At 42.8% G+C, this 67,579-nt stretch overlaps 1 protein-coding gene across 1 annotated transcript; it reads left to right on the top strand.

Moving 5' to 3' along the window:
- Window positions 1–29,043: 29,043 nt before the first annotated feature.
- On the top strand, window positions 29,044–52,629 carry LOC124117298. Its single transcript, XM_046479110.2, has 9 exons — window positions 29,044–29,351; window positions 42,603–42,716; window positions 43,404–43,640; window positions 44,968–45,145; window positions 45,750–45,868; window positions 47,285–47,447; window positions 51,116–51,223; window positions 51,587–51,612; window positions 52,535–52,629. Exons 1-8 carry the CDS (start codon window positions 29,141–29,143, stop codon window positions 51,594–51,596), a joined length of 1,140 nt encoding a protein of 379 aa, XP_046335066.2. The 5' UTR covers window positions 29,044–29,140; the 3' UTR covers window positions 51,597–51,612; window positions 52,535–52,629.
- Window positions 52,630–67,579: the final 14,950 nt, after the last annotated feature.

The following is a 67,579-nucleotide window of genomic DNA, read 5'->3' as shown; positions in this document are numbered from 1 at the left end:
ACTGATTCAGTGAATGAAGGTTAAGTGCGTTACTCAGTCATAGTGTATGTATCTTAGTGGACAGGGAGGGACCAGGGTTGAACATCCCTGAGTCAGTGAATGAAGGTTAAGTGCGTTACTCAGTCATAGTATATGTATCTTAGTAGGCAGGGAGAGGCCAGGGTTTAACATCACTGATTCAGTGAATGAAGGTTAAGTGCGTTACTCAGTCATAGTGTATGTATCTTAGTGGGCAGGGAGAGACCAGGGTTTAACATCCCTGATTCAGTGAATGAAGGTTAAGTGCGTTACTCAGTCATAGTGTATGTATCTTAGTGGGCAGGGAGAGACCAGGGTTTAACATCCCTGATTCAGTGAATGAAGGTTAAGTGCGTTACTCAGTCATAGTGTATGTATCTTAGTGGGCAGGGAGAGACCAGGGTTTAACATCCCTGATTCAGTGAATGAAGGTTAAGTGCGTTACTCAGTCATAGTGTATGTATCTTAGTGGGCAGGGAGAGGCCAGGGTTTAACATCCCTGATTCAGTGAATGAAACTTAAGTGCGTTACTCAGTCATAGTGTATGTATCTTAGTGGGCAGGGAGAGACCAGGGTTGAACATCACTGATTCAGTGAATGAAGGTTAAGTGCGTTACTCAGTCATAGTGTATGTATCTTAGTGGACAGGGAGAGACCAGGGTTGAACATCACTGATTCAGTGAATGAAGGTTAAGTGCGTTACTCAGTCATAGTGTATGTATCTTAGTGGGCAGGGAGAGGCCAGGGTTGAACATCACTGATTCAGTGAATGAAGGTTAAGTGCGTCACTCAGTCACAGTGTATGTATCTTAGAAGGCAGGTACAGACCAGGGTTGAACATCACTGATTCAGTGAATGAAGGTTAAGAACATCACTGATTCAGTGAATGAAGGTTAAGTGCGTTACTCAGTCATAGTGTATGTATCTTAGTGGACAGGGAGAGACCAGGGTTGAACATCACTGATTCAGTGAATGAAGGTTAAGTGCGTTACTCAGTCATAGTGTATGCATCTCAGAGGGCAGGGAGATGCCAGGGTTTAACATCCCTGATTCAGTGAATGAAGGTTAAGTGCGTTACTCAGTCATAGTGTTTGTATCTTAGTAGGCAGGGAGAGGCCAGGGTTTAACGTCACTGATTCAGTGAATGAAGGTTAAGTGCGTTACTCAGCCATAGTGCATGTATCTTAGTGGACAGGGAGAGACCAGGGTTTAACATCACTGATTCAGTGAATGAAGTTTAAGTGCGTTACTCAGTCATAGTGTATGTATCTTAGTGGGCAGGGAGAGGCCAGGGTTGAACATAATTGATTTAGTATGTTCGACTCACGTAGAGTTAATTAACTAAACATTTTTTTCAGGACACGCCCTTGTGGATTGCAGCATCACAGACTATGTCAACGACTGGGAGGGAACGTTTACTTACAATGTACCAGAAGGAAGGTTCCTGGTGGGCGTGCAGAGCATCCAGAACGACACTTTCCAGTAATGTTTGTTTCTTGGTATTGCAGTATTCTATTGTATCTTCTTCTACTAGATATATAGGCGTTTGATTATGCCTATTTATCAAACAGTGGTATGCGGGTTATATAAGTATTTACTTTTACGTATATGCTTTTTTTAAAGGAAATCCTATATTTTCCCTTCCAAACTGACGGCCAAAAGAGGTATGAGGTATTAGGTGTGAATTACACCACGGAAACAAAATAGGCGTTGAAAACACATCGGGACTTACATTGTTATACAATATGGCTGAGCACATGTAAAATGTATCTTTGGCATATTTTTAAATGCAAGACATGTGTAAAATCAAATTTTATTCCGGAGGGATTCTTTGACCGAAGTCATTCGCGAATACTAATTGGTTTGTTGTTTGTATTTTTGCACATAACATTCATTGATGGGGGAAGAGTCTTCTTGCAGGTTACGGAAAGGGGCGAGTGGTGACGAATGGGTTTACATGTCTGCTTCCGTAAGTCTTAACATTTTTTTATTTATATTTTATTTAAGTTATTATCAATCACAACAATTTCATCTTTATAATCGTTAATAAACCCCTTCAAAACCCTGGTTTGAAAGAAAACCGCTTCAAACCTCGGTTTAGAAGAAAACCGCTTCAAAACCCTGGTTTGAAAGAAAACTGCTTCAAAACCCCAGTTTGAAAGAAAACCGCTTGAAACCACCAGTTTGAAACTCACCAACTGTGGTCCTGATTGAATATTGGTAAAAGCGATGTGTTTCTACAGTCACTCGCAGCTATAAGCAACATTACAGCACAGGACACGATGAGTCGTTACATAATTGCGTGTAAGTATGTGAGACAAGCAGGATTAATGCCATGTGGATTTTAAATATCTGATCTGTTCTGAGGTTGTCATAGGGATTTGGAGTGAGTGAGTGAGTGAGTTTGATTTTACGCCGCTTTTAGCAATATTCCAGCAATATCATGGCGGGGGACACCAGCTTCACACATTGTACCCATGTCGGGAATCAAACCCGGGTTATCGGCGTGACGAGCGAATGCTTTAACCAATAGGCTACCCTCAATGAGGAGCAATAGGTCAATAGTAGCAATATCAGTTTATCACCTCCCTGACCCGTGTTCGATTCCCAAAATGGTTAATGGTTCCGATTGTTCTCCTAAGTGACATTGATGCAATATTTACAAAAACACGTGTTTAACACTGAATGCTGGTTACCTATATGTACTTAACATAGGTTATGAAATTTAATGCATAGCTTTGATGAAATTGATCAGAAATTTCGGAGGTATAATTTTGAGATGTCAATTCAATTATTACACAGTTGAAAACATAGCTGACTACATTATGAGTCCTCCGTAGTGGAGCCCCGTGAAAATTCGGGTTATTCTTCTCTGAGTCTATGATACATCCTTATACTGCAACGCCCGACAACAAAATATGTTCCTGACACTCAAGACATCTAATAAAAGGGATCAGCATTTGACTTACATGGACGTCCAAGTAATGTTTCTTGACGTCAGTTGTCAGTTGTGATAAATACGTATAAATGACTATATAATCTCGTAAAACTTTTTCCATAAATGACATTCACTCTACGAGCTATTGCTGCACGTAAAATGGTTCACTTTCAATTACCAGGACCTAAAGGGGACAAACACGTTCTAAGAGTGGCGGTCATGGGAGGCGCAGCATGCGGGAAGACGTCAATTCTCAACCAGTACCTTCCACAGATCTTTCTGGACAGATATTTTGTAACCGTGGGAGAGATCCACAACACAGCTTTGGAAGTTGAAGGGAAACCAGTTGATCGAGACATCTGGGACACTCAAGGTGGATACTGATTTGATGCAACAAAAGGGAAAGCTCTTCAGAATGCTGATGCATTTCTATTGGTGTAGCCATGAATTGTGCCCTTTGAGAAAGCCATTGCACTGTATGAAGACATCATTGCAATGAGAGGACCAGTTACCATTGTGTTTGCTGGAACAAAGGCTGATCTCAAGTCCAGCATAGGTTTGGAACAGCAACACCTGCGTGAAGGGATTGGCTGTACTCATCATGAAGTCTCGGCAAAGACTAGAAGTGGTATCTCTGAAGATATTGTTAAACAATGGAGGAAAGGACAAAGGAAACCAAAGGTGGTATAATTGCTGAAGGCAAATGTGCTCTGACAGAACATTCAAGATACATTATTTCATCATAATAATATATTATTTTATATTATTATATTCGTGTTTGTATTTCTTTTTTTAAATGTTTTGATTGTTTGGTGTCAGACTGATAGATGTATATTTCTCCTTCAAGGAAACTTTATCTGGAAAGCTAACCTTACCGAGTTGAATGAGGATGAGTCTCTTTACAATAATGCAAAAGAAGGGTCGTAACTTCTTCTGTTTCATATTATAATTGGAGTCTTTATCAATATATACATAGTTCTTGAATGGTCATATTAATTATATCCTAGGTTATTTTAAAAAGCACGACCTGTGATACTGGAAGGGTAGTACTGGCCCTTAATCATTTGACTTTTTGATTATTACTATGCTACCCATCCTCGTTAGATACGTATTTAAACACACTTGTAATAAAACAGGGAATTTTTTAGTAATCTATATGTCTGTTTGTTGCTTTCAGACAAAACTCTAAGTCAGAATTACTATTGGTTTTTTTGGAACTTGTTTAATGTTTATATTTTCCCGTTTTTAGATCTTTACATTCATCACCCGACCAAAACTTCTGTTTCATTACAGGTGAACCTTTCCCCCATTTCTTGACTCATTAACCATAAGAATGTTGGAATATCAACAGCCTGGTCAATATCTGTGTGTAAAAAAAAAGTGTCAGTTAGTTTATCTGCGTTTATACATTCCATGGATGAAGCTATGTGTTACGACCGCCTCCGTGGTCCAGTGCTCGATTCCCGGCCGCGTCATACCCAAAGACCTTAATTAAGAATTGAACTTCACTTGTGTGAGTTCATTGGAGTATGAACCTTCATAGAGTGAGGGCCAAACTGTATGAACGTCGGAGCTTGCGACCCTCACTGAAAAAAGTGAAGGTCAATTCTTATAATTTTTTTATCACAATTTCTTACCCCAAAGGATGTAGGCCAAGATCTAAACACAATTTTATTTAGTACGTGTGACTTCATGTTTACACTGACAGCCATACAACAACCAGCTACATCGCGGAGTAAAATAGTTCCTCAAAAAGAGAGGTGACATGGGCGTATGGATGCACAACATGCTCTTCAGAAACATCTTACGCAGCACATGTATTCAAATCATATCCTCATTAGATGAGAAGTGTCTGTAAAGAACTACCTCAGTAAGTCAGTCACAATGACAGCGCACCGTAATACATTTACCTCAAGTACAAGACGTAAAAATGGCCGACACAATAAACGTGACGGGAGAGATTTCCGAAGTTGTTAATGAACCTGTGGCGGTTACATGTGTTAGTCATCATTGATCAACTGGCCGATCATTGAAAGGTGAATAAAGATGCGTCAAACAGACACGAAGGTAAATTCATAGATTGCTGGAGACGGTCAATGTCATCCTAGAAACGGATGGAGTCGATACTACGAAAGTTTAGATGTGCATTTATCGTTTGTTCATTAGGATAGGCCGCAGCGATGATATTCGTGAACAATCATGCAGTCACGCTCTCTGACATTTCTCAACGTATACTGAAACGCTGAGACCAAGAATAATTGGAAAGAACGCTTATGTATGTTTTCGTGGTAGGTTATTCCCAGGGGTTTCCCAGGGGTTTCCCCTGGAATGTGGAAGTAGTCCGTCGGTGTTTACGTCATTTCAAGAACACGGTCTCGTGAAAAACGTATCAACGTCAAATTGTGTCGTTCATACACTTATGAACGTCAGTTTCGCGGTCATGTGACCGACCTCTCGTCCAATGGAAAAGCCGTATATCGTGTAAACTTCAAATTAAAAAATTATATGATGGTATCTGTCGTTACCCTGTCTGGCGCTCAGCATCAAGGGGCTAAAACAAGGACTGGTCGGCTCGGAGTCAGTATACTGTGTCTGAGTTAGGTATTCTTATTAAACTGCGACATGGTATCTCAGTGGACTAGCACTATTAATCGACACACATGTACACACACGTGCATGCACGTCGCTATATAAGTGCAATAATTTTGGTCGCGACGTTAATCTGTTAATCTACTGTAATCTGTTCCATTTGAGAGGAGGCACGTGTGGCCCTGTCTCCTAAAGCGCCACAGCGTTAAACCCAACTCACTTCCTCACTCCACGTGAGATGTTTGTCATGATATTTAGCATTTTCACAATGGTTGTCTGAAACTGTAAGAAATGATAAATATCAGATGATGCTAGGACATAGTCAATTGTTTATGAAGCTGATTTACAGAAAATATTCAAATCAAAGATATGGAAAGATAGCTATAATCGTTAATATTAAGTTGGTATAGTGTATATTTATGTTCATGATCAAACCCTAAACATTGAATGGCCAAGCCCGAAGTGATCGACAGGGTACGTTCGCATCATATCTGTGCCGCGATTTCTTGTTTACCGGTTGTCCTACATACTCGCCCGTTCAGACAAATAATTGCTACTTTTTTCATATGAAATGACCTAGAGTCATGTGTGATTGCTCAAACTACCTGACCGTGTGAGTGACTTGCCCTAACTGTTTCACATTTTGTCGCAAATGGAGATTTCAAAAGTGTGGCCACGGCATCTAACGACATTTGCCTCGATGTTATATGAATGTGTAGTCAACTTCTGAATCAAACTTACATCTTCCATTTACAAATTCTACATTAGGCGTTCTACCAAGGTATTAACCAGACTGTGTTGGGGGCATCTTGGTAGTTAGGGTTAGGGTTAGGGTCAGGGTTAGTAAAGCTATTATCATGATATTCATCACCACAAGGGAGATAAGTGGCATCTTTATGTCCATTTGTCACCACTCGCCCCTTTCTGTAACCTGCAAGAAGACTCGTCCCCCTATCGATGAATGTTATGTGCGAAAATACGACGAACCAATCAGAATGCGCGTATGATTTCAAGTACTTCGTCAAAGAATCCCTCAGAAATAATTTTTGATTTTACATATGTCTTGCATCTAAAAATATACCCGAGACACAGTTAAATGTGTTCAATCATACTGTATAATTCCGCACGTCCCGATGTGCTTTAAATTGCATCTGAAATGTATATAATATATGGGGAAATAAATGTGAACCATTACGCAATGAATTGACAATTCGGTATGCCCGTTTGCGCTAAGACGGAACCCGGTCGCAAAAATGGCCACGAGAGGGGCACGAGTCGCTATTCGGCTTGTCCCGGAATAACACGAGTTGGTCACGAATGCTTTATGTCCACTCCATGCATTCAGATATCCCGGTAACGACACCTCAAGCAGATCATGATAAGTGGAGTATTACCAAGGTTGAAAAAAAGATTTGAAGGACATGACATTTTTGGAACGGCGTTTAGGGGGATTAACTCTTGGTATTTATTTTGGAAGCAGATCAACAATGTATGCTTCGTGTGTAATTGTGATTGTTGTTGTCTTCAAGGTATTCTGTGCTACCCTGGTGACAGGAGATATGGATTTACTACATCATTTCCCAAACTAAAATATATTAACGAATGGGACCAAGGTGTGACACTGTCTTTCCTTATCGTTGCAGACATGGGTTTACATCATTTGTGGAACATGCGTTTAAAATAGGTGTGAATGTTAATATGCATTATTATATAATTATAACATATTACGAACATGCTTTATTTCTTGCCATAGTACATGGTCACTTAGAAGTGGTGAAACTGCTGGTGAAAAGATATTTGTTTTTTTGTTTGTTGTTTAACACCGAAGTCAGCAATATTCCAGCTATATGACGGCGGTCTGTAAATAATCGAGTCTGGACCAGACATTCTAGTGATTGATATCATGAGCATCGATCCACGGAGTTGAGATATGATGACATGGACTTACCCCGTCACCGGTAGTCGCCTCTTATGACAAACATACTCCAGGATCCAGGATTTTGTATGGAGATTGCATATTTTTTTAAGGTGCAGCTTGCAAAACGAGATTTTTGCTTAATGGAAAAAATGAGTCTAACTCTTTGTCAGTAAAACACACATCTTGCATCTTGTTCGAGGCAATTGTCTTTTAACTGTTTGAAGCATAATTAGTTTGTATCTAACATTTTCTGTGACAATTTATTTGTTTCGATACAATGCCTCCATAATATCAAATGATTGGTTGTGGTATGTCTAGAACACTGAATAACGACATCAATGAGAAAGGCAAGTACTATATTTTGCCTTAATTCTTCAGCCTGTATCACCAGATTAGAGTTTATCCCAAGGGCCATCTCGATAGGAACGACCTCTAACCATAGCGTCACGTGCTTCGGCTCATCAATCCTGCGACTCCATCTTGACAGAAACCCCATCATGTTTATTCAAAGGTTGACGTCATCGGGTCTGGTTACCATATCAACGCTTGATGGAAATTATCGAAATGTCGAAGGCATCGAGGTTGTCGGCTTCTTCCCATCTAAGTTTGAGGTCATAATACAAAATCCCGGATGTTCTGACGTCACAAACTACTTTTGCCGCGTGAATGTCACGAATTCTCGTTGTATGGCAAGTAGGAGAAGGGTGGGTTTTGTGAGTCAAAATGGTGAGATGACGCTTCTTGTTTAACGCTGCACGTAACAGGATTATAGCTGAATCTCATTTAAATCAAATCGCACTTCTCGCCACCCTAAAAAAAGTTCTGAGGCCATCTCATTACGGATCACGTCAGAACGACCTTTCATCCGGACAATCAGAACGTCGCTTACCAGATCAGAAAATGGCAGTCAGAATATGTTTTCTATTCCTGCAATCTCGAAAAGGGTAAAAACGGGGTATTCCAAAAGAAAGTTCTCTCACTTCAATCGGATAAACATTTAAACGGATGGGACACTTTGCATAGCCAGTGGGATTCTTTTCCTGGAACTGGGACCATCCACTGGGAAAAGATTTCCGTCGGAACGTGAAAAGTGGGCGAATGGTGGATGCATTCCGCACGTGCAACAGAACAAGCTTTTTGTCCATGACCTTGAAAGCTGAAGATAACGGGACCGAGGTCAGCTGTATGTCCAGCCCCAATCGGGAGTTCAAAGCTAGCATTGTGATGAATGTTGATGGTGAGTTATGTACGATATAACAACGATCTACGATTTTCTTAACATAAACACTACACCCTACGGGGATACAGGATTAGGGATGAGACACAGTAAGCTGTTTGACCAACAAGGCGACAGAATTGATTTGTGGTCACTTGGCCGGTGACTTAGGATTTTCTGCTCCAGACTCGAATATTTGTAGGCCTCCGTCATACAGCTTGAAAACAAACGCCTCATTCACGTGTATAACTTTTGGCTGAATCTTTGACCTGGTCCGTATGGAATCAAATCCTCTGGAATCCGAAAGTCAAAAGGGGGATGCAATGACTTTAGGGGGTTTTGTTCAAAATTTAGTATAAATGCAGCATGACAAGTTCAAGATGGACCTTTGCATATTCACACATAAAGTATACAGCCTGCATCTAATTAAAATCAAATCTTCTACTCAGACACTATACCTGTCTGTGTGAGGACACCACACCTCTCTGTATGAAGGGGGCGGTCCAGTAGCCTAGTGGTTAAAGCGTTTCACTCCTCACATCAAAGACCCAGGTTTGATTCAATGTGTGAAGCCCATTTCTGGTGTCCCCCACCGTGATATTGATGGAATATTGCTAAAAGCGGCGTAAAATCATACTCACTCTGTGTGCAGACACTATGCTTCTCTGCATGAAGATCTGACAACACAACCACAGGAGGACCTCCTAATCTAAAATCCAATCAGATGTCAGCTTTCTCAAACGATTCGTTTTAATTTCGCTACCAACTACATTTGCACCAAATAAAACCAACACAGAACACAAATTTTCCTTCGGTAGTCCCCACTCATGTATTAAATATCCATGCATGACAACATTATGACTCGGCCTTAAACTTACGTTCGAAACTTCTCATTTTAGTTCGTTTTCGAGATAAATGGTTTGTTTATTCACACTGAGAATTTACAAACCTCTGGAAATGTCCGCAGGTTTTCAAACAGAGAGCTGTCACAGTAAAATATCGGATATTTATTTGATTTATATATATCTTCACATGCTGCTTAAAGTTGTCTTATGACTTGTAATAGTTTATGAGTGAAGACAACATCATTTCTGTGCTTCTAGCAAGACAGGGCCCCACATATTCAGTCACACCTACAACAGGAGAAATACCGATCAGTCAGTAACTATTCTGAAAAACTTCGCATATGCAACATTGTCTGCCTTGAAGATGTGAGGGAATACTTCTTCAGTTTGAAAAATATGTTTAATTTGGAGAACGAGCTCACAAATTGGAACCATTACATCTCTCACCACAAAGTTGGAGGAGGTATAGTGGAGTGGCTGCTGTCCGTCCCTCACGTTTTCGCTCGCAGAATAACTCAAAGATATTTCATGATTTCTTGATCAATCTTTGGTCATGTATCAGCCTAGCCATGAACTGGTGTCTTTTACTCCTTAGGAAATAATTTTCTTCTCTGTTTACATGATTATAAATTACTGGTTCAAATGAGGGTACGGCATGTTTTCGGAGCAAATCCCAAATGACCATTCAGTATAACAGTATAACAGTATCGTGGTTATCTTTTAATATAATAAACAGTCTTATCATAACCTGGGGTCGTTTACCGTTAGGAATTTATAAAAACAAGTTTATTTTTTCCTGTCTCTATGATTCGCAGGTCCTTGAGTCATCTGTATCCTGTCATGCTCGTGGTCAACTAGCAGTATATTAATTTTAAATTCTTCAGTGCAGTGTCATTGTCTCTCTAGAAGTCCCTGGTGGAATTTGTGGTCAAGGGGGTTTAGTGTTGTTCTTAATGGATGCATCGTTGGAGGGGAGATACGTTTGTGTTGCATACAAGAAAAAAGTTTGCCGTAACGATTACTCAGTGAGACACAAAACCACATTTGAGTTCTTCTACCAGTGTCTCTTCGTGGCCTTCGTATTGTACGTACGTTGCGCCTTAAGACACTTAGAAGCAATGTCAATGACAATGGCATCGTCGATACCATGTCTACGCAGAGTTCCGATATATATATGGGCCCCAAAGACATGATCTGCTCCCTTCTGAGAATACCTCATCAAGCATGTTCTGTCACACGTATGGCGTTGAACAACAAAGAGAAAAATAAAACTCTGGATCTCAGTTCCAGATGCCTGTGTGAGCTGCATTCCTGGCTATATTCTGGTGCTGGTATCTGTATCCAACCTCATCCTGACCCCGATCCTCTAGTCCTGCTCAGGATGGGAGGTGAGCGCTGCTACTGTCAAAGGAATTATTTGATACCGTCCATATTTCATAGATGCTTGACTTTGTACGAGCGCTCCTTTCCCTTGTTACCACTAAAACTGCCTGTAAACGGGCATCAGCTCATCCTCATCTTACGTGTTGCATCCAATACTCTCTTAAGATAGCTTCTCGACCCATTACATCATAGATGCTTCACACGTTTTGTGTACTCAAAGTGTTTATGTTTATATGTGATGTGTGTGTCAGAATCTGTTTATAACTCTCGAGAGTAAATCTAAGCTCAACTTCGTGCACGACATAGGTTCGAACTCTGTCATTGCCTGAAATCATAGTACTTTGAACATTTCATTGTTGCCGTTTGTGTCTTTGGCTAAAGACAGTGTTGGAGGCTGTGGCAGACAGTCAGTGTGTTGAGATAGGTATCCTGTCCTTCCTTGACAAGAAATTAAGGCGCTAGTCAGTTCGTAAACGGCATCGATTGGCCCTCGTCTCGCTATTATATAGGAACCGCCAGCTTCCAGAAAATGTCACCTCTCGAAACTTCTCGGATGATGTAGTCCGCCCTAGTGTTGCAAACAACGAGAACTGAGAACCAAAGGGGCGTGACTCTAATCGTATTATCTGCTGTAGGGCTGACACTAAAATGATGCAGAAACATCACCCCGTTATTGTGGTAAAGTTTCCAACTAAGGTCATGCAATTCAGGGTCAGGTAATGTTATTTTACAAATACCGGTAAGGCCCACTGACTAACCAGAACACCATCACAAATAGACCGTGGAAAGACTCTTGGCATTTTACGAGCGCTCCTTTCGCTTGTTACCACGAAAACTGCTCACTGCCTGTAAACTAACATCATCTTAACTCATCTTAGGTATTGCCTCCAATACTCTCGCCCAAATTGTGCGTGTGTGTAAAAAATTCCGAGTTTTGTTGCATAAACATCGATTTTCATGGACTCGTAATTCTATTTGTCTTAGCATATCGCCATAGTATATATAGAGAATACTACACTCATTCTCGTTAGATACCATTTTTACGAAACGAGTGTACTTTCTATGGTATCTGACCGAGCGAAAGCGAGGTCAGATACCATAGAAAGTTCACGAGTTACGTAAAAATGGTATCTAACGAGGATGAGTGTGGTATTTTATTTATTACCCACGTTAAATATGTATGTAAGTGTAAATACATAACAACTTTTGTTCGTTGACAGACCAAACTGAAACCGGTTGCAAAATCTGGTTGCGCATGAATATTGATATATGCCCAAATATGGGCACTGTTTACATTCCTATGCATACGCTTTGACAACATGTGCCTGCGGTTGTATTCGAAAATATAACCGCACCGACGCTCAAGATCTTTTTGGAAGAATTTCTTCAACTTATGAGAATTCAAGCGCCATGTTGTAAGTACGCAGGACACCTATAAGAAAATTTGAAAAGTCACATCAGCGCCACGCTTTGAATATCGGACCAATAGTCGGTCACTCGCACTGCCGGGGTCCCGTCTGTGCATTCAAAATGGTTCGGTTTCCTTGATCTATCAGCTGAAATGATATAATGTCCGTACCATTTTGGAAGAGGGAAAGCAGAGTGTTCGCCAAAGACATTCATGTTTACAGCACCACCCTTTACTGAAGACGTGAAAATCAACACGCTCAAGTCTACTAGCATGTCAGTGACAGCTTCGAACGAAGGGCAAGGTCACCACTGGAATAAGAAAAGACAACCGCGATCCACTCACAGCGTTTTACGCTAGAGATAGGGAATGTTACTGTTCACATTTGGGATGTTTTGGGCCACAAAATCAGAAGTCAAGCACACTTCCACGGAGTTTTCGACTGATTTGTATCGGAACTGTGAACTTTAAGTGGTCTGGTCGTGCTGTCGTGTTCGTTCATTCATGAACAACACCTCCCGAAACAGCGCCATAAAATACGCTTCAAAGGGGACACCGATGGCACAACCGGATCATCCCAAGTAAGTCTAGATATCTGTCCAGATAGTTTAAACAGACTTCATTTCACCACGCTTATCCTTTTACGTTAAATCAAATTGAAAGTTGCGAAAAAGGTAGGGTGCGTCGCGCTCAAGGGACGCGCTCGATCGGCAGTCGTACATTGTAAATCGATTTATAGATCTAGCTCGATTATATGTCTGTAGGAGCCCTATGCATAACTTATATAGAATGCAAACCGAATTTGATGCGTGTGACCATCTTGTTTGGTTTAATAAAGTGTTTGTAAATGTCTCTCGTTCTCATGAATTTCTTCAGTTCTGCCTTGTAATCGCAAAATGAACGACGTCTCGCGATTTTTTATGAATGAAAAAAGTAGTCCCGGTGTGACAGAGGTCACGGTTATCCAATCAAAACGAATAAAACAAGGTCAACCTTGTACGACACACGTGTGACGTACGGATTTAGTATCTTACCACCTGTATCTTCACCACGTGGGTAATAAAAGCATGTATGATCTACATTATGTTAACATGTATTATGGGCTCTAGGCCTGAATAAATCTGTCTGTCTGTATTGCATCCAACACTCTCTAAGGATATCTTCCCGACCTATTTCTTTAAAGGAATGTTCTAAATGTGGCAGACATGTACTTCTACACTGTGAATATTTTATAAATGATCGAAATGAAATCTGCTCCACCCTCATTGACACATTTGATGTTGAGAGTTATGTTAAAATTGAACTTGAATGCTAGCGCTGTTTTACGGCTCAGTAAAATACAATCTTGTATTACTTCATAGATTCTTCACAATCTTGTATTACTTCACAGATGCTTCACAATCTTGTATTACTTCATAGATGCTTCACACGTTTTGTGTACTCAACGTGTCTATGATTATATGTGGCAGACAGTCAGTGTGTGGAGATAGGTATTCCGTCCTTACTGGGCAAGTGAATAAGACGTTAGTCAGATCGTAAAAGGCATCGAATGGCCCTCGCCTCGCTCTTAGACAGGAAACGCCAGCCCTTTCGAAACTTCTTGAATGATGCAGTCCACTCCAATACTACGTTAAGATAGCTTCCCGACCACATACATCAAGGGAATGTTCTACATGTGTTAGACATGCTTTTGATTATGTAGTTTTACACTGGGAATATTTTATAAATAATCTTGTTTTTTTAACCAGAGTACGTGGGAAAGCATACAATACATACATACATACATACACACACACACACACACACACACACACACACACACACACACACACACACACACACACACACACACACACACACACAGACACACACACACACACACACAGACACACACACACACACACACACATACATTACAATATATACAATATATACAATTGGCAATACACTAACAGTTAATTGCGAGGTCGGTGTATTCCTTTTAAAACACACAGTTCAGGTCTCAGTATTCAACCGTCGTTAACCCAGAAATAAAATTCCTTCATTCAAAGGAAACATACGACATTTCTTAAGCTTTAAAAGTCAAGGTTCCATTAAAAAAATTTGTTCTTGTCAAAAAAAGGTCATCTGTCATCTCACACTAGGACATCTGTTTGACATCCCAGGTAGAGGTGAGTCATCTCAGACCAGGACATCTGTTTGACATCCCAGGTAGAGGTGAGTCATCACACACAAGGACACATGTTTGAGAGCCCAGGTAGAGGTAAGTCATCTCACACTAGGATATCTCTATGACATCCCAGAGAGAGGTGAGTCATCTTTCACAAGGACACGTGTATGAGATCCCAGATAGAGGTGAGTCATCTCACACTAGGACATCTCTATGACATCCCAGAGAGAGCTGAGTCATCTCACACCAGGACACGTGTATGAGATCCCAGATAGAGGTGAGTCATCTCACACTAGGATATCTCTATGACATCCCAGATAGAGGTGAGTCATCTTACACAAGGACACGTGTATGAGATCCCAGATAGAGGTGAGTCATCTCACACTAGGACATCTCTATGACACCCCAGAGAGAGGTGAGTCATCTCACACCAGGACACGTGTATGAGATCCCAGATAGAGGTGAGTCATCTCACACTAGGACATCTCTATGACATCCCAGAGAGAGGTGAGTCATCTCACACCAGGATACGTGTATGAGGTCCCAGATAGAGGTGAGTCATCTCACACTAGGACATCTCTATAACATCCCAGAGAGAGCTGAGTCATCTCACAAAAGGACACGTGTATGAGATCCCAGATAGAGGTGAGTCATCTCACACTACGATATCTCTATGACATCCCAGATAGAGGTGAGTCATCTTACACAAGGACACGTGTATGAGATCCCAGATAGAGGTGAGTCATCTCACACTAGGACATCTCTATGACATCCCAGGGAGAGGTGAGTCATCTCAGACCAGGACATCTGTTTGACATCCCAGGTAGAGGTGAGTCATCACACACAAGGACACATGTTTGAGAGCCCAGGTAGAGGTAAGTCATCTCACACTAGGATATCTCTATGCCATCCCACATAGAGGTGAGTCATCTTTCACAAGGACACGTGTATGAGATCCCAGATAGAGGTGAGTCATCTCACACTAGGACATCTCTATGACATCCCAGAGAGAGGTGAGTCATCTCACACAAGGATACGTGTATGAGATCCCAGATAGAGGTGAGTCATCTCACACTAGGACATCTCTATGACACCCCAGAGAGAGCTGAGTCATCTCACACCAGGACACGTGTATGAGATCCCAGATAGAGGTGAGTCATCTCACACTAGGATATCTCTATGACATCCCAGATAGAGGTGAGTCATCTTACACAAGGACACGTGTATGAGATCCCAGATAGAGGTGAGTCATCTCACACTAGGACATCTCTATGACACCCCAGAGAGAGGTGAGTCATCTCACACCAGGACACGTGTATGAGATCCCAGATAGAGGTGAGTCATCTCACACTAGGACATCTCTATGACATCCCAGAGAGAGGTGAGTCATCTCACACCAGGATACGTGTATGAGGTCCCAGATAGAGGTGAGTCATCTCACACTAGGACATCTCTATAACATCCCAGAGAGAGCTGAGTCATCTCACAAAAGGACACGTGTATGAGATCCCAGATAGAGGTGAGTCATCTCACACTAGGATATCTCTATGACATCCCAGATAGAGGTGAGTCATCTTACACAAGGACACGTGTATGAGATCCCAGATAGAGGTGAGTCATCTCACACTAGGACATCTCTATGACATCCCAGGGAGAGGTGAGTCATCTCACACCAGGTCATCTGTTTGACATCCCAGGTAGAGGTGAGGCATCTCACACCAGGACACATGTATGAGGTCCTAGATAGAGGTGAGTCATCTCGTACCAGGACATCTGTATGACATCCCAAACAGAGGTGATTCATCACACAAGAGGACATCTGTATAATAATGTATGACATCCCAGAGAGAGCTGAGTCATCTCATTCCAGGACACATGTATGAGATCCCAGATAGAGGTGAGTCATCTCGTACCAGGACATCTGTTTGACATCCCAGGTAGAGGTGAGGCATCTCACACCAGGACACATGTATGAGGTCCTAGATAGAGGTGAGTCCTCTCGTACCAGGACATCTGTTTGACATCCCAGATAGAGGTGAGTTATCTCCTACGAGGACATCTGTATGAGATCCTAGATAGAGGTGAGTCATCTCACATCAGGACATCTGTATGACATCCAAGATAGAGGTGAGTCATCTCACACTAGGACATCTCTATTACATCCCAGAGAGAGGTGAGTCATCTCACACCAGGATACGTGTATGAGGTCCCAGATAGAGGTGAGTCATCTCACACTAGGACATCTCTATGACATCCCAGAGAGAGCTGAGTCATCTCACACCAGGACACGTGTACGAGATCCCAGATAGAGGTGAGTCATCTCACACTAGGATATCTCTATGACATCCCAGATAGAGGTGAGTCATCTTACACAAGGACACGTGTATGAGATCCCAGATAGAGGTGAGTCATCTCACACTAGGACATCTCTATGACATCCCAGATAGAGGTGAGTCATCTCACACCAGGACACGTGTATGAGATCCCAGATAGAGGTGAGTCATCTCACACTAGGACATCTCTATGACATCCCAGATAGAGGTGAGTCATCTCGTACCAGAACATCTGCATGCCATCCAAGAGAGAGCTGAGTCATCTCACACCAGGACACATGTATGAGATCCCAGATAGAGGTGAGTCATCTCGTACCAGGACATCTGTTTGACATCCCAGGTAAAGGTGAGGCATCTCACACCAGGACACATGTATGAGGTCCTAGATAGAGGTGAGTCATCTCACACCAGGACATCTGTTTGACATCCCAGGTAGAGCTGATTCATCTCACACCAGGACACATGTATGAGACCCCAGATAGAGGTGAGTCATCTCCAACCAGGACATCTGTTTGACATCCCAGATAGAGGTGAGTTATCTCCCACGAGGACATCCGTATGAGATCCTAGATAGAGGTGAGTCATCTCACACGAGGATACTTGTATGAGATCCCAGATAGAGGCGAATCATCTCACACTAGGACATCTCTATGACATCCCAGAGAGAGGTGAGTCATCTCACACAAGGATACGTGTATGAGGTCCCTGATAGAGGTGAGTCATCTAACACTAGGACATCTCTATGACATCCAAGAGAGAGCTGAGTCATCTCACACCAGGACACGTGTATGAGATCCCAGATAGAGGTGAGTCATCTCACACTAGGACATCTCTATGACATCCCAGATAGAGGTGAGTCATCTCGTACCAGGACATCTGTATGACATCCCAGAGAGAGCTGAGTCATCTCAAACCAGGACACATGTAGGCGATCCCAGATAGAGGTGAGTCATCTCGTACCAGAACATCTGCATGCCATCCCAGAGAGAGCTGAGTCATCTCACACCAGGACACATGTATCAGATCCCAGATAGGGGTGAGTCATCTCGTACCAGGACATCTGTTTGACATCCCAGGTAGAGGTGAGGCATCTCACACCAGGACACATGTATGAGGTCCTAGATAGAGGTGAGTCATCTCACACCAGGACATCTGTTTGACATCCCAGGTAGAGCTGATTCATCTCACACCAGGACACATGTATGAGACCCCAGACAGAGGTGAGTCATTTCACACCAGAACATCTGTTTGACATCCCAGATAGAGGTGAGTTATCTTCCACGAGGACATCCGTATGAGATCCTAGATAGAGGTGAGTCATCTCACACCAGGACACTTGTATGAGATCCCAGATAGAGGTGAATCATCTCATACACGTGTTCTGGTGTGAGATGACTCACCTCTATCTGGGATGTCATAGAGATGTCCTAGTGTGAGATGACTCACCTCTATCTGGGATCTCATACACGTGTTCTGGTGTGAGATGACTCACCTCTATCTGGGATGTCAGAGAGATATCCTAGTGTGAGATGACTCACCTCTATCTGGGATCTCATACACGTGTCCTGGTGTGAGATGACTCACCTCTCTCTGGGATGTCATAGAGATGTCCTAGTGTGAGATGACTCACCTCTATCTGGGATCTCATACACGTGTCCTTATGTAAGATGACTCACCTCTATCTGGGATGTCATAGAGATATCCTAGTGTGAGATGACTCACCTCTATCTGGGATCTCATACACGTGTCCTGGTGTGAGATGACTCAGCTCTCTCTGGGATGTCATAGAGATGTCCTAGTGTGAGATGACTCACCTCTATCTGGGACCTCATACACGTATCCTGGTGTGAGATGACTCACCTCTATCTGGGATGTCATAGAGATGTCCTAGTGTGAAATGACTCACCTCTATCTGGGATCTCATACACGTGTCCTGGTGTGAGATGACTCACCTCTCTCCGGGATGTCATAGAGATGTCCTAGTGTGAGATGACTCACCTCTATCTGGGATCTCATACACGTGTCCTTGTGTAAGATGACTCACCTCTATCTGGGATGTCATAGAGATATCCTAGTGTGAGATGACTCACCTCTATCTGGGATCTCATACACGTGTCCTGGTGTGAGATGACTCAGCTCTCTCTGGGATGTCATAGAGATGTCCTAGTGTGAGATGACTCACCTCTATCTGGGACCTCATACACACTAGGACATCTCTATGACATCCCAGATAGAGGTGAGTCATCTCACACCAGAACACGTGTATGAGATCCCAGAAAGAGGTGAGTCATCTCACACTATGACATCTCTATGAAATCCCAGAGAGAGGTGAGTCATCTCGTACCAGAACATCTGCATGCCATCCCAGAGAGAGCTGAGTCATCTCACACCAGGACACATGTATGAGACCCCAGATAGAGTTGAGTCATCTCACACCAGGACATCTGTTTGACATCCCAGATAGAGGTGAGTTATCTCCCACGAGGACATCCGTATGAGATCCTAGATAGAGGTGAGTCATCTGACACCAGGACACTTGTATGAGATCCCAGATAGAGGTGAATCATCTCACACTAGGACATCTCTATGACATCCCAGGTAGAGGTGAGTCATCTCACACAAGGATACGTGTATGAGGTCCCTGATAGAGGTGAGTCATCTCACACTAGGACATCTCTATGACACCCCAGAAAGAGCTGAGTCATCTCACACCAGGACACGTGTATGAGATCCCAGATAGAGGTGAGTCATCTCACACTAGGATATCTCTATGACATCCCAGATAGAGGTGAGTCATCTTACACAAGGACACGTGTATGAGATCCCAGATAGAGGTGAGTCATCTCACACTAGGACATCTGTATGACATCCCAGAGAGAGGTGAGTCATCTCACACAAGGATACGTGTATGAGGTCCCTGATAGAGGTGAGTCATCTCACACTAGGACATCTCTATGACATCCCAGAGAGAGCTGAGTCATCTCACACCAGGACACTTGTATGAGATCCCAGATAGAGGTGATTCATCTCACACTAGGACATATCTATGACATCCCAGAGAGAGGTGAGTCATCTCACACCAGGACACGTGTATGAGATCCCAGATAGAGGTGAGTCATCTCACACTAGGACATCTCTATGACATCCCAGATAGAGGTGAGTCATCTCACAAGAGGACATCTGTATGGCATCCGAGATAGAGCTGAGTCATCTCACACTAGGACACATGTAGGCGATCCCAGATAGAGGTGAGTCATTTCGTACCAGGACATCTGTATGAGATCCCAAACAGAGGTGATTCATCACACACGAGGACATCTGTATCATAATGTATAACATCCCAGAGAGAGCTGAGTCATCTCATTCCAGGACACATGTATGAGATCCCAGATAGAGGTGAGTCATCTCGTACCAGGACATCTGTTTGACATCCCAGGTAGAGGTGAGGCATCTCACATCAGGACACATGTATGAGGTCCTAGATAGAGGTGAGTCATCTCACACTAGGACATCTGTTTGACATCCCAGGTAGAGCTGATTCATCTCACACCAGGACACATGTATGAGACCCCAGACAGAGGTGAGTCATCTCATACCAGGACACTTGTATGAGATCCCAGATAGAGATGAGTCATCTCACACTAGGACATCTCTATGACATCCCAGAGAGAGGTGAGTCATCTCACACCAGGACACGTGTATGAGATCCCAGATAGAGCTGAGTCATCTCACACCAGGACACATGTATGAGATCCCAGATAGAGGTGAGTCATCTCGTACCAGGACATCTGTATGAGATCCAAAACAGAGCTGAGTCATCACACACGAGGACATCTGTATCATAATGTAGAGGGAAAATGGCTTCACTTTGAGCACCATGTTGTCTTTAAATACCGACACTATAAAGTGGTATACATTTGTTAATACATATGTGAGGTTTAAATTAATTTTAAACTGACCGAGTCGGATCAAACTCCTGTGACAGATTTTCCTCAGAAAAGACAGCAAAAGGGTTTTAAATGCGTGCTTAAGTGCGTTTGGTTTAACGCCGCTTTTAAGAGTATTCCAGTTATATCATGGCGCATCAGCCTCATGTGGGAGGAAAGCCCGAAGTGATACAGTTCTCAGACGTTTACCATTTTGGTGAAACCCACGAGCACGGGTATGGTGCTGACAAACCTAGAAACATAATCGGGGAGAACCGGGATTCGAACCCACAATCATTGGCTTTTGGCGTGCCCAAGGACGCAACTCTGCACAGCGAATAGCGGCGCCTTAGACGACTCGGCGATCCGTGACCCCTTTCTTTATGTGCAATGTGCTGTGACATTATAGGTAGATATGATACAAATCTATATATGTAAACACATTTGATGATACATCTGTGATTTTCAAGTTGATTTTGACAGTCCGGGCCCATTCGGCCCCAACACAAGCCAAACAATTCTGATAGTGACTATGTTGGGAATGTAGAGGGAAAAGGGCTTCACTTTGAGGACCGTGTTGTGACACAACTAAGAAACAAGTCCAAGTCGGACGGAACACTTGTGAGACTGTTGAGAGTTTGTGGAAAACACTTCACTTTAACCAACATGTCTGCTTTAATAATGACATTTTAAAGTGGCATTTACTTAGATATACTATTATCCTACTGCTGTAAACGCTATGCCGACAGATGGAAATTTGTATCACGACAGCTGGATGTAGTTGAGACATTTCAAATCCTATTTCGTTTAACGATTGCTCTTTTACATGTAACTTATCTTAGCCACGCTCACACACGGCTCAACTTTCTGATTTTCAAGCGATTTACTCGCAATCACTTAATTATCCTACACTTTTTCGGTTTGTGATTGTTCATTAATGTCATGTGTTTGTGTTGCATCCTTGATATGTAGGTATGGTTGTCGATAATGGAGTAACTAGTCAATAATAACTTTGGCCAGTCTTTGCCCGGCCCGGTCCGACTTTAAGGCAATCCCGCCTGACCCCGCCAGTTGAATGTGTGTCGTCTGCTAGCCGAGTTATCGCCATCTTGTAACTATTGATAGCTAGCTGTCAATCACCCACTGACTTAACCCCACCAGTTGAATGTGTGTCGTGTTCTTGCCTAGCTAGAGCCATCTGGTAACAATGAGTCCTGCTGGGATCTGAAAAGCCTGCTCCTGTGCGTTTTAACTTCTTGGCAGCAACCCTGTCGGCATTGAAAAAAGTCGGGCCGGGACAAGACGGGCCAAAGTGTTATTGGCTAATTACTTCATTGTCGGCGACAATACCTACATATTATTGATGTAACAGAGACACATGACATTCCTGAACAATCACCAACCAAGAACGTGCACCATAATTTAGTGATTCGGAGTAAATCACTTAAACAACAGAAAGTGGAGCTGTGTGTAAGCGTCGCTGATCGAGGTAACATGTAAAAGAGCAATCGTAAAACGAAATAAGATTTGAAACGTATTAAATACTGCTAACTATCGTGATACAAATTTCAATCTGTCGGCATAGCGTTTATATTTATAGGATAGTACTATATCTAAGTATATACCACCTTATAATGTCACTGTCCATCGTATTTAAAGGAGACACGTTGGTTATAGTAGACCTCTTCTCCCCATACTCTCAACAGTCTCACAAGTGTTCGGTCCGACTTGGCCCGGGGTGTCAAAATCAACTTAAACCTCACAGATGTACCATCAAATGGATTCACATCTTTAGATTAGTATTATATCCACCTAAATACCACTTTATAGTGTCTCAGATCGCGGTATGTAACGAAAACAAGGTGCTCAAACTGAAGCCCTTTTCCCTCTACATTCTCAACATAGTCTCTATCAGAAGTGTTTGGCTTGTGTTGGGTCCGACTTGGCCCGGGCTGTCGAAATCAACTTTAAAACCACAGATGTATATTCAAATGTGTTTACATCTATCGATTACTATTGTATCTACCTATTTTTGGGTTCTCAGGAAGGAACGACACACGCGGGAGTAGGGAGACGAGCCTGCCACTTGACCGGCCGTTTATTCAAGACTGTCGCATGTTACATAACAGCACGTGATTGCGCAAACCAGAAACTAATCACATTACAAGAGCTGACATCTGTTGGCCTATTATAATATTATACACCAGCTAGTTTAAAACTACTGGGTTTCAATTACAGATATTACATCCGCCCCTCCTAAATTTAAGTTACTTTGAAACAAAATAATAACCTTTGATAAACAACATAGTCCACGGGACTTCATAAAGTATAAATAACTTAACAATGTAAACTGGCCCTTGTAAAGTACTAATAACCCTGATAAATTGACAAGTTACAGTTGTAATGAAAACATTGTTAAAGTAGAAAGTGAAATTCAACTAAACTGAGTTTTTTAGACACATAATAATACTGGTGAGTGAGTGAGTATGGTTTTACGCCGCTTTTAGCAGTATTCCAGCAATATCACGGCAGAGACACCAGGAATGGGCTTCACACATTGTACCCATGTCGGGAATCGAACCCGGGTCTTCGGTGTGACGAGCGAACACTTTAACTACTAGGCTACCCGACCGCCCCCATATTAATACTGATAACCTGCTGAAGTATTATAGTCCTGATACTCAGTCACTGTAATTCACAGCTGAATCTAATGCCACCTTGACACATAGTTCACTGCGAAGGACAGTCACAGTTCACGCAAATGTCACTTTGACACAAAGTCTCTCAGATAATATATTCTCTCCCGAAAAAGTAAACTCATAGGTGACGTAGTTCGTAGGAATGTCGTTTACTTTACCAAATGGTAAAGTCGACTTCAGGTTCTAACGGCCAATAATGACTGTGGCTCCTTTCGACTCTAATATCATCACTTTTTTTATCAAACGTGTTATCTACTGATGCGGAAAACATCTTTAGATATTGTAGTTTAAAGTTTGTGGAAATATTCTGTAATATATTTATGGATTAACTGACAATGTACGATTCAATGTACGATGGGTTTTTTCTTAAGCATGTGTTAAAATCAGTGGGAGGGAATTGAATCTCACTCGTAGAAAACCGTCAGCTGTCATTTTAGAACAAAAAGGTCACCCTTTGAAGACTATAGTTCTCAAGAACATATACGAAGGAAAAGGGATTTCGAGATATTCTCTCACCCAAAACGTAAACGCATAGGTGAAGTAGTTTGTCAAATTGTCGTTTACTGTACCCGTACTTAATTTCACAAATACACCCTTTCATGACTTTTCAACTTTGTTTTTTTCTAAAAATGGAGCAACCATATCGTGGGAAGCAGTACGTACGTAGTCACTGCTACCGAAATTATCTGTTGATTTCTTTGGTATAAAAGGATGTACCTCTTAAAGTATTTGGTCTCTGATTGCATTTTGGTATGTCGAGACCACACCTTGAATCTGGATGTCTGGAGCCACACCTTGAATCTGGACGTCTGGAGCCACACCTTGAATCTGGACGTCTGGAACCACACCTTGTATCTGGACGTCTGGAACCACACCTTGAATCTAGCCGTCTGGAACCACATGAAGTCGCCTGTGGGTACTCCACCTCAGTCAACGTGGATCCACACGATGTCGACAACTGCCTCTCTGGGTATTCTATTTGAGTCAACTTGGATCCGTATAAAGTTGAAAACTGCCTCTCTGGGTATTCTATGTGAGTCAACTTGCATCCACCCGAAGTCGACAAATGAATCTCTGGGTATACTATTAGAGTCAACTTGCAGCCACACGAAGTCGACAGCTACATCTCTGGCTATTCTATGTGAATCAACTTGCATCAACACGAAGTCGACAACTGCATCTCTGGGTATTCTTTGTGAGTCAACTTGCATCCACACGAAGTCGACAACTGTCTCTCTGGGTATTCTTTGTGAGTCAACTTGCATCCACACGAAGTCGACAACTGCATCTCTGGGAATTCTATGTGAGTCAACTTGCATCCACACGAAGTCGACAACTGCATCTCTGGGAATTCTATGTGAGTCAACTTGCATCCACACGAAGTCGACAACTGTATCACTGGCTATTCCACTTCAGTCAACTTGGATCCCCACAAAGTCGACAACTGCAATTCAGATACTCCCCTTCAGTCAACTTGGATCCACGCGAAGTCTACAACTGCATCTCTCTGTATTTCACTTCAGTCAACAGTCACTTCAGTCGACAACTGCATCTCTTGGTATTTTATGTGAGTCAACTTGGACCCACGCAAAGTCGACAACAGCAGCTCCAAGTACTTCACTTCAGTCAACTTGGACCCACGCAAAGTCGACAACTTCATCTCTGGGTATCCTCTTTGAGTCAACTTGGACCCACGCAAAGTCGACAACTTCATCTCTGGGTATTCTCGTTGAGTCAACTTGAATCCACGCAAAGTCGACAACTGCATCTTTTGGTATTCTCCTTCAGTCAACTTGGACCCACGCAAAGTCGACAACTTCATCTCTGGGTATCCTCTTTGAGTCAACTTGGACCCACGCAAAGTCGACAACTTCATCTCTGGGTATTCTCGTTGAGTCAACTTGGATCCACGCAAAGTCGACGTCTGCATCTTTCGGTATTCTCCTTCAGTCAACTTGGACCCACGCAAAGTCGACAACTTCATCTCTGGGTATCCTCTTTGAGTCAACTTGGACCCACGCAAAGTCGACAACTCTCACCTATGGGTTATGGAGTGTTACGCAACAGAATTAATTTCGAATGGTCTAGGTCTATGTAGGGTGTGAGCACAGTCTGCGCTATCGACTGCTTGAAAACGGACTTTAAGCAAGTGTTATGTTCACTGCAGTGGAAATATCAAGTGTTATGTTCACTGCCGTGAAAAACACAGTGTTTTGTTCACTGCAGTGAAAATATCAAATGTAATGTTCACTGTAGTGAATTACCAAGTGTTATGCTGACTGCAGTGATAATATCAAGTGTTATGTTCACTGCAGTGATAATATCAAGTAAGACCTATACCGTATTCGAAGTACTAAGCGCCCACGGCGACATTTGCTGATATATTGGCTGGTGAACAATCCCAATTAGCACCCCTTCAGATTAATCAATGTACAAAAGACAAATTTATTTGCTTGTAATACGCACTCGTGTGCTATATACACCCTTAATTATGGGCAATACAATTCTGGAAAAAATATATCTGTCATACATAAACATTTCAGGCTGTCAGCATAACCATGACATTTATCTTTCAACTCTGTTTTTTTTCCACAAAAATTATATTCTAATAAGAGCCCCCTATATCCCATTTTGAGAGGCCCTGGGCGCTTATTACGTCAAATACGGTATTTCACAGGCCGTGCTTGGACTGTATGTTTGCCGTGAGCTCTCAACATGGTATGTCAGATTGCTTGGGTCACGAGTGCATGTCTGTTGTTGAATTAGTCGTGTGACTCTGTACACCACCATACCACATGAGAAACTTCATTCCTTGATCAACGGGGCTTTTGTTACAAAAAGTATTGAACACAGATACAGTTACATATCTATCTTCAGAGATACAGGTCAGTTTGTCAAAAAGAAAACAAATGCCATCTGAAGTTTACTGAGATAATAATATGTGAAAAGCTGGACATCCTCAGTGATAACATCAATGAAACAATGGGAGTCTAGACATTTCAACTAGAAGAAGGCTTTCATCTTCATTTCTAGAGCCTGAGATATATTTTTTCTCCTGAAAAGAGAGCTGACATTTTTTGGCAGCACAATTCAAATTCCATCTATGGAAGGAATGTTAGTAATGTCAATAATAACAGAACAATGAAATAGGTGTATAATAAAGCATTTTATAAAACAATAAATAAAAGACAATTTTTTACACCATGTGTAGCAAAAACCTGTCAACTTGACATGTTTGTACTCACAACTACTGGAGGAATATACTTTTCAATTACTAAGATTGCATGTTGGGTCTAACTCATAAATAGTGTTACAAAATGGTTGGGAATCAATCGCCTAAACACAATCACAACAGTTTGATGAGTAGTGCACGTGCTACATTACCCAGATCAGTGGAACTTGAGTTTGAAGTGATACTTCATCGTCGACATCAACAGATAAAAGACTCCTGTATGTGTTCCAATAGTTTAATTTGCCATACTGACTTCAGAAAATGCGTGTTTTCATTAAAAATGTTGAACATGCCAAAATGTCAATTTACAAATCAATAGCGTGTGTGTCCACCTCTGGTTGCGATGCAAGCAACACATCTTCGTCTCATGGAATGGACCAGGCGTCGCTCAAAGTCCTGTGGGATATCTGTCCATATCTGCTGGAGCATGTTTCGAAGTTCCAGGAGTGTCTGTGGAACACGTGGTTGACGTCGAAGGCGCCGATCCATCTCATCCCACATGTGCTCGATTGGTAAGAGATCAGGGGAGCCAGCCGGCCAGGGGATGACATTCACGTTATTTTGTTGAAGAGAATTCTGAAGAAGTCGAGCAATAGGAGGTCGGGCATTGTCATGTTGAAACGGTTGAACAACAGGGACGATTATCTCGTCGCAGAAGCGCTGTCCATTGAGATTTCCCTCTACCACTATCAAATGGGTCCTCTGTCTTGCTGTAATCCCGCTCCATGCCATAACACTGCCGCCCCCGAACCGATCTTCTTCCATGACACATGGCTGAGGTGAAAACGAGACTCGTCAGTGAATAGAGCTTGTCCTCACTGCATGGACGTCCAGCGTAGACGCTGTCTGCACAACTGCAGACGTTCTTGAAGGTGGTTTCCTGTTTCCTGTAGCCAATGCATTCTTGTGACTTGATCCAATATTTAATACAATATTGAAAACCAAACTTTACTTGTTTCAAAATTACACTAAAATATTCGTGTCACAGGAACTTTTGTTGTTGAGTATATTAAAAGTCCAAGTACACAGTAAAATGCATTTCTCCAAGCACAAAGCTCAGTTTTTGCCTCAGAGTGGTCAGAATTAGGACACACTCATTTACATCATCACAAAATAGGCACAGGTAACACCAGACCCATTAGGCTCCCATTTTAAAGGCAAAACACAGTAAAGAAGAATGTTCCAGACAGATGCAAGAAATGTTTGAAGCCAATATCACTCAGTCCGGTTCTTCTGAATGGCACTCTCCTATTGTCATGGTTAAAAAACGTGATAGGTCTTACTGCTTTGCCGTACATTAAAGATGCTTCAATGCAGTTACCAAACCTATATTTTTCCCTCTACCACCTCTGCCAATATTTTAGTGTGCTTGATTGTGCTAGAGGCTTTTGGCAAAAACCATTCCATCCAGATGCAAAACACAAGTCGGCCTAAATTACACCCGATGGTTTTTTTGGATGGAATCGCCCCCTTTCGGCATCAAAAATGCCCCTATGACATGTGTGGAATCTATGGCATTTCAGAGGTAATGTAGATGACATAATCTTTTCTTAAACGTTTTGGGAACACTTGAATCACCTCAAGGCAGTATTCCATAAGATCAAAGAAGTAGAACTCACTCTAAAACCGAGTAAATGTAAATTTACTACTTAGGGCATATCTTCAGAAAAAGATGGCATCCATGTCGTTCCTTCAAATATAGATTTATTCACAGAGATCCCACCATCTAAAACTGTCAACGACATGTGTCATTTCTTAGATTTGGCCTCGTATTATCACAAATGTGCAGCAAATCTTTCTGGCATTGCCTCCCCTCTATAGGCAATGCGTCTTTCGAATGGTCCAACATATGCCAACAGACATTCGAAAAGGTAAAGCAAGCCCTTACAACAACCCACAACTTTGCATATCCCGACCAAAAGAAACCCTCCATCCTCACAACTGATACATCTTAATCTGCAAAAGGGTAATTAATTCTCATGGCGTAACTTGGAATTCAAGTATCTTCCTGTTCTGTTTTTAGGAACAAAACTATGTTGATTGGTAATGTTTTGTTGCTCGTCAGTTATGAGGGTATATGATGCTTAATGGCCATTTGCCATCACAGTCAACACCTGTTATGACCTTTTAAATTTGAAGATTTGAAATGATTATTAATAAATAAGGGTTACAGGCATATTGTCTCTCAGGGCCATGTCTCTCTGTATTGATAAGATGGCCGTATTGCGGTCGAGACATATTTTTGTTTCAAACAGATGGAGGCTGATTTTTTCATTGACACAAAATTACGAGCTGTTACTTAAAACTAGGAATATACGAGCAACTTCTCTTTCACTAAATCAATTGACACCAGATGGACCTAACCACGAGTGTCTGTACAACCATGTGACTTCACAAGGGCAGTTTCATACAGCATAAATGAGGTCTGTTTTTGATAATTGTCAGTAGCTGTTTGAAGAATCACAATGATGTTCTCCTCCAACTACTTCCCGTGCCTCCTCCTGGCCTTCCTCGCCCAACAAGCATCAGCCGGAACACTCTCTGGAAATTCATCAAATTGCCCAGTACCAGGTCGTGTAAACCAGAAGCTTCAAGCCCTCTGTGACAGACTGGCCAACATTTCCCACGGCATTAATAGTGCCCTTGAAATCATCGATGAACAGTGTCCGTGCCTGAGTAAGTAGCATTATGATATTTTCTTTAGTTGTATGAAGATCATTAAACGCTTTCTGTCAGCTGGAGGGGTGGTGTGTGGTGTGGAGTTGTGGTGGGAAGGGGGTTGGGTGTGTGTTTGGGGGTGGTGGGGGTGTGGGGGGTGTGCGGTTGGCGGTTCAGTGGTAGGTATAACAATGAAACGGCAGATACTTACAGTGAAGTCTATCCCATCTCAGTGACAAATTTCAAAATGGAAGATGTGACCCAAAGTTTGATCGAAATGAAATTCTACCATGACATTGAAGAATGCTCGATTCTGACTGGTTCAAAAGAGGGGCTTTTTTTGCTACGGGTACCCCTTTTAAATACACTAAGACATTTCACACAAAAAACGTGCGCATGAATACATCGATAGCCTACAAATTCAATTCATAAAAAAATAGCTGCCAACCACTGTGAAACAAATTGATATTTCCTCTGTTACACGCTTGGTCTCTAATACAAGCCAGGTCTCCAATACATGTCATGTCAATGGCCCTCGCGAAATTAATACACGGCCTAGCGTCCAATTGAAGAAATACAGAAGATAACAGATGTCTTTGGTGACGAAATATTGTTCTAGGCCGTAATCCTGACTGCTTTGGTGATGAGATTACAAGAATCTATGAAGGCATATCTTTTGTATACAAATGAAATGTTTATGAAACTGTCAGGGACATGTTGAAGCGAACAGACTAGAATAGGTAATTTCGATTATCATTGAAACAACCGACAATGAAAGTAAAATATAACATAATAAAAATGTGTTTGAAGAAACTTTATTTGTGACAACATGTTGTTTACAAACCCTTTTGTGTTTGATATTCATTGCAATCTCCACCGTTAGGATTTGGCAGGACGGTTTTTGAAAATCCATCAGAAAACACCCCTCCATTCGACAGGCCATCAAAACAATGTCCCGACATCACTGACGTCACAGCTTATCAAACGTGATGAAATTCATTACAGAACATGCAAAATTAAGAAAATCATACACAAACTACTATTTCTTGGTCACAAATGTCTCATTGCTTTCAAACTCTGGCTTTGAATACGTGAAAGCTTATAATTGACAGGTCAAACCATGCAGATTCCTCGTGTCAAAGTACCCGGCTAGTCTTCAGCCTAAAAAACGCGGTTGTTCAGTCATACCCAGTTTCACTGGTAATCGTATTGTACCAGCAGGCTCTATCATTCCCAGTTAATGTTGAACCGCTTCTTAGATCGGGGTTGCCATCCTGCTTCGTTTGAGGGATTGCCTAGAAGTCGGGCCAAGAAAAATCGGGCCGGGGCGGGCCAGCTGGTAATACAAAAAATGTTTTGCAGAATATTAAAACGAAACGTTCGTATCTAGGCAGATCTCAAATGTCCACAAACGTATAGTTTTGCTCATTTAATTGAGTTTGAATCAAAATGCATCTTTAACAATGCAATAAACTGATAATTATGATTACAAACCGTGAGTCCTCGTTGAAAAGTCAGTGTCTTGACTGTGTGTTGTCTTTGGTGAGAAGTTTTCTCCCCGACCTTAGCATGTAGGGGTGTGATGTCCTGGAAATGACAGTGTTTTGACTACTCTTCTTTCATTAATTAACGGGGCCGTCGGGTTGCCAAGTGGTTAAAGCGTTCGTTCGTCACGCCGAAGACCCGGGTTCGATTCCCGACATGGGTACGATGTGTGAAGCCCATTACTGGTGTCCCCCGCCGTTATATTGCTGGAATATTGCTAAAAGCGGCGTAAAACCATACTCACTCACTCACTCGTTAATTAACGTGTTGGGCATCCCTAATTAACCTTTACTAGTTCATGATGTTTACTGGAAGTGGATGTTCGCGAATGTCATAGGGCTGACACGACACGTGTTAATAACTGTCCTAGCTCTTCTAAAGTTACTAAACATTCTTCACATCTTAAGACTGGTATTATATCTACCCATATACCACTTTAGTGTCTCATATTGCGGTATTTAAAGAAACCACGGTGCTCATACTGAAGCCCCTTTCCCTCTACATTCTCAACATAGTCTCTATCAGAAGTGTTCGGTCCGACTTAGCCCAAGCTGTCAAAATCAACTTAAACCTCACAGATGTATCATCAAATGAATTCACATCTACAAACTAGTTTCATATCTACCTATATACCACTTAAAAGTGTCTCAGATCGCGGTATTAAAAGAAAACAAGGTTGGGTCCGACTTGGCCCGGGCTGTCAAAATCAACTTTAAACACAGCAAATGTATTCACATCTATAAACTAGTATACTATCTACCTATATACCACTTTACAGTGTATCAGATCGCGGTATTTAAAGAAAACAAGGTGCTCAAAGTGAAGCCCTTTTCCCTTTACATTCTCAACATATTCTCTATCAGAAGTGTTTGGCTTGTGTTGGGTCCGACTTTGCCCGGGCTGTCAAAATCAACTTTAAACACAAAGATGTATCATCACATGTGTTTACATCTGTAGATTAGTATTATATCTACCTATACAACCCTTTATAGTGTCACAGTATATCGCTTTAAAGAAAACTGGTCCGTTAAAATCAAGCGCTTTTACTGTTTTTTCTCCAAGAAAATCTGTCAGAAATGTTCAGTCCGACATGGACCAGGCTTGATGCACCAGGCTTGATGCACCATTGATGCACCACCATTGAAGCACCACCCTTGATGCACTGCCCTTGAGGCACCACCCTTAAAGCACCACCATTGATGCACAACCATTGAAGCAACACCCTTGAGGCACCAGCCTTGATGCACCGCCTTTGATGCACCACCCTTCAAGCCCCGCCCTTCAGCCACCACCTTTGAGCCACCACCATTGAAGAACCACCCTTGATGCACCGCCCTTGAGGCACCACCCTTGAGGCACCACCTTTGAGGCACCAGCTTGAAGCACCACCCTTGATGCACCGCCCTTGATGCACAACCCTTGAAGGACCACCATTGAAGCACCACCCTTGAAGCACCACCCTTGAGGCACCACCCTTGATGCACCACCCTTGATGGACCACCCTTGAGGCACCACCCTTGAAGCACCACCCTTGATGCACCACCCTTGATGGACCACCCTTGAAGGACCACCATTGAAGCACCACCCTTGATGCACCACCCTTGATGCACCACCATTGAAGAACGCCCTTGAAGCACCAACCTTGATGCATCGCCCTTGAGGCACTACCCTTGACGATACTATTGAAGCACCACCCTTTGAGGCACCACCTTTGAGGCACCACCATTAAAGCACCACCATTGAAGCACCATCCTTGATGCACCACCATTGAAGCACCTACCTTGGAGCACCTACATGATGCACCGCCCTTGAGTCACCACCATTAAAGCACCACCATTGAAGCACCACCCTTGATGCACCACCCTTGAAGCACCGCCCTTGAGGCACCACCCTTGAAGCACCACCTTTAAGGCACCACCATTGAAGCACCACCATTGAAGGACCATCCTTGTTGCACCGCCCTTGAGGCACCACCTTTGCGACACCACCATTGAAGCACCACAATTGAAGCACCACCCTTGAAGCGCCGCCCTTGAGGCACCACCCTTGAAGCACCACCCTTGATGCACCGCCCTTGAGGCACCACCTTTGAGGAACCACCATTGAAGCACCACCATTGAAGCACATCCTTGATGCATCGCCCTTGAGGCACCGCCCTTGAGGTACCCCCATTGAAGCACCACCATTGAAGCACCACCCTTGAGGCACCACCTTTAAGGCACCACCATTGAAGCACCATCCTTCATGCACCACCATTGAAGCACCGCCCTTGAGGCACCACCTTTGAGGCACCACCATTGAAGCACCACCATTGAAGCACCACCCTTGATGCACCACCCTTGAAGCACCGCTCTTGAGGTACCCCCATTGAAGCACCACCATGGAAGCACCACCCTTAAGGCACCACAGCCGCGATATAACTGGAATAGTGTTAAAAGCGGCGTTAAACCCAACTCACTCACTCACTCACTTAAGGCACCACCTTTGAGGCACCACCATTGAAGCACCACCATTGAAGCACCACCCTTGATGCACCACCCTTGAAGCACCGCCCTTGAGGCGCCACCTTTGAAGCAGCACCATAGATACACCACCCTTGATGTATTACCTTTTAGGCACGACCCTTGATCCACCTCCTTTGATGCACCACCAATGAAGCACCATCTTTGAGGCACCACCATTAATGCACCACCTTTGATGCACCACCCTTAATGCACCACCATTGATGTCCACCATTGAAGCACCATCCTTGATGCACTACCCTTGATGTACCACCTTTTAGGCACGACCCTGGATCCACCTCCTTTGAAACACCGCCCTTGAGGCACCATCTTTGAGGCACCACCATTGAAGCTCCACCATTGAAGCAACATCCTTGATGCATCACCCTTGATGCACCACCTTTGATGCACCACCATTGATGTACCACCTTTGAGGCACCACCATTGATGCACCACCCTTGAGGCACTACAATTAAAGCACCACTCTTGAGGCACCACCCTTGAGGCACCGCAATTAAAGCACTACCCTTGATGCAAAACCTTTGATGCACCGACTTTGATGCACCACCATTGAAGCACCATCCTTGATGCACCACCCTTGATGTACCACCTTTTAGGCACGACCCTGGATCCACCTCCTTTGAAACACCGCCCTTGAGGCACCACCTTTGAGGCACCACCATTGAAGCACCACCATTGAAGCACCATCAATGATGCACAACCATTGAAGCACCACCCTTGATGCACCGCCCTTGAGGCACCACCTTAAAGACACTACCATTGAAGCACCACCCTTGATGCACCGCCCTTGAGGCACCACCTTTGAAGCACCACCATTGAAGCACCACCATTGAAGCACCACCCTTGATGCACCACCCTTGAAGCACCGCCCTTGAGGCACCGCCCTTGAGGTACCCCCATTAAAGCACCACCATTGAAGCACCACCATGGAAGCACGACCCTTGAGGCACCACCTTTGAGGCACCACCATTGAAGAACCACCATTGAAGCACCACCCTTGATGCACCACCCTTGAAGCATCGCCCTTGAGGCGCCACCTTTGAAGCAGCACCAATGAAGCACCATCCTTGATGCACCACCATTGATGCACCATCCTTGTTGCACCGCCCTTGAGGCACCACCTTTGCGACACCACCATTGAAGCACCACCATTGAAGCACCACAATTGAAGCACCACCCTTGAAGCGCCGCCCTTGAGGCACCGCCCTTGAGGCACCACCTTTGAGGAACCACCATTGAAGCACCACCATTGAAGCACATCCTTGATGCACCGCCCTTGAGGCACGGCCCTTGAGGTACCCCCATTGAAGCACCACCATTGAAGCACCACCCTTGAGGCACCACCTTTAAGGCACCACCATTGAAGCACCATCCTTCATGCACCACCATTGACGCACCGCCCTTGAGGCACGACCTTTGAGGCACCACCATTGAAGAACCACCATTGAAGCACCACCCTTGATGCACCACCCTTGAAGCACCGCCCTTGACGTACCCCCATTTAAGCACCACCCTTGAAGCACCACCCTTGATGCACCGCCCTTGAGGCACCACCTTTGAGGAACCACCATTGAAGCACCACCATTGAAGCACATCCTTGATGCACCGCCCTTGAGGCACCGCCCTTGAGGTACCCCCATTGAAGCACCACCATTGAAGCACCACCCTTGAGGCACCACCTTTAAGGCACCACCATTGAAGCACCATCCTTCATGCACCACCATTGACGCACCGCCCTTGAGGCACCACCTTTGAGGCACCACCATTGAAGAACCACCATTGAAGCACCACCCTTGATGCACCACCCTTGAAGCACCGCCCTTGACGTACCCCCATTTAAGCACCACCATGGAAGCACCACCCTTAAGGCACCACCTTTGAGGCACCACCATTGAAGCACCACCATTGATGCACCACCCTTGAGTCACTACAATTAAAGCACCACCCTTGAGGCACCACCTTTGAGGCACCGCAATTAAAGCACTACCCTTGATGCAAAACCTTTGATGCACCGACTTTGATGGACCACCATTGAAGCACCATCCTTGATGCACCACCCTTGATGTACCACCTTTTAGGCACGACCCTGGATCCACCTCCTTTGAAACACCGCCCTTGAGGCACCACCTTTGAGGCACCACCATTGAAGCTCCACCATTGAAGCACCATCAATGATGCACAACCATTGAAGCACCACCCTTGATGCACCGCCCTTGAGGCACCACCTTTAAGACACAACCATTGAAGCACCACCATGGAAGCACCACCCTTGAGGCACCACCTTTGAGGCACCACCATTGAAGCACCACCATTGAAGCACCACCCTTGATGCACCACCCATGAAGCATCGCCCTTGAGGCGCCACCTTTGAAGCAGCACCAATGAAGCACCATCCTTGATGCACCACCATTGATGCACCATCTTTAAGGCACCACAATTGATGCACCACCTTTGATGCACCACCCTTAATGCACCACCATTGATGTACCACCATTGAAGCACCATCCTCAATGCACCACTCTTGATGCACCACCCTTGAGGCACCGCAATTAAAGCACCACCCTTGATGCACCAACCTTGATGCACCGACTTTGATGCACCACCATTGATGCACCACCTTTCAGGCACCACCCTTAATGTACCACCTTTTAGGCACGATCCTGGATCAACCTCCTTTGAAACACCGCCCTTGAGGCACCACCTTTGAGTCACCACCATTGGAGCACCATCTTCGAAGCACCAAACTTGATGCACAACCATTGAAGCACCACCCTTGAGTCACCACCTTTTAGACAACACCATTGAAGCACCACCATTGAAGCACCACCCTTGATGCACCATCCTTGAAGCACCACCCTTGATGCACCGCCCTTGAGGCACCACCTTTGAAGCACCACCTTTGAAGCACCACCATTGAAGCACCACACTTGATGCACCACCCTTGAAGCACCGCCATTAAGGCACCGCCTTTGAGGTACCCCCATTAAAGCACCACCATTGAAGCACCACCCTTGAGGCACCACCTTTGGGGCACCACCATTGAAGCACCACCGTTATAGCACCACCCTTGATGCACCACCCTTGAAGCACCGCCCTTGAGGCACCACCTTTGAAGCAGCACCAATGTAGCACCATCCTTGATGCACCACCATTGATGCACCATCTTTGAGGCACCACCATTGATGCACCACCTTTGATGCACCACCCTTAATGCACCACCATTGATGTACCACCATTGAAGAACCACCATTGAAGCACCATCCTTGATGCACCACCATTGAAGCACCTACCTTGGAGCACCTACATGATGCACCGCCCTTGAGGCACCACCATTAAAGCACCACCATTGAAGCACCACCCTTAATGCACCACCCTTGAAGCACCGCCCTTGAGGCACCACTCTTGAAGCACCACCTTTAAGGCACCACCATTGAAGGACCATCCTTGTTGCACCGCCCTTGAGGCACACCCTTTGCGACACCACCATTGAAGCACCACAATTGAAGCACCACCCTTGAAGCGCCGCCCTTGAGGCACCACCCTTGAAGCACCACCCTTGATGCACCGCCCTTGAGGCACCACCTTTTAGGAACCACCATTGAAGCACCACCATTGAAGCACATCCTTGATGCATCGCCCTTGAGGCACCGCCCTTGAGGTACCCCCATTGAAGCACCACCATTGAAGCACCACCCTTGAGGCACCACCTTTAAGGCACCACCATTGAAGCACCATCCTTCATGCACCACCATTGAAGCACCGCCCTTGAGGCACCACCTTTGAGGCACCACCATTGAAGCACCACCACTGAAGCACCACCGTTGAGGTACCCCCATTGAAGCACCACCATGGAAGCACCACCCTTAAGGCACCACAGCCGCGATATAACTGGAATAGTGTTAAAAGCGGCGTTAAACCCAACTCACTCACTCACTCACTTAAGGCACCACCTTTGAGGCACCACCATTGAAGCACCACCATTGAAGCACCACCCTTGATGCACCACCCTTGAAGCACCGCCCTTGAGGCACCGCCCTTGAGGCGCCACCTTTGAAGCAGCACCATAGATACACCACCCTTGATGTATTACCTTTTAGGCACGACCCTTGATCCACCTCCTTTGATGCACCACCAATGAAGCACCATCTTTGAGGCACCACCATTAATGCACCACCTTTGATGCACCACCCTTAATGCACCACCATTTATGTACCACCATTGAAGCACCATCCTTGATGCACTACCCTTGATGTACCACCTTTTAGGCACGACCCTGGATCCACCTCCTTTGAAACACCGCCCTTGAGGCACCATCTTTGAGGCACCACCATTGAAGCTCCACCATTGAAGCACCATCCTTGATGCATCACCCTTGATGCACCACCTTTGATGCACCACCATTGATGTACCACCTTTGAGGCACCACCATTGATGCACCACCCTTGAGGCACTACAATTAAAGCACCACTCTTGAGGCACCACCCTTGAGGCACCGCAATTAAAGCACTACCCTTGATGCAAAACCTTTGATGCACCGACTTTGATGCACCACCATTGAAGCACCATCCTTGATGCACCACCCTTGATGTACCACCTTTTAGGCACGACCCTGGATCCACCTCCTTTGAAACACCGCCCTTGAGGCACCACCTTTGAGGCACCACCATTGAAGCACCACCATTGAAGCACCATCAATGATGCACAACCATTGAAGCACCACCCTTGATGCACCGCCCTTGAGGCACCACCTTAAAGACACTACCATTGAAGCACCACCCTTGATGCACCGCCCTTGAGGCACCACCTTTGAAGCACCACCATTGAAGCACCACCATTGAAGCACCACCCTTGATGCACCACCCTTGAAGCACCGCCCTTGAGGCACCGCCCTTGAGGTACCCCCATTAAAGCACCACCATTGAAGCACCACCATGGAAGCACGACCCTTGAGGCACCACCTTTGAGGCACCACCATTGAAGAACCACCATTGAAGCACCACCCTTGATGCACCACCCTTGAAGCAACGCCCTTGAGGCGCCACCTTTGAAGCAGCACCAATGAAGCACCATCCTTGATGCACCACCATTGATGCACCATCTTTAAGGCACCACAATTGATGCACCACCTTTGATGCACCACCCTTAATGCACCACCATTGATGTACCACCATTGAAGCACCATCCTCAATGCACCACTCTTGATGCACCACCCTTGAGGCACCGCAATTAAAGCACCACCCTTGATGCACCAACCTTGATGCACCGACTTTGATGCACCACCATTGATGCACCACCTTTCAGGCACCACCCTTGATGTACCACCTTTTAGGCACGATCCTGGATCAACCTCCTTTGAAACACCGCCCTTGAGGCACCACCTTTGAAGCACCAAACTTGATGCACCACCATTGAAGCACCACCCTTGAGTCACCACCTTTTAGACAACACCATTGAAGCACCACCATTGAAGCACCACCCTTGATGCACCATCCTTGAAGCACCACCCTTGATGCACCGCCCTTGAGGCACCACCTTTGAAGCACCACCTTTGAAGCACCACCATTGAAGCACCACACTTGATGCACCACCCTTGAAGCACCGCCATTAAGGCACCGCCTTTGAGGTACCCCCATTAAAGCACCACCATTGAAGCACCACCATTGAAGCACCACCCTTGAGGCACCACCTTTGGGGCACCACCATTGAAGCACCACCGTTGAAGCACCACCCTTGATGCACCACCCTTGAAGCACCGCCCTTGAGGCACCACCTTTGAAGCAGCACAAATGAAGCACCATCCTTGATGCACCACCATTGATGCACCATCTTTGAGGCACCACCATTGATGCACCACCTTTGATGCACCACCCTTAATGCACCACCATTGATGTACCACCATTGAAGAACCACCATTGAAGCACCACCCTTGATGCACCATCCATGAAGCATCGCCCTTGAGGCGCCACCTTTGAAGCAGCACCAATGAAGCACCATCCTTGATGCACCACCATTGATGCACCATCTTTAAGGCACCACAATTGATGCACCACCTTTGATGCACCACCCTTAATGCACCACCATTGATGTACCACCATTGAAGCACCATCCTCAATGCACCACTCTTGATGCACCACCCTTGAGGCACCGCAATTAAAGCACCACCCTTGATGCACCAACCTTGATGCACCGACTTTGATGCACCACCAATGATGCACCACCTTTCAGGCACCACCCTTGATGTACCACCTTTTAGGCACGACCCTGGATCCACCTCCTTTGAAACACCGCCCTTGAGGCACCACCTTTGAGGCACCACCATTGAAGCACCACCATTGAAGCACCATCCTTGATGCACCACCCTTGATGCACCACCTTTGATGCACCACCATTGACGCACCACCTTTGAGACACCACCATTGATGCACCACCCTTGAGGCACCACAATTAAAGCATCACCCTTGATGCACCACCCTTGATGCACCATCATTGATGCACCACCTTTGAGGCACCACCATTGATGCACCACCCTTGAGACGCCACAAATAAAGCACCACCCTTCATGCACCACCCTTGAGGCGACCATTGAAGCACCACCCTTGATTCACCACCCTTGAGGCACCACCCTTCATGCACCACCCTTGAGGCGACCATTTAAGCACCATCCTTGATGCACCACCTTTGATGCACCACCCTTGATGCACCACCCTTGATGCACCGCCCTTGAGGCACCACCCTTGATGGACCACCCTTGAAGCACCACCCTTGAGGCACCACCATTGAAGCACCACCCTTGATGCACCATCCTTGATGCACCACCCTTGATGCACCACCCTTGATGCACCATCCTTGATGGACCACCCTTGATGCACCACCCATGAAGCACCACCCTTGAAGCACCACCTTTGAAGCACCACCCTTGATGCACCATCATTGATGCACCACCCTTGATGGACCACCCTTGATGCACCACCCTTGAAGCACCACCCTTGAAGCACCACCCTTGAGGCGACCATCGAAGCACCACCCTTGATGCACCATCTTTGATGCACCACCCTTGATGCACCACCCTTGATGCACCACCCTTGATGGACCACCCTTGATGCACCACCCATGAAGCACCACCCTTGAAGCACCACCCTTGATTGACCACCCTTGAGGCACCACCCTTGAAGCACCACCCTTGATGCACCATCCTTGATGCACCACCTCTGGGGCACCACCCTTGATGCACCACCCAAGACCAAAGTGAAATACACTACCATCACGGCTGTTCTACAAGACGTTCTGTCACTCTGTATGCAAAACGTACTTGTTTTAGGCCAAATTGCCTTTGAACCATCAGCAAAGACTATAAATGGTGTCAATGGTTCAGAGATATACACACTACCTCCACAACTGTTCTAGCGTAGCGGTTGCCCTTCTTCCTCTCACGTAACGTGAGCATCTGTTCGTCTTTAAGGCAAACTCGCCTTTTAGCCTACAGCCAACATTCCAACTGGTTTCTTGGTGCCGAGATGAATACACTACTTTCAAATCTCTTCTGTGGGTCGCCGTTTTTACTAGAATGCAACGTGAGCATCAGTTCCTGTCTGTGACACGGGTCACATTTGGGTTGTAGTACACCTATAGGTGGGGCGATATCGAGGGTCATACGAGGATATTTTCAGTGTAGTTCTGTATAAAGGCTGTTGTTTCACATGAGGTAAGTGGCCTGGGGTGTCGTGTTGACAGATAGCATAGTTCATAGTGGGGAATATCTTCAGTTGTTGGATACCGTGGGCCACGAACATTTGCCTCGCCACAAGTATGTGTGTAAGATGTGACACGAGTGGACATTTTGCTTGGGACAGTAAAATCGGAGGGAAGAGAGGCGAGTGAAAGGTCTGAGAAAGGTCAAGGGAAAAAATTGAAAGAATAATACTTAACCCATTACAAGGATAGATAGGTATGATGTTATTAAATCATTGGTTTAATCATCATGCAGGTAATTTTTCTGCCACAAATCCTGACGTTGAGATAGCATGTATGTAGAGATTGCGATAAGGCATCGAGGCAAGTAGTAGGAATCCCCTCCTTGATGATAATTATTTTTGTATGTGTACTAGTGAAAACATCTCTCGGATTGGCAAAATCAAAACATGATAATTTTTGCTATGAAGTTAACCCCCTTGGTAACTTCATCTTCTGGTATGCTTTGCAAAGCTATCGTTCTACACCGAACGTCACCGTTATGACGCCATATCGCTCATTGTGACGCAAAAGATATGACGTTACAGTCGTATATAGAAAAGTGCAAAATTCCAAGCCCTCTGTTGTCCCCAAAACTTAAAATACACTGTCATTGTTGATTTCTATCATGCACGAAATGTATTGCCACACATCCTTTGAATTTTGCAGTAACCGTAACTTTTCATTTTGTAACCTACATGGGTAGATATAATTATTGAAATACGCCTACCGACAATGATTAAAAATGTTGTATTCTATGAATATTAGCTTCCGCGGTGGTGCGGCCGTCAAATCAGCTGTTTAAATCAGAGGGGATTTATTGTGATTTAATAGCCTCTGACTGACCAATCAGAATCGAGTTATTCCCAAATGCATGGTTGGATACGAAGGCTGTAGTATGGAGGTTGCTTGGCCCACCACTTTTCGATTCTGTTGCTTGTAGTCTCTCCTGTAACATATGAATTGTTGCTTTCGATACTATAGAGACGTCTAGCAATGACGTCTTATCTCACGGTGAGCATACATAAACAACCATCACTGTTGTTTTACGTTGGGTGCAGTCTATTCTGGAACTGAAATTTTGAAAAACGGATTTTCTCAAGAAGATTCAAAGGTCAAACCTACTAAAAGTTTTTTATACATGTGTTGTCCACATGATGCTGTGATCGTGGGCCTGAATGGCGGGCAAATATAAGTGCTGTGTGGGGTTGTTTTCACTCGACCTGAGTTTATGTATCTATTTGGCTATTTTGATTGTGTAGTTTACAGTGGCTGCATGGTGGTTACAAGTGTGTTCAATCACTATTCCGGCAACACGTGCAATACAACTGTTCTGAGCTGAAATATTCTCAGGTGTTTATCAACGAAATACATTTCACATGCTTTCGCACACAGTGAAGCGTATGTAAATTATGTTATGATTGAGTATTTTAGAGAATCCAGTATCATTTCCGAATAATCTATCGTCTTGCAGGTGAACCCCCTGAGTGTTACGAAACAAGAGTCAACGCCTTCTTGACTGCTCTCCAAAACTTCTCCGATGCAGTACAGACTGTCAAGGCCGACGCTCCACAAGAGTGTCCGGATCGTAGGTCTTTTACAATCACCAACAAGTATTTTCTTTATTGCAATATCATTATATATCCAGAAACGATAGATTCACTGACCTACTGCTGATGTGGCTTGAACCTTGCTCTACAGACATCTAAGATAAGGGGGCAGATTGAGCGGGTTTCAATCAGACCATTAAAACGCTACTTGAGAAATTTGTCATTCATCTAAACCAAGTTAACAATAACTGATTACTGTTATTACAAAGAGGCAGTGTTACACAGCGACAGTTCTAGTGCAGAAAACTTGTGCAGCTATAAGTAAAAGGGTGACACGTGTTTTAAATTTGGATAGTTAAACTTTCCATCACATGCCCATTGCAATTCAAGTTCATGTTCATGACGTAACAATCATGACATTACAAAGTATATAGAAATATGTAATCTTTAACATGTAGTGTTTTGGGGTATCTTTTCTGGACGTTGTGCATTGTGCGTGAGCTGATTGCCTTACACGACTAGAAAAGATACCAGGATACCCGGAATCTGTGTAACATAGTCAAAATGCATGTAGACATATCAGCAAATAAATATCAACTCATGAGATAATGTGGCTGACTCGGGTATGGTCTTACAGTCGTTACTTAAATCAAGTTTCAAAATGGTATGCCAGCGCAAACAAAACCATGTCTTGTTGACTTTAAGTTGCTGCTATATACTTGAAGGTACCGGTGCGGTGTTTGTGGCGTCGTGTGATGGAACTGATGTTGTCGTCGTGGATCCTAATGGCTTCATCCAAAATGGCATCACTACAACTGAAAATGTAGAAGGATGGACATTGTCTGGCCCCCCCAACGCGATGTCTGACTATGCATTATCTTACTACACAAACGCTAGTGTTGTTTCAGTCGTATGTAAAGCCATGCCATCCGGAGTGGATACACCCCTAGGAGGAGAGGATAGTACGTTTGTTAGCATTATGCATTTTTGTTCAAAATAACTTATCAATTTGTATGTTGAGAAAATACCCATGTTTGGACACGCAATGAATCCCTGTCCAAATTACTAATGTTGTGAGTGGAGAGTTTGGGAGGACAATCATGACGGGTGCTGAGTTACAATGACTTAGGATAAGAATTGCTGAGTTGTGCCCTTTTTGTCTTTGTACATGTAGACATCGCCCTCGTGTTTTGACGTCAAAGCGGAAAATTTGTTTTCACCACATAAAACAAGTACGTTTTCGTGACGAATGTGTCACGTTATAAATAATCGTACAATTCTAATATATCTGTCATGATGTTGTTCGGATATATGACAGTATTTTGTTCATTCACAGTTTACATAAAGCTGTCAAATAAACTGTACTTTATCTATGTACGATCTAATAAGGCTGCATATTTTAGAGGCTTTTTCGTTAGCAAAACAACTTGGACAACATTTAACACTTTTTGCTTTTCAAACCAGTCTTTAATTGTCTATCAAGGGGGTAAAAATTCAATAATATACAAGTCCGTTAAATTGCAAAGTCAGAGGTTGGTCCAGTACCGCGCGACCGCAATTCTCGCGCAGCGTTGATTTTTCGAAACTATATGCATCTGAACATTAACTCGGCAACCAGGATTCCAGCAATAATGTAGTTAATCACAAGCTTTTTGTCAGATATCTCGCGAGACCCGTGTTGTATGCAACTCGCCGCCGTGTGAAAGCCGACTTGTATACAATTTCAGTTCGTGCAACTAATTGCATACAACAAGTTGTATACAACTACCCCTTTAGGAGATAAAATAACTGTAATATCGTATCACATTATACACTTCTGTTTCTGACAGGTAATTGGAAAGATACTGCTTTGATCCTGCCATATTCTTATAACTACCCTATTACACTTTTACATGTGATCTATACAAGTGTGAGTGAGTGGGTGGGTGAGTAGGATTTAACGCCACTTTTAACAGTATTCCAGTTATATCACGGTGTGTCAGCTTAATTTGGGAGGAAAGCCCGAAGTGATGCAGGTCTCACGTTTACCACTTCGGTGAAACCCACGAGCACCGGAATGGTGCTGGCAAACCTAAAAACATAATCGGGGCGTACCGGATTCGAACCCACAATCATAGGTTTCTGGCGTGCCCAAGGGACGCAGCTCTACACAGCGAATCACGGCGCCTTAGACGACTGGGCCACCCATGCCCCCTCCTATACAAGCAAACGTTCCATTGTTTGACACCTTTATTGACACTTTTATTCTTTATCAGCCCAAGCCTTAATTTGTCATTGATTTGTTGTCAGGGACAGTACTAAGCATAACTGGCATTGCCTTCAATCCTGCCAACGGAGGCTTCGTTTATGTAGCCATTACCACGAATTTTGCTCCGAATGGTATCTATACCTTCTCGAGAGGAGTCATCGCCGCCGAACTTCTCTTCTCCTATGATGGCGACACTGGCAACATTAATATTTGTGGCGAGTATGTACACAGACTTACTTCAAGGGCTGACAAGGACGTGTTGTGCATGATTGCTTTGGTTTTGTTTGTTTGTTGTACACGCTGCACTCATATTCCAGCTGTATGAAGGCGGTCAGAAAATAGTGGAGTCTGGACCAGACAATCCAGTGATTGACATCATGAGCATCGATCCACGCAATTAGGATACGATGATATGCATCAACCTAGTCAGCGAGTCTGACCGCCAGATCCCGTTAGTCGCCACTAACGACAGGCATTGTCACCAGAATCATGATATCACATTGCACAGGTCATTAAAAGAAGACAGATTGTATGTTTGTTTGTTTGTTGTTTAACACCGCACTCAGCAATATTCCAGCTATATAACGGCGGTCTGTAATTAATCGAGTCATGAGCATCGATCCACGCAAATGGGATCGATGACGTAAGGAAGAGCTGATAGGGAGTTGTCGGGTTTTTTTTATATTTACATTTATGTTGTGAGAATAGTTTATGGCTCTGTGTTCTTATTGCGTATTTAATTTTTAACACCCTTATGTAATGCGACTGGTAGAGAATGGGCCAGGTTAACGACTGAACAATATCTGATACAATATTGCTGCAGCTACGTGTACATGAGTGACGACCAGAAGATCATCAGAAGACCGCTCGGCAGCACAGGCGACTGGGAGCAAGTCTTGAAGTATTCACTGCCTCCTCTGGAGTTCGTGGTTCTCGAAGATGGTAGGTGCAATACAATTAATCAAATTATAATTCTGGGTTGGCATGTGAATACATTTTTTCCTTTGCGTATGTCCACATGGAGACCATTTCGTGTGGACAACATGGGTGCCCGTGTTACAGGGATATGCAATTTTACATAGGTCTGTGAAATTACACGGACATGTAAATAATGCATGGTCACAGGAGTCAGAGCGACACGCCCGACAAGGAGGGTGGTGTAACCAGCATATTACTGCTCAAACTTGACCCTAGTAACCCATACATGGTCACAGGAGACAGAGTGACACGCCCGACAAGGAGGGTGGTGTAACCAGCATATTACTGCTCAAACTTGACCCTAGTAACCCATACATGGTCACAGGAGACAGAGTGACACGCCCGACAAGGAGGGTGGTGTAACCAGCATATTGCTGCTGAAACTTGACCCTGGAAACCCATACATGGTCACAGGAGGCAGAGCGACACGTCCGACAAGGAGGTAGGTGTAACCAGCATATAACTGCTCATACTTGGCCCTGGTAACCCATTCATGGTCACAGGAGACAGAGCGACACGCCCGACAACGTCGATTGGACGGTGGCTAGTGATGAGCCTTGCCCTGCTGTAGATAGCGTCTCCAAAGAGTTGAAGTTGTGTTTTAATAAACATTAAATGTCTGGCATCTCTGTTTTGCGCCATTCCTGCTTACAACATTCCCACTGTGCGTAGACGTTGAGCACTGCGTAATCATATTAACGGTTGTAAAGCCACAGTCATGAGTATAATTCTGCCATCAAACACGCAAACATCCAAATTAACAGCGTGAACATGGACGTACATTTTGTAAGTCAGGACATTAAAGTTGATGGGATGTCTTCATGAATATGATTTGAAAGATGCATGTTTCGAATTCAGAATAAATGTATTTTTTATTATTTACGTTTTATGTACTTTTTATTAGGCATAGATACTTTTTTTCCGGTATTATATATGTATCTGATACAAGTAGAAAAGCGTTTTGCTGTGAATCATTACCTAAAAGATCATACATTTAATCTACATTTCTCTGATACAAATCGGCGAGGAATACTGACTGCTTGAGTTCTACTATTTCATGACAATGCCTCTTCTCACACTTGGGTGCACGGATGGCCCAGTCGTCTAAGGTGACGCTATTTGCTGTGCAGAGTTGCGTCCTTTGGGCATGCCAGAAACCAATGATCGTGGGTTCGAATCCCGGTTCACCCCGATTATGTTTCAATTGATGATGCTTGTCAGCACCATACCCGTGCTCGTTGGTTTTACCAAAGTGGTAAACGTCTAAGACCTACATCACTTTGGGTTTTCTCCTAACATCAAGTCGACACGTCGTGATATGCCTGGAATACTGTTTAAAGCGGTGTTAAACCCATTTCACTCACTCACTTTCTTATACAGGAAGAATTGTGTTCTGTGAAACATCCGGTGCCGTGTTGATATATGATCCTACTGACAAAACATACAGACAGCTGAAAGAGCCTACCGATGGTGACTGCTGTGGTTCAATTAAAGTCAGCCCCTGTGATGATGACCTGATCTACATCGCAAACAAAAACGATGCGTGAGTAAAACAGACGTTATACGTTTTGAATATATACACACTGAACTTTCTTTCTTTAAAACAAGAACAAATACAAAATTGGCATCTTTATTATTCATAAGATTTGCTTTTGTTGGTAATTCATATGTAAGTGTTGAACCAATGTCAGTCTTGTGGGGAATTTTATGTCTGTGCCCCTTGTGCCGACCCCTTCTCATATCAGGTTGCTTGATGGCCAGGTAAGAGTGAGGTGTAAGGTGAGAGTTTGCGTCTTTCATAAAATAAGTATAAACTAAGTGAAGGTGCGTTCTTAGTGAGTTTATTGTAATAGAACTGAATTGTGTTTACAGTCTGAACATGTGGCCTTGCATCGACATGTTATACTTGAGGGACCACCACGTGATATACTTGTAGTTAAAGGGGAAGGGATCACCACATGATATTCATGTTGTTAAAGGGGAAGGGACCACCACGTGATATACCTGTAGTTAAATGGGATGAGGGGCCAACACATGATATACTTGTAGTTAAAGGGAAAGGGATCACGACATGATATACTTGTAGTTAAAGGGGAAGGGACCACCACATGATATACTTGTAGTTAAAGGGGATGAGGGACCACCACATGATATACTTGTAGTGAAAGGGTGTAAGGGACCAACACATGATCTACTTGTAGTTAAAGGGAAAGGGATCACCACGTGATATACCTGTAGTTAAATGGAATGAGGGGTCAACACATGATATACTTGTAGTTAAAGGGGAAGGGATCACCACATGATATACTTGTAGTAAAAGGGGAAGGGATGACCACATGATATACTTGTAGTTAAAGGGGATGAGGGACCACCACATCATATTCTTGTAGTTAAAGGGGATGGGATCACCACATGGTGTACTTGTAGTTAAAGGGGAAGGGATCACCACATGATATACTTGTAGTTAAGGGGGATGAGGGATCAACACATGATATACTTGTAGTTAAAGAAGGTGAGGGACCACCACATGATATACTTGTAGTTAAAGAAGGTGAGGGACTTCCACATGATGTACTTGTAGTTAAAGGGGATGAGGGATCAACACATGATATACTTGTAGTTAAAGAAGGTGAGGGACCACCACATGATATACTTGTAGTTAAAGAAGGTGAGGGACTTCCACATGATATACTTGTAGTTAAAGGGGCTGAGGGGCCAACACATGATATACTTGTAGTTAAAGGAGGTGAGGGGCCAACACATGATATACTTGTAGTTAAAGGGGCTGAGGGATCAACACATGATATACTTGTAGTTAAAGGAGGTGAGGGGCCAACACATGATATACTTGTAGTTAAAGGGGGTGAGGGACCACCACATCATATACTTGTAGTTAAAGGGGGTGAGGGATCACCACATCATATACTTGTAGTTAAAGGGGATGAGGGGCCGCCACTTGATATACTTGTAGTTAAAGGGGAAGGGATCACCACATGATATACATGTAGTTAAAATGGAAGGGATCACCACATGATCTACTTGTAGTTAAAGGGGAAAGGATCACCACATGATCTACTTGTAGTTAAAGGGGATGAGGGACCACCACATCATATTCTTGTAGTTAAAGGGGATGGGATCACCACATGGTGTACTTGTAGTTAAAGGGGAAGGGATCACCACATGATATACTTGTAGTTAAGGGGGATGAGGGATCAACACATGATATACTTGTAGTTAAAGAAGGTGAGGGACCACCACATGATATACTTGTAGTTAAAGAAGGTGAGGGACTTCCGAATGATGTACTTGTAGTTAAAGGGGATGAGGGATCAACACATGATATACTTGTAGTTAAATAAGGTGAGGGACCACCACATGATATACTTGTAGTTAAAGAAGGTGAGGGACCACCACATCATATACTTGTAGTTAAAGAGGACGAGGGGCCGCCACTTGATATGCTTGTAGTTGAAGGGATGGGACCACCACATAATATACTTGTAGATAATGGGGATGAGGGGCCGCCACTTGATATACTTGTAGTTAAAGGGGAAGGGATCACCACATGATATACTTGTAGTTAAAAGGGAAGGGATCACCACATGATCTACTTGTAGTTAAAGGGGATGAGAGACCACCACATCATATACTTGAAGTTAAAGGGGATGAGGGGCCGCCACATGATATACTTGTAGTTAAAGGGGATGAGGGGCCGCCACTTGATATACTTGTAGTTAAAGGGGAAGGGATCACCACATGATATACATGTAGTTAAAAGGGAAGGGACCATCACATGATATACTTGTAGTTAAAGGGGGTGAGTGGCCGCCACTTGATATACTTGTAGTTCAAGGGGATGAGGGATCACCACATGATATACTTGTAGGTAAAGGGGAAGGGATCACCACATGATAAACTTGTAGTTAAAGGGGATGAGGGGCCGCCACTTGATATACTTGTAGATAAAGGGGAAGGGATCACCACAGGATATACTTCTAGTTAAAGGGGGTGAGGGATCACCACATGATATACTTGTAGTTAAAGGGGGAAGGGACCACCACATGATATACTTGTTGTTAAAGGGGATGAGGGACCACCACATCATATACTTGTAGTTAAAGGGGATGAGGGGCCGCCACTTGATATACTGGTAGTTAAAGGGAAAGGGATCACTACATGATATAGTTGTAGTTAAAGGGGATGAGGGGCCGCCACTTGATATACTTGTAGTTAAAGGGAAAGGGATCACAACATCATATACTTGTAGTTAAAGGGGGATGGGACCACCACATGATATTCTTGTAATTAAAGGGGAAGGGACCACCACGTGATATACCTGTAGTTAAATGGGTTAGTGACCATCACATGATATACTTGTAGTTAAAGGCAGTGAGGGACCACCACGTGATATACTTGTAGTTAAAGGGGGAAGGGACCACCACATGATGTACTTGTAGTTAAAGTGGGTGAGGGACCACCACATGATATACTTGTAGTTAAAGGAGGTGAGGGACTTCCACATGATATACTTGTAGTTAAAGTGGGTGAGGGACCACCACATGATATACTTGTAGTTAAAGGAGGTGAGGGACTTCCACATGATATACTTGTAGTTAAAGAAGGTGAGGGACCACCACATGATATACTTGTAGTTAAACTGGGTGAGGGACCACCACGTGATATACTTGTAGTTAAAGTGGGTGAGGGACCACCACATGATATACTTGTAGTTAAAGTGGGTGAGAGACCTCTACATGCTCTACTTAGCTTCTGTAGATACTCAGAAGGAATCTCATCATGTCAGTATAAGTAGATTTTAGATTAGGCATGAGAGAGAAGCCGCGAAAAAGGCATCTCTTGGTCGGACTTATTTAAGTTATCAGGGTGCATGAATTCAGTTTGTTTGTTGAATGGTTTTGTTTGTTTGTTGTGTCACGCCGCACTAAGCCATATTCCAGCTGTATGACGTTGGTCTGTAAATTATCAAGTCTGGACCAGACAATTCAGTGATTTACATCATAAGCATTGATCTACGCAATTGGGATAAGATGGCATGCATCAACCAAGTCAAGTCGCCTCTTACGACAAGCATAGTTATGTAGCATATTTTCCATTAATTTATAAACCAGTTTCATTTGTACAGTCGATGTGTTGCCCTGCTCTCACCGGTTTCTTCAATGAAGGTGACTAAATGGAGGTTTCTTCTTTCAGGGATATCGAGATCTACAATGCTACATCACTTGAATTCGTTAGTTCATTGACATACACCACGTCGACTCCCTCTGCATGCCCGTCTATTGCTTGTGATCCAACATTGTGGTATGAATTTTTACAATGTATTAGTTACTGTTACACATCCAGCAAGAACAACGACCAAGTAATTAACCAGTAATAGAACACAGATCAATAGACTTTATACTGTTTCTTGTTACTTATATTGCTCTTCAAAACAGCTTGAAGATTTGATTTGATATGATTGAGTTGTGACTGAAAATAGTTCAATCCTAATATTCTTCTAATATATCCACTAAAGAATTTTCGAATAAGGGTTATCAATCAAAACAGAATAATTCATTTTATTCACCAAGATGTGTCAGATATGTTTAGAGGAGATAACGTTTAGATACCGCCTCATCCGTTAAATGTTAAATTGTAATTCTGATGTATATTGTCATGTTGCAGCTGTGCATAAACGGGATTCCATGACGGTAAGTTATTGCTTGTTGATTCTTGTAGAAACCCTTCAGCCATGGCAGTTATTCCCTTCAGAGTAAATGCATTTTGTTGTGTTCACTCTGGGAGATGGAGAAGCTGTTTTTCATGATTTTATGAAAGTGGCATATTAATAGTATAGTAATTGTGCGTGAGTGATCATTTGCACTAAGTAGTGCAAGATTCAGGCGATATTTGATCATCAAGATATTGTCAAAAATATATCTTATTTAGAATCTTTTGATCTACAAACAGCTCAAAATCTAAAAGATACCTACCATATGTACCAAGTATACTTTAAAAAGACATTATTTTCAAGTGAGAATTATATTAATATATACTTCTGTGGTCTAGTGGTAGAGCGCCAAAAGACGTTAAAAGATGGTACTTGTTGTTACCCTTTCTTGCGCTCGACATTAAAGGGCTACGACAAGGACTGGTCGGCTCAGGGTCAGTATACTGTGTGTCTGAGTGGGGTATTCATGTTACATTGCGGTATGGTATCTCAGTGAGCTATCACTATAAATCAGCATCAGTCAGGACTACTACAAGCAGCCACTCACACACACACACACACACACACACACACACACACGCACGCACGCACGCACGCACGCACGCACGCACGCACGCGCGCGCGTGCATGCCTGTCGCTGTAAAAGTGCAATAACCTTGGACGCGACGTTTAACCCCATTTCACTTCACCCCCCAACAGAAATGACAGCAGGTGCTCTCGTAAACAAATGACAACTTTTGTCAAAACATTGTTATTATTAAATATATGAAGAGAGGCAATCACATGCCAGTGTATGGAGTTTTGTGTTTGCGATCTCGTGTGAGCCTGTGCCTGTATGTATATGTGTGCTCTGGTGAATCAAGTAATTCATTTGCTATAATGAATTTGCCTTATATTTTCAGGATGAGCTGATATCGGAAGCAACGTTATCTGAACGTTAAAGAATAAAAAAAGTGTTGTGACTTTGTTTTGTGAATAAACCTTGTTACACTTATAACATGTTTGTTTCTTTTTGCCAGTAGCGAGTACAGCATCTATATGGATGCCTCTACAGAGTATATCATAGTTATATATATATGATTTTTTATATGTGTTCCTACCTACCCCTCCACCCCAGGATCTCTGGCCATGACCGGCTGTTTCCCCAGACCTCTCTCCCACAGATCATACCTGGGATGAGATGGGTGGACGCCTACAACAGGACCAGAACTAGCCGTGAACGCCAGATCAGTCGGCCAAATGTGCCGCTACTGCCTCGTCTTTATCATCGTACATGGTGATCACGCCTGATATTGACATTCCTAGTTGAGTTGTTACACCACCCTCCTTGTCGCGCGTGTCGCTCTGTCTCCTGTGACCATGTATTGGTTACTAGGGTCAAGTTTGAGCAGCAATATGCTGGTTACACCACCCTCCTTGTCGGGCGTGTCGCTCTGACTCCTGTGACCATGCATTATTTACATGTCCGTGTAATTTCACAGACCTATGTAAAATTGCATATCCCTGTAACACGGGCACCCATGTTGTCCACACGAAATGGTCTCCATGTGGACATACGCAAAGGAAAAAATGTATTCACATGCCAACCCAGAATTATAATTTGATTAATTGTATTGCACCTACCATCTTCGAGAACCACGAACTCCAGAGGAGTCAGTGAATACTTCAAGACTTGCTCCCAGTCGCCTGTGCTGCCGAGCGGTCTTCTGATGATCTTCTGGTCGTCACTCATGTACACGTAGCTGCAGCACTATTGTATCAGATATTGTTCAGTTGTTAACATGACCCATTCTCTACCACTCGCATTACTTAAGGGTGTTAAATATTAAATACGCAATAAGAACACAGAGCCATAAACTATTCTCACAACATAAATGTAAATGTAAAAAAACCTGTCAGCTCTTCCTCACGTCATCGATCCGATTTGCGTGGATCGATGCTCATGATGTCAATCACTGGATTGTCTGGTCCAGACTCGATTAATTACAGACCGCCGTCATAAAGCTGGAATATTGCTGAGTGCGGTGTTAAACAACAAACAAACAAACCTCCGATCTGTCTTCTTTTAATGACCTGTGCAATGTGATATCATGATCGTGGCGACAATGCCTGTCGTTAATGGCGATTAACGGGATCTAGCGGTCAGACTCTCTGACGTGGTTGATGCATATCATCGTATCTCAATTGCGTGGATCGCTGCTCATGATGTCAATCACTGGATTGCCCGGTCCAGACTCGATTACTTACAGACCGCCTTCTTACAGCTGGAATATTACAAATATAAATGTTGCCAGTATCGCCATCATATGAGAAGACAAGTGTGGTGGCGATGCCTGCTCTGTTTAAGGAATAGATACCATTCTGACGAAAAGTCTGGGTAAGGGCTAGATAAAGGAAGCCTCCGTTGGCAGGATTGAAGGCAACGCCAGTAATGCTTTGTGCTGTCCCTGACAACAAATCAATGACAAATTAAGACTTGGGCTGATAAAGAATAAAAGTTTCAATAAAGGTATCAAACAATGGACCGTTTGCTTGTATAGAAGGGGGCACGGGTGGCCCAGTCATCTAAGTCGCCGCGATTCGCTGTGCAGAGTTGCGTCCCTTGGGCACTAGAAACCTATGATTGTGGGTTCGAATCCGGTACGCACCTATAAACATCTGAGACCTGCACCTCTTCGGGCTTTCCTCCCAAATTAAGCTGACACACCGTGATATAACTGGAATACTGTTAAAAGTGGCATTAAATCCTACTCACCCACCCACTCACTCACTTACTTGTATAGATCACATGTAAAAGTGTAATAGGGTAGTTATAAGAATATGGCAGGATCAAAGCAGTGTCTTTCCAATTACTTTCAGAAACAGAAGTGTATAATGTAATACGATATTACAGTTATTTAATCTCCTAAAGGGGTAGTTGTATACAACTTGTTGTATGCAATTAGTTGCACGAACTGAAATTGTATACAAGTCGGCTTTCACACTGCGGCGAGTTGCATACAACACGGGTCTCGCGAGATATCTGACAAAAAGCTTGTGATTAATTAAATTATTGCTGGAATCCTGGTTGCCGAGTTAATGTTCAGACGCATATAGTTTCGAAAAATCAACGCTGCCCGAGAATTGCGGTCGCGCTGGACCAAAGTCTGACAACGGACTTGTATATTATTGAATTTTTACCCCCATGATGGACAATTAAAGACTGGTTTTAAAAGCAAAAAGTGTTAAATGTTGTCCAAGTTTCTGTTTTGCTAACGAAAAAGCCTCTAAAATATGTAGCCTTATTAGATCGTACATAGAAAAAGTACAGTTTATTTGACAGCTTTATGTAAACTGTGAATGAACAAAATACTGTCATATATCCGAACAACATCATGACAGATATATTACAATTGTCCGATTTTGTAAAACGTGACACATTCGTCATGAAAACGTACTTGTTTTATGTTGTGAAAACAAATTTTACGCTATGACGTCAAAACATGACAAAAAGGGGCATAACTCCGCAATTCTTTACCTAAGTCGTCATCTCCGTGGTGAGCATCTGCTGTATCACAGGACAATACATTCTCGTATGTTTTTGTTTATGTGTATCTACAAAGTTCCCACAAAGTCATCAATTCTAAAATCACATCGGTTCCTTTTCTGGGACATTGAATGATTGTCATCCCAAACTCTCCACTCGCAACATAAGTGATTTTGAACAAGGGATGCTTTGCATGTCCAAACAGGGGTACTTTCTCAACATACAAATTGATAAGTTATTTTGAACAAAAATACATAATGCTCACAAACGTACCAGGCGCTGTTATTAAGGTTGTATCCATTCCGGATGGCATGGCTTTACATACGACTCTAATCAAAACCAGCGTTTTCGTAGTAAGATGATGCATAGTCGGACATCGCGTCGGGGGGGCCAGGCAATGTCCATCCATCGACATTTTCAGTTGTAGTGATGCAATTTTGGATGAAGCCATTGGGATCCACGACGACAACATCAGTTCCATCACACGACGCCACAAACACCGCACCGGTACCTTCAAGTACAGCAGCAACTTAAAGTCAACAAGACATGGTTTTGTTTGCGCTGGCATACCATTTTGAAACTTGATTTAAGTAACGACTGTAAGACCATAACCGGGTGAGCCACATTATCTCATGAGTTGGTATTTATTTGCTGATATGTCTACATGCATCTTGACTATGTTACACAGATTCCGGGTATGTGGTATCTTTTCTAGTCATGTAAGGCAATCAGCTCACGCACCACGCACAACGTCCAGAAAGGATAGACCAAAACACTACAAGTTAAAGATTACATATTTCTATGTACTTTCTGATGTCAGGGTTGTTACGTCATGAACATGAACTATCCAAATTTAAAACACGTGTCCTCCTTTTACTTATAGCTGCACAAGTTCTCTGCACTAGAACCTTCGCTGTGTAAAACTGCCTCTTTGTAATAACAATAATCAGTTATTGTTGACTTAGTTTAGATGAATAATAACACATTTCTCAAGTAGCGTTTAATGGCCTGATTGAAACCCGCTGAATCTGCCACCTTATCTTAGATGTCTGTAGAGCAAGGTTCAAGCCACATCAGCAGTAGGTCAGTGAATTTATCGTTTCTGGATATATAATGATATTGCAATAAAGAAAATACTTGTTGGTGATTGTAAAAGACCTACGATCCGGAGAGTCTTGTGGAGCGTCGGCCTTGACAGTCTGTACTGCATCGGAGAAGCTTTGGAGAGCAGTCAAGAAGGTGTTGACTCTTGTTTTGTAACACTCAGGGGGTTCACCTGCAAGACGATATATTATTCGGAAATGATACTGGATTCTCTGAAATACTCATTTTACAGTCGCTTCACTGTGTGCGATAGCATGTGAAATGTATTTCGTTGACAAAAACCTGATAATATTTCAGCTCAGAACAGTTGTATTGCACGTGTTGCCGGAATATTGATTGAACACACTTGTAACCACCATGCTGCTATTGTAAGCTGCACAATCAAAATAGCCAAATAGATAAATAAACTCGGCCAATAAAAACTATATATTCTAGTTCTACTGGAGAATATTTGTGAACTCCTCTTTCAGTGAAGATATAAGATTAAGGACATTATCTTATCGCTTTTAATATATATCAGAAATATCAGAAAGAATTTTGCATTAATTTTTTTTTTTCATAATGTATTAGTTGTTGACAATGTCTTTGCTTAATTCAACAGTCACCCGAACAATTAATTTCTTAATTCGGGTAGAATTACTTAATTTCTGCACAAATTAGTTTTTTTTTTATAAAATAGTGAACAAAGGCCACTGATTAACCTCCTGAATATATGCGCTATATCGAAAATGCTTCAGTAAAAGACCAATGTCGTTGATACATGATAACTGTTTTGTGAGATTCCGATCATATCATTACCATACGTTATTGTGACTTTCCATTCTGTCGCCTGTTACGACAAACATGCATAATTGTTGTTAGTGACTATTCCAACCTTGATTCACCACTAGGATACTAGAATTAAGAGTTCCCTTTCTGTAGATTACACAAGTTTATAGTAAAAGAACTTCACCTATATTCCTTTACTTCACAGTGTTGCAGAATCGTCAATGATAAAACACAGTTCTAATTATTGGGTGGTCATCAGGTCGAGTGAAAACAACCCCACACAGCACTTACATTTGCCCGCCATTCAGGCCCACGATCACAGCATCATGTAGACAACACATGTATAAAAGACTTTTAGTAGGTTTGACCTTTGAATCGTCTTGAGAAAATCCGTTTTTCAAAATTTCCAGAATAGACTGCACCCAATGGTAAGGGTTGTGTATGTATGCTCACCGTGAGATAAGACGTCATTGCTAGACGTCTCTATAGTATCCAAAGCAACAATTCATATGTTACAGGAGAGACTACATGCAACAGAATCGAAAAGTGGTGGGCCAAGCAACCTCCATACTACAGCCTTCGTTTCCAACCATGCATTTGGGAATTACTCGATTCTGATTGGTCAGTCAGAGGCTATTAAATCACAATAAACCCCCTCTGATTAAAACAGCTGATTTGACGACCGCATCACCGCGGAAGCTAATATTCATAGAATACAACATTTTTAATCATTGTCGGTAGGCGTATTTAAATAATTATATCTACCCATGTAGGTTACAAAATGAAAAGTTACGGTTACTGCAAAATTCAAAGGATGTGTGGCAATACATTTCGTGCAGAAAAACCGATAGAAATCAACAACGACAGAGTATTTTAAGTTTTGATTTTGCCAATCCGAGAGATGTTTTCACTAGTATACATACAAAAATAATTATCATCAAGGAGGGGATTCCTACTACTTGCCTGGATGCCTTATCGCAATCTCTACATACATGCTATCTCAACGTCAGGATTTGTGGCAGAAAAATTACCTGCGTGATGATTAAACCAATGATTTATTAACATCATATCTATCTATCCTTGTAATGGGTTAAGTATTATTCTTTCAATCTTTTCCCTTTTCTCAGAGCTTTCACTCGCCTCTCTTCCCTCCGATTTTACTGTCCAAAGCAAAATGTCCACTCGTGTCACATCTTACACACATACTTGTGGCGAGGCATATGTTCGTGGCCCACGGTATCCAACAACCGAACATATTCCCCACTATGAACTATGCTATCTGTCAACACGACACTGCCAGGCTACTTACCGCATGTGAAACAACAGCCTTTATACAGAACTAAACTGAAAATATCCTCGTATGACCCTCGATATCGCCAGATTTGAACCAAAGAACACACCTATAGGTGTACTACCACCCAAATGTGACCCGTACCAAGGCTAGTTTTAGTGTAAGGACCACAACATATTCCAGGAGGACAATGCCTAAGGGGACAATGGCAGCTTCTGTGACGACACTGGATCCTTAGCCATGCACAAGCTGGAGCCACCATAGGGAACCAGGGCATCTGGCATCTTTATGTAACTGGACGTGGAGCACACTGATAACATAATTTCCTTGTCACTTTGCTGACGGGTTTAACCAAGATGGTCATGTGAACATGGCGTCTGACCTGAGATCAGATCCATACCATGGAACTCTGCTGACGACTTCACTTCACTGTGCGATCTCTGATAATGAAATGCCCTGCAAGGCTATCATTGCGAGGGTAAAGGGGTTTCAATGAAAACCATTTCAATATCAAAACAAGATGTTATATAACTGGGTAAAGAAGAGACAGCTGGACCGCAATCACCTGCATTTTTGTCAGTGCAATACTATTGCTAGAAGGAAGATACGCCTAAATTGGATCGAATGGTCAGGCTCGGTTATTTGGTAGATTGTGTGATTTGGTTGATTGGATATTGTATTTCGATGCTCACAATATCGGCCTCTGGCGTGTCTAGGACAGGCTTGATTTGCCGATAGTTGACAGTAAGGTTCACAAAATGGAAACATATTGATTTGTATAGAGTCTATTCATCTCGGACCGAAAGAAGCCAGTTCGAATCAGGTGAGTTGGACTCAAACCAGAACAGATGCTGGTGTAATGTATGCGGTAAAAGAATGACCCCTGGAAGTGACGGCAATGTATTCAGCTATGGGTGCAACGACACGAGTTGGGGCCTTGTGTGATGGATCAATTGCGAGTTGGTCACAGACAGGAACTGATGCTCACGTTGCATTCTGGTAAAAACGGCGACCCATAGAAGAGGTGTGAAGTAGTGTTTTCATCTCGGCACCAAGAAAGGAATGTTGGCTGTAGGCTCAAAGGCTCATCAATCTAAATCACAAGGAAATATGCTAATAGTTTATAATTATTTAAAATTCTTTCAGAGGTTTGGTTGACATGGTATATAACTAGTTTATCTTGGAGCATTAGAAATAGGCACAGGTAACGTTCATTTGTTGTTATCCATTGACAAATGCAATAATTATTACTGAAGGTCAAGGGGGGGATAACTCTTCATATCCTTTTTTAAATAATCTTGAGCAGTGACTGTTGTTAACCATAACTTATATATTACTCTAAAATAACAATTAATTTATAAACATTTTGCAATAGGATGGCATTAAGTATTAATCTAATTGTTAAATTCATCTCTTAAAAAAAGGGGATACCGAGGTGCACCCCAAACATGTGATTCTAAATGACCAGCCTGTAATCATTATTATGAATTCAAAATGACATTACTTTGACATTTACTTTGCATTTGTTTCTTGAAATTTGATGAAATATCAATGAAAGATACTTTTCTTGTAGGTTCAATGACTGGTCTCCTTGACCTTCCAGTTAAGCTTATTGAGCTGATCTGCATATATCTTCCGGTCAAAGAATTAGTTGTAGTCTGATATTTAAGTAGTTGTTTCTTTGTGAAGTTATAGAGTCCTGAACTATAACTAGTTACATACAGACAACATCTATCTATCCATGTCTTTAATGTCACAATCCACCTAGGGATGCATTGGGACGGGGGGTTTTTTTAATTAAAAAATCAGTGTCTCAGTTAATTTCATGTTTGTGAACTAATTATTTTGTTCAGTGATTCATTATTAAGGTGTTGATAAGAAGATGTGTCTAACTCTTTTTTAATCCAATTCAATTGGGATATAGACTGGATAATACAAATTGCACCCCGGTCTCACCTACTAAATCAGATAAATATAGTCATTTTTTTACCTAACACTCAATAAAATTTTGGATATTATTCCCAACATAGTTTATTTACATCGCCTATGTGTAACTGGTCTTCTGCGCTGAATGCAATGCCAAGTCGCGCGAATTATCACGAGAAAATAGTCAATCGGACAATTTGACAGGATGGTCAAGATATCACATGTCGTCTTGGTCAAATTTCATTTTGGCTTCGGCGGTACTCAAATGTGCAAACCCATAAAGATAACCGGTGGGGGATATCAGAACTTACCCCTTAGATGCTCGATCAGTGGTAGTTTTATCGAACCATTTGCATGAGGGATCACGTTAAATGTTTATGTCATGTGAGAGCAAGACACGAGTTGGACACGGGTACAAGTTGGCAAGCGATCGGCAAGTGAAATTTGGAATTGAATGCTGAAACGAATATCAGTCGAAAAGTTAACCAGGACGGATAATCAAACGCCTGATTATTGTGCAGATATCTTTATGTTTACTATTATTGATTGCATGTAATGTCAAATAAGTACGGTACATTCATACAATAGGCCTACATGTCCCGAATACTGAGTTTGTCAAAATTGACATAAAAGTGGCGGCCATTTGAGTTCGAGAAATAGTACGTGCAGTCTGTGTGGTGTTACTCGCTGTCCCGTTTATTATTTGTTAACAAAATTCGGATAACACGTAATTGAGGGACGTTAGGTTGGAAGTGTCTGTTTAAAATAAGAAAATATCATTTATTTAAATCCGTATTCGTGACCAGCGTGCGCCGAAGATTGTATGAGGTAAACATGACCAAAAAAATTTACATCGGTAAATATTGTAACGACTTGTAATTTTCACAGACGATTAATTACATTAAAATTTGCATAGCCTCACACAGATTTCTTTCAGGTGTGGTGCTACAAAATATCCTTTGTGTAAACCAAATCAATGAAGCATTTTACATGGAAAACAGTTCATGTCAACTTCCCGTAATTTGCTTTGACGTCGTGAAAACTGATATGTTTTCTCTCGATTATTTACAAGTCCAATCATTCATGCGCATATCTCTGTTTCGGAACACATCTAAATAAATGTCATATGGTTAGAACCATGAAGGTATTTCCTGCCAAATGTTATTCATTTCAAATAACATATATTTATGACAAAGACACAGTACCGGTGTTCATGTGGTCTCGGGGATGTTTCAATATTCACAAAAAGTAAGAAAAACACGAAATTAGGACTACTCACACTTTCAACGATGGCACCAGAATGACAATAAACTCATTTTGCAACTACTTTTAGACTCACCGAAAGGCAATTTAAAGATCTGTTATGTCGTATAATTTCGTAACGTTGTGTGAAGAAATAAGAACGTTGTTACACTTTTTAAACAATGTATACGTTTTTGTAACCTCGAGATCATCACAGTGCAGCACTGAGCGGTTTGCAGGCTGACTGACGTCCAGGCACCATGAGGGTTTACCCTCTTGGTGCCACGGGACCATATATGGTCTCTCACTTTTCACACCCGCATAGTGCCAGGGGACCACATATGGTCCCGAGAAAATGCCCTTTTTAAACTGTGAATTTTGATATTTAACACTGAGTAAAACTATAACCATCATCACCCCAATCATCTTAGCTTTAACGTCGTGTAACTCACACTTTATACAATGGTACGGATTGCGAAATATGGCGAGATTAGTAAAGTGGCTACCGCTCTTCTCGGCCTTTTTCTGCCATGTTTGCAACACCAAGCGAATGGGGGCAAATTTTGATTATGCACCCATGTCACATACACGTAAATAATTTCAGACAAAATCCTTGTTCATAAGAAAATATATGACCTGGTTGGTCAGAAAAACACATTTTTCCCAACTGTATACTTATTCACGTAAAGACAATTCTGTTCACTCCTTTATGAACAAGTTAATTTACACGTTTTGTATATTTTTATCGACTATCGGTGGTGGCGGAATTGTCGGTACACATGAGAAAACGACAGTGTATATTTCCATTACATTTATGACGTTCATTGAATGAATTTATAACCATCATCACCCTTATCATCTCAACGTTAATAACGTGTAACTCATATTTTATGCAGTGCTACGGATTGCGAAATATGGCGAGATTAGTAATGTGGTTACCACGCTTCCCGATCTTTTTCTGCCATGTTGAACTTCATGCGAATGAAGGCAATTTTTTATTATGCACCCATGTCACAAACACGTAACTATATATTATTATATCAGACAGCCAATTTGAAAAAGAAATCTGATCGGACTGGTCAGAAAGATTTACTAGTCCCCACTGTACAGTTATTGGCGTAAGAGTACTAACGTTTAGTCGGCATTGAAGTTTTTTGTTCAAGTATTGCATATGTTTATCGACTGTGTGTCATGGCGATTTAGCGCGGCGCTACATACCAACCGACAGTGCAGATTGTCTTTTTGTTTATGATGCTGATTTACAGAAAATATTCAAATCAAAGATATGAAAAGATAGCTATAATCGTTAATATTAAGTTGGTATAGTGTATATTTATGTTCATGATCAAAACTTAAACATTGAATGGCCAAGCCCGAAGTGATCGACAGGGCACGTTCGCATCATATCTGTGCCGCGATTTCTTGTTTACGGGTTGTCCTACATACTCGCCCGTTCAGACAAATAACTGCTACTTTTTTTCATATGAAATGACCTAGAGTCATGTGTGATTGCTCAAACTACCTGACCGTGTGAGTGACTTGCCCTAACTGTTTCACATTTTGTCGCAAATGGAGATTTCAAAAGTGTGGCCACGACATCTGACGTGAGTCGACGCCATATATTGTAAACAGATTGTGTCAAGGTCGGTTCAACATGTGGTAGATCGGCCCCCGTTTCTGTCGATGGTACACGCGATACAAACATAATGCAACTACTTCTACAATGATGACATCAATACCTTTTTGCATTTGGATTAACCGCTTATGGATACGGTGTGCTGTTAAGTTCGATTTCGATTTGTTTTTCCTTTCATTGAAACTGTGATAATGGCGCTGTGATTGGTTTGCTGAAATAGTATTTTCCATGAGTCTAATGTACATGGTACATGCTGTAAGTGTAGAAGATAATTGATAACCAATTGTGTATGCATATATATCATCAAATACACATTACTAATCTCTTCAGAAAATGGAATATATTATAGCTCGTTTTCAAACATTCTGCCATGGTTATTAGATCAAAAATAAATATTAGGTTTACAAATTATTTATGTACACTGTACTCTCGATTAAGGTATGATAATTATTTGATATGTCATCTGAAACGTCAGCAATGAGTATAATTAATTTTATTTCGTTGCAATCTGCAATTTTATTCAAATAGTCTAATAGACGGTCGGTGATTTCCCGCCGCTGTGAATTTGTCGTCTGGACAGGTGCGCGTGATTTGACCTCGCGTGTTGTGACGTGGATGACGTCAAATGAAACAGCTGATCTAATGTTGTGGTAGTATAATGGATACACGTGGTTTCATTTTCCAAATAACAATATTCTCTTTGACTAAACTAAAAAGCATATCTAGTACATCACGATTTGAAAATGTCTACGGCGACCGACGAGTGAATAAGACCACTTATCATCTGAATAACAGTGGTTAGAATATTTGGCGCAGTTTTCTAATTTTGGTATGTTGACATGTGCTTTTCATATCTATTTGAAGGCTTGATATTCCAAAAAAATAATGTGCATTTAGTTGAGTACAGTGAGAAAGCTGTCAAATTGGATCCAATATCAAACAACCTAGATTTTTAATATTTTAGCTTCATCTATTGGAATCTCGAATGGTTCAATTTATAACATGAACAGTAAAAGTGATTAGATCTACTCACAATATATAGATAATCAATTTCTGAAAGACAAAAAGTTTTCAGTGTAAATGTGGTTTCGTTTTGATGTTTTATATAGTTATATTTACCAAATACTTCGACCATTGACATAGTAGTAATTAGATTCTACTTTGTTTTGTATACTTAGTATGAAATAGATTTTTTTTAAAATAAATATTTGTCTAAGAGCAAAATCAATGCATTCTTGTGGTTTTTTTTCACCATTTTAATTTGTATATCTTCCCTCCAAGCTGTAGTTTAGCTAGGCCAAAATTCAGAAAAAAGGAAAGACATAATAAACCATTTTTATTAAAGATTTTGCTGGATAAATTTTTTGAAGTTCAATACCAAGAATATATTTTTCCTTTTATGACAAATAATTCCATTACTTTCATTGACCTACGATCATTATCTATTTCAAACTTTTCCTTAAGTAGAATTGGATGGAATGGGAAACTAGTGGAAATAAACTATCACGTATGTCCTTAAATGTACATGTACATACCTAGCTAGGTGTAAATACACTTCTAAAGTCGTATTTATAAATCAAATGAATAACTGGAAGAAAAAGTGGTATTTCATGGACTGGCCATACAAGTATATTTTGAGCAAAGGTCTAAGTTAGGCAGCCAAGTGCGAAATACCAGCTGATACGAGGATATATGTTTTCTGGTGGTCATAGTGAAACAATGACATATAGCGCCGAGTTGCGAGTGATCGAAAATAGGTTTGTTGAATAGATTTGCTGCCCATGAAAACGTTTGAACAATTTCGATTGAATCTACATGTACTTACTCTTGGATGGTAGTATGTTAGTATAATCTTGTTAATTATTAAGAAATAATAATGATGCCCGATATTGAGCTATGTCAATTTGAGTATTGTTAGGGCTGTTTAGCGATCTTTCACATTTTGTCCTTTGAAAATGTACGATGTCAATTACCCCGAAGTTGTTTTTATTACTAATAAAAGAGCACGGTCATTGAAACATACATGGACGTAACCGGGATTTCTTCAAGATATACATTCCAAACTGTCATTCGTTTTGTGACAAAATCTTTTGAAACAGTCTGCGTATGAATTAATCACGACCACTTCCGTCAATTATATTTTGACGTCAAAAACACGCACAATTTCATCGGGATTTATTATAGGTAGGTATAACTCACGGAAAATTCTCAGTGAATGTGTACTTCAACATAAATATCCTATGTCTATCACTGTTAGGAGAAGTACTTGCCAATGATATGAATTATTGGTCATTTAGATTTCAAACAAGGGCGCTTACTTGACTTTGCTTGCCATATTCGGGTGCTTCCATATTACGATTAATGTGGAAAAGTAGGAAACTTATAATACCAGCAGATTTATCGATGGCTAGGCAGTGCATAGATCTTTTGGATTTTGTGACTTGAGATACTGATGGAAAGACAATCAACTCGAGTTGCATGTTATACAATTGTGTTACACTGTGTGAAGAAATAAAGACGTTGCAACATTTTTGATACAATGTATACGTTTTTGTTACCACGACGTCAGCACAGTGCGGCACTGAGCGGTTTGCAAGCTGACTGACGTCCAGGCACCATGAGGGTTAAGACAAAATGTGGTCTTAAGTTAGTTTCATGATCCCGGGGCCTGTTGTAAGATGACTCACCTCTGTTTCGGATCTCATACCGATGTTTTCGTGTGAGATGACTCACCTCTATCTGAGATCTCATACAGATGTCCTGGTGTGAGATGACTCACCTCTACCTGAGATCTCATACAGATGTCCTGGTGTGAGATGCCTCACCTCCATGTTGGACCTCATACAGATGTCCTGGTTTGAAATAGCTGACCTTTTTCTCGGATGTGATACAGATGTCCTCCTGTGACATGGCTCACCTCTATCTAGGATCTCATACCGATGTCCTGGTGTGAGATGACTCACCTCGAGCTCTATCTAGGATATCATACATATGTCCTGGTGTGACATGGCTCACCTCCATCTGGGATCTCATACCGATGTCCTGGTGTGAGATGACTCACCTCTCTCTGGAATCTCATACGGATGACCTGGTTTAAGATAACTTTCCTCTGTTTCGGATCTCTTACAGTGTGACTCACCTCTATTTGCGATCTCATACAGTTGTCCTTGTGTGAGATTACTTACCTCTGTTTGGGATCTCATACCGATGTCCGGGTGTGAGATGACTTACCTCTATGTGGGATCTCATACAGATGTCCTGGTACGAGATGACTCACCTCTATCTTGGAACTCATACAGACGTCCTGGTGTGAGATGACTTACCTCTGTTTGGGATCTCATACCGATGTCCTGGTGTGAGATGACTTACCTCTATTTAGGATCTCATACAAATGTCCTGGTACGAGATGACTCACCTCTATCTTGGAACTCATACAGACGTCCTGGTGTGAGATGACTCACCTCTGTTTGGGATCTCATACGGATGTCCTGGTGTGAGATGCCTCACCTACATGTTGGATCTCATATATATGTCCTCGTGTGAGATGGCTCACCTCTATCTGGGATCTTATACCGATGTCCTTGTGTGAGATGACTCACCTCTGTCTGGAATCTCATACAGATGTCCTTGTTTAAGATAACTTTCCTCTATCTGGGATCTCATACAGATGTTTTCGTGTGAGATGACTCACCTCTATTTGCGATCTCATACAGTTGTCCTGGTACGAGATGACTCACCTCTGTCTGGGATATCATGCAGATGTCCTTGTGTGAGATTACTTACCTCTGTCTGGGATAGCATACATATGTCCTTGTGTGAGATTACTTACCTCTGTTTGGGATCTCATACAGATGTCTTGGTACGAGATGACTCACCTCTATCGTGGACTGCACACAGATGTCCTGGTGTGAGATGACTCACCTCTATGTGGGATCTCATACAGATGTCCTGGTACGAGATGACTCACCTCTATCTGGGAACTCATGTAGACGTCCTGGTGTGAGATGACTCACCTCTGTTTGGGATCTCATACGGATGTCCTGGTGTGAGATGCCTCTACTCCCTGTTTTGGTTCTCATACATATGTCCTCGTGTGAGATGGCTGACCTCTATGTTGGATATCATACAGATGTCCTGGTGTGACATGGCTCAATTCTTTCTGGGATCTCATACAGATGTCCTCGTGGGGGATGACTTACCTCAATCTAGGATCTCATACAGATGTCCTCGTGGGGGATGACTCACCTCTATCTGGGATGTCATACAGATGTCCTCGTGGGGGATGACTCACCTCTATCTGGGATGTCATACAGATGTCCTCGTGGGGGATGACTCACCTCAATCTGGGATCTCCTACAGATGTCCTGGTGTGAGATGTCTCACCTCTACCTGGGATGTCATAAAAATATCCTGGTACGAGATTGCTCACCTCTCTTTCGGATTTCATACAGATG

The sequence above is a fragment of the Haliotis rufescens genome, unplaced genomic scaffold, assembly GCF_023055435.1.
Source record: "Haliotis rufescens isolate VD_foot unplaced genomic scaffold, xgHalRufe1.0.p SCAF_24, whole genome shotgun sequence".
In the NCBI taxonomy this organism is placed as follows: Eukaryota; Metazoa; Mollusca; class Gastropoda; order Lepetellida; family Haliotidae; genus Haliotis; species Haliotis rufescens.
This window is presented reverse-complemented; position numbering and strand designations above follow the sequence as displayed.

What these genes read in the sequence shown, in the direction of transcription:
- LOC124117298 (XM_046479110.2), top strand. Translation starts at nt 29,141, where the DNA reads ATGATGTTCTCCTCCAACTACTTCCCGTGCCTCCTCCTGGCCTTCCTC. An exon ending in TCCACAAGAGTGTCCGGATC is followed by an intron (nt 42,717 to 43,403) that starts GTAGGTCTTTTA and finishes ATATACTTGAAG; the next exon opens with GTACCGGTGCGGTGTTTGTG. An exon ending in AACATTAATATTTGTGGCGA is followed by an intron (nt 45,146 to 45,749) that starts GTATGTACACAG and finishes ATATTGCTGCAG; the next exon opens with CTACGTGTACATGAGTGACG.